The following is a 70,434-nucleotide window of genomic DNA, read 5'->3' on the forward strand; positions in this document are numbered from 1 at the left end:
GTAGGAATGGGGTGAGAAAGAAATAAAATGGGCTTCTAATGTCTTATAATGGAGATAAAATATTGAACATTTTAAAATCTAGATGGTAGTTTACAGATGTGATTTTTTTACTACTCAAAATAGTTCAGACTTTCAAATATACTGGCGTATGATAACTAGTAATCCAGTAATTATCTAAGGATGACACTAACTTATGCAAAAGAATTAAGTCAGCTGAACAATTCAATATCCGATTTTTTGTCAGTGTTGGTCTAACCCAGGGCCTCACACACATAAGACAAGTACCCTACCACTGAGGCACACTCCCAGCCTGGTTCCAATTGTTTTTCATCCAGAAAGCAGGGCTTTGCTAGTCACTGTTTGGTGCATCTTGCTAAATACCTTACATACTTGTTCATACCTCTATAAGCTAAACATTACCATCTTATTACAGATGGGGGAACTATGAGAAATTAATTTGGCTAATAATGCAAGGAATTAAGCACTAAAGTCAGATTACAAAGGAAGAAAAGGCTCAGCTCCAAGACTGGCTGACCCAATACACTAACGCCACGCAATGACGGGTCACAGCATGGAAAAGGCTGCACCGCATACGGGTGTGAGGTACCCTCCTCGCCCAAAGTACTAACCACAAGGTTCGAGCAGGTAGCTTCCCTGGCACACAGGTTGCCTCAGTGCCTGTGCTTTCAGTGACTTTAGACTTCAGAGTAATCCCCTAGCAACTGCTTCCTGTATTGTAGCAATAAGAATAAATGGGGATGGAGAGAGGTCATAGCAGTTAAGGCACCTGCCAGCAAAGCAAAAACCCAAGTTCAATACTCATGTGGGTACATAAAGCCAAAGGCACAAGGTGGTACAGGCATCTGGAGTTTGTTAGTAGTGGGTAGAGGCCCTGACACACCCATTCTTTATCTGCCTTTCTCTCTCTCTCATACATATTCTTTTTAATGGCTGCCCAAATTCTTTAGAAGAAAATATGAAAAAAGAAAGAAAATACAGTAGCTAGACCTGGTGCTGCAGGCCTGTAATCTCAGTTAATCAAGAGCTGAGGCAGGACCCCAACTTAAAAGGCCAGTCTGGGCAATTTAAACATTCTATCTCAAAATGAAAAAAAATATTGGAGCCAGGCATGGTATGGTGGCACATGCCTTTCATCCCAGCACTTGGGAGGCAGAGGTAGGATTGCCATCCTGAGACTACATAGTGAATTCCAGGTCATCCTGGGCTAGAGCTAGACCCTACCTAAAAAAAAAAAAAAAAAAAAAAAAAAGCAGAGGGCTTGGGAGGCAGCTCAGTGGTGGAAGACTTGCCTTACTACACCTGACAACCTGGGTTCAATTCGCAGTACTTAAAAGGAGTGGAGCGAGAAGTGAGGGATAGCTCAGTAGCGGAGCAAATGCCCAGCATGTGCAAGGCCTCAGCTCAAGGCACATGACACATGGTCGGTGACACCCTACAGTACTGCAGCACGCCCACTACTCGTACACCCCACTACTCGTACACCCCGCTATTCAGGATGGAGCTATAGCGAAAATCTGGGCCCTGACATTTGTTCCTTTCATCATACAATTCGACAGCCAGTAGAAACAAGACAATTATGGGCAAATGTTCCTAAGTGCATTAAGCCTCATGGACAGCACTAATGGCCCCACTGTGACTCACGAACATCCCAGCCTCAGGCAGAGGTAGACCTATAGCGCTTCGCAGTGAACAGTCAACAGAGCAAGAGCCCATGCAAGAAGCCGAGGACTCACAAGTGTCACCATCCATGTGACAGCTAGGGTACAAATAGGAAGTCACTGTCTTCTGTCCACACCATGGGATAGCTGATCTCATCCACTTACCAAGACTCCAAGTAAAGGGAAGGCCCATTGTCCAGAACAGTGGCCCCCTGACATCTTGATTTCTATGAAATTACTGAAAGGAGGTGAGAAGTGCTGGAAGACTCAGCAATGGCATGACAGAGGGAGGGTTGGTTTTGTTTCTTACATCCAGTAAGATACTGAGCTGTTTCTACAAATAACAGTGGTAATGCACTTGGTATACAAGAGGAGTCAGAAGAAAAGGACATACATGTACATACCAAATATGATACATGCAGAAACATACGAGCACATGCCAGATGTACCACATACAGAAAGGGAATGGCCTATTATGTTGACCTGTGCTCCGGATTGCAATTCGAAATGTTAATTACTTGGATCGCAGCTAAAATATTTGAAATTCACTGCTCTAGAAGACATTGTAGAAGGATTTAGCAAAGAAAGTGACTTAAGACTGCAGTATTTACCCAGAAAACCCTGGGAACAGTAGCAGTAGGAAGAAAACAAGAGATACGTAAAAGTATATGGACAAACCAATAAAAATATCAAGGTAGGGCTGGAGAGATGGCTTAGCAGTTAAGCACTTGCCTGTGAAGCCTAAGGGCCCTGGTTGGAGGCTCAATTCCCCAGTATCCACGTTAGCCAGATACACAAGAGGGTGCACGTGTCATTTGCAGTAGCTGGAGGCCCTGGTGCACATATTCTCTCTCTCTCTGCCTCTTTGTCTATCACTTTCAAATAAATAAATGAAAATAAACCAAAAAAATTAAATAAATAAATAAATATATATATATATATATATATATATATATATATATATATATATATATATATATATCAAGATAACTACACTGGGAAATGGTAAAGGTGGCTGTAGTAATAAATAGGCAGTTGTGAGAAGCTAGTTAAGTAGTTAGTATGCAGGAGAGGGGGGACACATTGGCTTCAAAGACAAGGAGTCAGGTGTTGGTGGTACACACCTTTAATCCCAGCCCTTGGGAGAGGTAGGAGGATCACTGTGAATTCAAGGCCACCCTGACACTGCATAGTGAATTCCAGGTCAGCCTGGGCTAGAGTGAGACCCTACCTCCAAAAACCAAAAAAAAAAAAAAAAAAGTGTACAAACTGAACATGGTGGCACAAGCCTTTAGTCCCAGCACTCGGGAGGCAGAAATAAGAGGATCACTGTGAGTTTGAGGCCACCCTGAGATTTGAATTCCAGGTCAACCTGGGCTAGAGCAAAACCCTACTTTGGAAGGGGAAAAAACAGGTTTACAGCATTTTAATTTTGTCATCTTTAATAATTTAAGTTTATGCTGCTTTACTCTCAACCAAGTGGTTATAAATAATCACACTAAAGAACCAATACCACCCATTAATTTCTGGCCATTACAGTATTTACCATCCCAAGGGCCGGGCCTCTCTTGCTTCTCCACATGCAGATCACTTCATTGGCACAGGTATGTACCAGCCAAGTAAGCACTATGGCACTGGCATCATCATGAGAGCATCATGACCAAGGCACCCAGAGGCTGTGATTCTGTGCCCATCCTGAGGGAAGCTGCAGAGATGGCTCAAAGGCCCTGCTGATCTCAGAGATGGCACCAAGGAAATGGCTCAACTCCAACCTATCACTTTATCCAAGAATGAATCCCCAGCATACAAGAGTAGACATAATCATACAAGGCAGAGTAGATTTAAAGGTGAAATGTCCTCAACATGCCCTTAATGAAGAGCATTTTGCTTACAAGCCTTTTTATGTAGTAAATTACATTATCAATATTTTAAAAACATCCAACATTTCAGAGTTCTGTATTTCTGCTTTATTAATAGACGACAGGGACGTAACAGATGTAGAATGTGTTACAAAGAAGCCGCTCATCAAGAGCAAGCAGGCTTGCTCGGGGACAACAGGGGATTCTTCAGAAGACTGTACAAGGACAGACTCCCCATCCTGAGCCAAATGTTTGAGTCCACAGACAAATTTATGACAGAAAACAAAGAAATCCACACTAAATAACATATCCACAAAAACTATAACCATCCCCAAAGGTTATAAGCATGTGTTTGTAGGAAGCAACAAAGCTTTCCCCAGAGAACCCGCTTTCACCAGAGGATTAGGTGGACCTGCAATGAAGAAAATACATTTCAAATGATTCATTCAGACTTAACACGAAATTTTCATGAAATAATTAAAAAATGACAAAAAAAACTAGCAAAAGAAATTTTTAAAAATAAATGATAAAAAAAGTAAATTTCAGTAAAGGTCTATGTCTTACTCAGAAACATACATCTGCAAATAAGATAGAAAGTTTGACCACAAAAACATGACTTCTAACTACCTAAAATAGGCCAAGCTAAGTTCATGTTCTGTTGTAATGCATTACATCAAAATGAATCTCATTCTTACTATAATTTTTTTTCTTTTTAACCTTAATCACCAGCGGCTGGACAACTGAAATGGACATGAGAACTACATAAATGTCAGAGAAATATGTAAACCTCATTAATGTTTCCAAAAATTCATTTAGAGATAGAAACAGGTCCAAATAGATGCCTGTCTAAATGTGCTGCAATTACGTTACAATTATTTTTCCAAATACACAGCTATGCTCTGTCTTTTCTCAGCTCATTACTGACCCAAACAATTTGCCCTTCTGGGATCAATTGTTTGCTAATAAATAATTGTTTACAGTCACAAAATGATGTTAGGAGGTTTTCTTATTAGTTTTCCTTCTGCACCCTAATAAGATTGAAAACTAGCTGATTCCCAAGAGTCTAACCTCAACCTTGCTTTGTTTAACAGCCCAGGAAATGATGAACCATCTGCTTCAGAAAATAATGGACAGCCAAGAGGAAATATTGTTTAATTGTAGATTAACCTCCTCATGAAGCAGTCTGAAGCAGCTTTCGAATTAGCAACTATCACCAGCAAAAGAAATCAATGGCTCAAGAGCCTTTTCCTCTACCATTTCCAGTCCAGAAAGAATGCAAAGGGTTTTTATTACAACTATTTATTTACAAACATTTATCTCCACAGCAGAAACAAGAATCAAGGTCAAAACTGACTCTCAAAAGTACAATCACTGCCCTCAAGTTGTTTGCCCAAATACCTTCAATACAGCAAACCATCAAACCACCTCATGCACATAAGAAAAGTGTTTATTAAAAAAAATTAATAAAAACTTATTTCCATTATTTTCAGGTTCTTATAATATTAAGTTAGTATTTCCCTGGTTTCTTTGTTAATAGTAATAAATCCACCATTGGGGAGTACGAATTGTTTTATTATCATCAACATGGCACTTAAGTAAATGAAATCTTGTCAAGTACATGGTGACCTACAAGTTCAAAAGAAAAAAAGAACAGCATGAGATCAAAATGGCCAGCCAGGACAAGATACAAAAGTGACAGATTAAATGCAAACACAGCCCTCTATCCAAAAGGTTTCACACTCTACAACTTTCGAAATCTGTAACTGGAAACATGACACTGAAAATTTAATATTTTTCCCCTTGGGGGCCTAACAAATTTATCAAGGGTACCATATTCATTTTAATTCAAAAAATATGAGAATCCTACAAACAGTCACAAAGTCCACAAATTGTTATGAGTACTTCCTTCCAGGGCCTGGGAACACAGAGCCAGGAAACAGGACAAAGACACGTGAGTAGGCATTCTATTGTGTAATATGTGCCCAGTAATAAATTGGTATTTGCCCCACTGGTTTCAAAAAATGTAGGTGGTGGTTCCCCCTCAGGCAATGGTTACAACCTACAGCCAAAGACATCTATGAACATCTCACAGCTAAGGAAGTTTGCTATTCTAGGCAAGGCCAGATTATTGCTCTGGATTTCCAATAAGACCTGAAGGTCATTCATTTTGTGTAAGTATTACAGAAACAATCTCTGTGGAGAGGAAGATTTTGGGCAGTTCAAATTCTTAAATATCTTAAATAGAATTTACTAAAATAAATTATTCTTGAATTCCTCAACTTAATTTTGAAGCAATGAGCTAGTAATAACTCCAGAGATTCAAATAATAGAGCCTATTCAAGGAGAATGAGAGTTTGACATTCTTCTCTACAAAACAACTAGGCACAATTTTATCCATCAGACGTCTATCAACCTACGGATATTGAAAGCTTGGGAGAACAAGATAAAATCAACTCCAACCCTACAGCCAGCTGTAATATCGAGCAGGCATCAACAATGCTATTCATGAATTTAGAAAAATTAATAAGTCCTGGGTTGAATGCAAGAAAAGCTCAAATACAGGTGAAGCATACTCACTTGGGTTTTGTTTCTGCATCTGTCACTTGGCGAATGAAGATACCATCTTCGGGATGCTCCGTGTCATCCATTTCATACATATATGATGATGCTATTGCAAGCGTAGTCCCATCATTGCTGAAGGCTAGGGAGGCGATGCTGGTGGGGTACCGGTGGAACTGGCACAGTCGCTTTTTGTTAAATGGATCCCAAATATTTACAAAGCCATCAGAACCACCTGAAAGTCATTTCAAAATACTTTAAATGGTCCTTAGTGTCAGGTACAGAAATATTATCTTAACAAGCAGCAAAGTTTTTAAGGTCGTAGACGTTACATTTCCCCAAGAATTACTGTACCAGGATTTTGTTTCATATTTTCCAAACAAGCACAAATTTTAAAAAATGATTCTGCCTAAGCATGAATGGGATGGATATAAGCTTGCATGTATGGTACAGGTAAGCATGCTGCCATACTTTACCTGTGGCAAATGTATTGTGGACATTGTGAAAGGAAATGGCATTGACTGGGTAGATCTGCTCAATGTTGTTCTCTTTGAGTCTGTGGCACTTGAAGGCGTACTTCTTCTTCTGCACCTCAGGGCTCGGGTCCAAGTACTCAACTGCCACTCGGCCCTCAATAGAGCTTAATACATAACCCTGCCACAGGAAAACAGAGGACAAAAATGGCAAAATCCACTCTTCAGAAACAAGGCACTGGTTTCCAAATACCAATAACAGATAACTGTTTCAGAAATGAAGTTCACTCAGGTTCTCATGAATTATTTAAGCTTTACTGACATAGTTAGACAAGTCTGTAAATTAAAATTAAGAGCATTAACACCATTTTATTTTTCCTCATAGTTAAAACATATTTTCTGTTTTACAGCTTCTTCCTTCATTGGCACATCAATAATCCACAACTGGAACACCAAATCTACTCTCAGTTGTTCCACCTTTTGCATTTACTACAGCTACTTATACCACCATAGACTTTCACAAACAGTCAAAGTGGTTCACCATTTCAAACCTTTTTTCATCTTTCCTTGAAATAACATGCTAAGAACAAGAAACAGATAGTATGCTGAATATGAAGTTTATGTTTTATATATTAAATTTAGTCCTTCAAGATATAAAAGGTATTCCTAAAGGGTGTTCATAGAGAAAAAAAAATCAGGCTCCTGCTGCAACTGCATATGGCTGTGGGGGTCAAGCTGTGGCGCCACATTATGCACTTGCACATAATTGGGGCCACTCTGCCTGCCACAGTGGCACCCTTAACCACAAGCCACATCACAAAAAAAAAAAAAAAAAAAAATCAGTAAAACCTCTTTTTAAACTTCTATTATAAAGTAGGCACAATTCTACCAAAAAAAATTAAGAAACTCATTCTTTAGGCTGGGCATGGTGGCACAAGCCTTTAATGCCAGCACTCAGCGGGCAAGGGATAATATGATTGCTGAGTTCAAGGCCAACCTGGGACTACTGAGTGAGTGCCAGGTCAGCCTGGGCTAGAGTAAGACCCTACCTCAAAAAAAAAAAAAAAAATTAAAACCCTCATTCTTTTTTTCAATATTTGTATTTACTTATTTTCAAGGAAAGAAAGAGAAAGGAGTGCACCAGAGCCTCCTGTCACTGCAAACGAGCTTCAGACACTTTGTGGATCTGGCTTTACATGGATACTGGGGATCTGAATCTGGCCCAGCATGCTTTGCAAGAAAGAACCTTCAACTACTGAGCCATCTCCCCAGCCCCTACAAAAAAATCTTACAGATACAAAAAAAATGACTTTTTGTGGGCCAGGTGTGGTGGCACACACCTTTAATCCCAGCACTTGGGAGGCAGAGATAGGAAGATCACTGTGAGTTCGAGGCTACCCTGAGACTACATAGTGAATTCCAGGTCAGCCTGGGTTAGAGCGAAACCCTACCTCAAAAAACAAAACAAACAAAAAATTTGCCATGCAAGCATATTTCAATCACATATTTAAATCCCTTTAAGTCTTGCTACCTTCATTTTCCTTGTTGTCAGTGGGCAGTTACCATGTCCTGACAGAGGTTCTAGACCTGAGAACTGACTGAAGTGCTTCACACTCCACCGGCATTCAAGGACATCCACAATTCCCAATGTACCCTGGTCACAGTAACATTGCCTCTGACAACTTTCTATAGCAGCTAACCAACCACACAACCAACTCCCCTTACAACGGTTTTTGGAGACATGATCTCACTGCATAGCCCAGACTAGCCTTGAATTTCTGGATCCTCTTGCCTCAGACCCGGAAGTGCGAGCATTCAAGAGCACACCTCCATGGCCAGCCTCCCCTTTACAACTTTGGAGCTCACTAATGAACAAGTAGCAATGGAAGGAGACAAGCTTACACTTCAAAAGTTAGGTAACCATAGGAAGTGCACTGCCTAACCTCAGTGGAATTGTTTATTAAAAATAAAAAGGTCAAAATTCTATCATCAGGTGAGAAAAACACCTCTACTAGGGTTAAAAATTCAAAAAAGGAAGCCAGGCATGGTGATACATACCCAATCCCAACACTGGGGAAGCACAGGCAGGAGGATTACAAGATTGAGAGCAGCCTGAGCAATACAGCAACATTGTCTCAGGGGAGAAAAGGGGCAAAAAACAAAAATGGTAAATTCTGTAAATATCAAATTCCAAATTTGCCAGACATGGTGGTGCACGCCTTTAATCCCAGCACTCAGGAGGCATAAGCAGGACTGCTGTGAGTTCGAGAACAGCCTGAGACTACATAGTGAATTCCAGGTCAGCCTAGGGTAGAGTGAGACCCTACCTCACACACACACACAAAAAGACAAGGAAATATCACAAACAAGCTTTAATTCCCTGTGCAAAACATTCCAGCTGTTGTATACTTACCAAGCATCCCACACCAGCATCAGTGAAAATAAACCCATTATTCAAACCACTTAGGCAGTCCTGTGCACATCAACTAACCTCTCTGAACATCAACAGTTTCTCTAAAATGGGGCTAACTCATTTCCTTTTAACATGAAGTTGTCAAAAATAGTAGAGAATATAACTAACAGCAAATTCTAAGTTACGACTACATCGAATTCCAGCCACAGGGGTGGGAAGATCAGTACCTGCTTGTTGGGAAAGGCCCGGATGCAGCGGGTCTGGTACTTGAGGCTGGACTCCCTGCGCTGCTGCACATAGCCCATGTTCCGTAAGTCCCACACCAACACCCTGCGGCCTGCCGTGCCGACAATCAGCCGGTCTCCGGAAACGGACAGTGTGTACACCTTTTGGAGAGGAGACATCAAAACTTGCTAAAATCATCTACTTCCTGAAAATGGCATCATGCCCCCAAAGTCCATCTAATCCTAAAAGATTAGTTGAGTAGGTTCTCAAACACAACTATCAATATTTAGATATCATGTTTGATATTCAAGAAGTTGTTCATTTTTAGGGTGAAAATTCTTTAAAGTATTTTATTCCCTAAAAGTATCTATCCTTTACAATAAATCACAAAATTTTCTGCAAGCAAATCATTTCAATGATTTATTTATAAATAGTGTTATAGGCACCAAATCCAATTCCTGATCATAAAGTTTTTTCTATTAAAATCTAGATTTCAGGTCCACAACCAAGGCTTTTTCTTTCAACCCAGGAGAACCACTATAAAAAAAAAAAAAAAAGATAGGCCCCATGATAATTAAATCATGTGGCTGAAAATTACTAGTATGTTAACTACAGGTCACCAGCAAAGAAACAAGTTAGGTTACAATGCAATGCCCAACAGCAGTCACTACAATCTAACTTTAACATAACCAAAGAAAAAATAAAAGTTTAAAAAACTGAAATATTAAATGCTCAAATTTAAATGAGGAATATTGTAAACTTTATTCAGAAAGTCAAATGTCTTTGAAACAAAATTAAAATTAACCTAAGATGTATGATGTATCAAACTTAAAAAAATACAAAATCCAGAAGAGATTTATAATGGTACAATCGTTATCAGAAATTTTACCTTAAATCTCTACTATACAAGTGACACATAAGCAAGCTTCAATAGTGCTTTCTATCCCCACTGATCATAAATCAAGAGAAACCACTGTCATGCTACTGACTAGGTATATACATTTATCAAAGAAAGTATTAAAAAAAGTGACATAATGAACCTTGCTGAACCAATAAGCAGCTTGATTCAGTGTGGCTGTCCATTCTATGATATTCTGTCAGCAATCTATCACCGTTCTTAACACGCTGCACACAACCATAAATCAAAACTAGAAACAATGCAATTATTTTATTCTGAACAAAGGTCTTGCCAGAAGTAGATTCGACTATGATGTCACAAAAATAATGGCTCTTTGGATGCACCACTGTATATAATGATGGCTAACAGGAACGGAATAGTATATTTACTCTGAGGAAATAGGCTCAGGTTCAAGTGAAGGATATCCTTAAACTGCTGAAACAATCAATCTTGAAAATTACCTACCACCTGGTAAAGTCTAATGAGGATACAGCGAGAATGCTCAAATGCAGTCTTATCACACAGATTAAAAGGCTGGAATAATACACATAGTTTCAGTTTTAAAAGGCCCCATTTACTAAGAGCTTTCAAACTCTATCTGCTAATATTTAAATGCACATAACAGTAAAAGTGCCAGAGCAAATAGAAGCTCTTTCTCACTCTCACCCTCAACTGTCAATTCAAATGAATCCTTGAGTCACAAATGAAAATGAGTGATGCTCTATCCCATTTTCAGGTTTGGGCATGTCAAACCCAACTTAAGACAATCGAACAGTCTTTGTTAAATGACTTCTCTTGAAAAGGCAGTGAGTTGCTTCTCTGTGCGGAGAATTAAAGCATTAACAATGCATGGAAGCAGGTTCACTTAAGCTCATGCTCTCCAGTACAATGACAGGAAAAGATGACCAAAATTCAAAAGTTAATTACCTTTGCACTGAAATACTTCTATGTAGTTGGGTTTCTAATACAGACTGTCAACGCTCAGCCTCTAAATTCAGCAGCATAGTAATCAATACACACCAAAACACATTACTGTAGGGACCTTAACCCCCGATGAACTAAAAAAATCCTACCTTTTCAGGCTGAGAGAAGGTCCCGGCATTACAAGGGCTTCTAGGATCCCATAATTTAACTGTCTGATCCCAGCTTCCAGTAACCATCACATTCACTTCCGGACAGTATTCAACACATCTGATAGGGGCATCATGGGTTCCAACAATATTTTCTATAGAGGAAGGGGGAAAAAAAAACACTTAGCTTTACTAACTCAACTAAACAGACTCACATCAACTCACACAAACTAAAAGGACATGCAGCTGTAATACATCTCTTTCATTCAACTCATAGAAATGTCTGCATATACAACAATCTCTCACTGACTAGAAAGTCTTCCATTTCTCTCTATTCACCTTACACTGCATGTAACAAGGCTGCCTTGAATTTCAAACTGCATTAAAATTGTGGCATGTTTAATGACTTCCTCACTTGCTTCTAGATTTTATAAGGAGCCTTGTTTAATTCTATACCACTCTGAGCAAAGTTTAATTACTTAAGTATTCAAGAAATACCTGGTGAGGGGTAGGAGAGATTGCTTAGTGGTTAAGGTGCTTGTCAGCAAAGCCGAAGGACCCAGGTTCGATTACCCAGTATCCATATAAAGCCAGATGTGCAAGTTGGCATATGCATGTGGATTTCATTTGCAGTGGCTATAGGCCCTGATGTGCCCATTCTCTCCCTCCCTCCCTCCTCCTCCCACCCTCTCTCTCTCTGTCAATCTGCATCTTTCTTTCTCAAATAAATAATATATTTTTAAAAAGAAAAGAAATACCTGTTGAATGAACAAATAAGTCCACAACTCTGATCTCCTGTACCTTTGCAACTTAAACATTAAACCAATGCTTTGAAGAAACTTATTGATACAGTTACAGGTTTTGAGAGCTAGGAGTAACGACTATGGATTATTTCACTTGGTTTTCAGAGTAGTTAAGATTTTATTTGTTCATTCAGTTAACACCTACTAAATTATTATATGTCAAAACCCATGTGACCTAAAGATTTACAGATGAGTAATGTAAGACTGGGGATATAGCTCAGTGAAAGAGTGCTTGCCTACCATGCGTGTGTTACCTAAATGACTTTCATATAAAAGCCTCCTATGATTATACATTTACTTTTGTATTGTTTAAAACAGGGTCTCACATCCCAGGCTTGTCTCGAACTGCTTTGTATCTGAGGATGGCCTTGAACTTCTATTTCTCCTGCCTCCACTTCCCAAGTGAAGTGTGTGCTGCTGTACCAAGCTGGGACGAGTTTTTTGATAAGTACATATAACCCTCTATCCACCTTCCCATTGAGCAATTCAGTCTCTATGTAGTTACATCTCTGTACCCTGCCATCTCCAAATGCTTATACATCCAATTAAGACACACAAATGCTCACAAAGCTCTGTGCAGTTGGGTTCCATTCCAATTTCTGGGTCTCACACAAATTTTCTTTACAAATGTAACTCAAACCTATTCAATAGCTAGGTAAACCAGAAGATTAATATAAACACAATATTTTATTATGCTCTATTTCGTAATGTACTTTTCAGCTTAAAGTGAATTAGCTTATGAAGAGACAAACCTGAAAGGGCAAATGATTTTGGGAAATCCTAATGAAGTACAGACCACTACTGGAGTCAATCCACTTCTAAGAAGGTGGTAAAGGTCAAAGGTTAAGTCATTTCATTGAAATACCAGGACGGCATCAAAATGGGGTACCCTTGCAAGACTACACGGATGGTTTGTGGTAACTTCAGTCATCATTCGAGTTTTAAAAAACACTTTTCACTTGCATCTAAACACGTTAGTAACTAAGCAAGTCAGCCACTACTTTTCCAAGAATAAACACGCATATCCTAATAAACTGAGAAAAAAATGTAATATTACCTTGATCAGTGTTCAAATCATGCATTTTCAACTGGTGGTCTAATCCTCCACTCCAGGCATGTGTTGGATCCTACAAAGTAAAGTTTCAAACCATTTAGTTGCAGAGTTTTAGAAAGCATATTAAAAGTGCTATTTCTACAGCCAACTGTTCAGGCTAGATTCAAGGTAACATACATTTACGGTCATCATAAACCAATAAAGCAAGTGAGTAGTCACAGTAAACTAAATTAAGGACCTGGCGTGGTGGCGCACGCAGAGGTAGCAGGATTACTGTAAATTGGAGGCCAGTATGGACTAGAGTGAGATTCAGGTCAGCCTGGGCTAGAGTGAATAAAACCAAGACAATAAAAAAAATTTTTTTTTTCAATAACAAAGAATAAATTGAGGGAGGGCTGCTTTATCCTGGTCACACCAGCAGCTGAAAGTAAACAACCATCCTTTGCAAATGTTCCTTTTAACAAGGTGGCTAAATTAGTCTTGCTGCAAATTTCAAATACAATTATCTTATATTCAGAAAGTTTGCGTAAGTTTGAACTTGAAATGGGAGATTGAGGTTCCCACGTTTGTTCACCCAACACTATGGAATTTAAAAAAAAGAAAGAAAGACATTTTTGGGGGGGGTGGGGTCTCAATCTGTGTCAAGGCATAAATTCCAGAACAGTTATAGAACTGCCCAAATAACTATCCTAAGCCGTGCACGGTAGGGGTGCTGCTAACTCAGCAAGGAGGCTGGGGCAGAAAGCAAGCGAGGCCACCTACGTAGAAGGCGCAGTCCAGGACGGCGCCCGTGTGCTGGTACTTGAGCCGCATGGAGTTGGCGGGCACATCGTACAGGCGCACGGACGTGTCCCACGAAGACACCAGCAGGAACTGGGAGGTGTTGGGGCTGAACTTCACCGAAGAGATGCCATCCTCGGGGGGCTGGTTCAGCTTGAACTCATTAGACCCGGTCATCTGCAGGACAAAGGTCCAGTCAGGAGTCCCTAAGGGACCCAGGCTGGACACGGTGACCACCGGGGAGGGTCAAGCCCGGGAGGAACAGGCCGCCCCAGGCGGGGGTCTGCGCCTGCGCAGAACCCACCCCGGTCCCGCCCGCCGCAGACCCGGGCCGCACAGAGGCCCGCGCCGCCCGCGCCCGACCCTCGGCGCCCGCCCCAGCCGCCTTCCTCCCCTTCCCCTCGACCCCAGATCAAGGGAGAACCAACACAGCGAACCGGGCCGGCGGAGGACGATTCCGCCAGCCGCAGGCCCGAACGCTACCTCGACTCTTCTCCGAAGCCACGTTCCAGCAGCTCACCGCCACCCCGTCGCTTCCCCCGGAGCACTCGCAGGCTGTGCGGAGGAGGCGGAGAGGAAGCTCCGGACCAGGTCTGCTATTGGCTGGTTTCAAACGCCAACGGCTTAGTCTAGGCACCTGATTGGTCCGCTCACCTGCCAGCGTCGGTCGACACCGCCATCCTGTTCCGGCTCAAAGGGAAACCGCGGGGGTTTTCCGATCACGTGGTCTTCTATGCTCTGCACGCTGGGGCCGTGAGCTTGACACTCGAGAGCTGTCCGAGGGGAAACTACAACTCCCAAGAGTCGTCGCCTCAACCTGGCGCTCACACCCTCCCACCCTTGCGTGCTGCTCGCTGGGAAATGTAGTCTTCCCTGGGGCGCGGCCCTGCTTGTCCACTGAATACGAGGCGGGAAATGTGGTTTTTTCCCAGCTCAGCTCGTGGCATCATCCCCCTCGCACCCCCACCCTCAGTCTCCCAGACACAGAATCCCGTTTTGGATAGTCCTCTTACAGAACCAAATTATTCTCTATCTAGGCGTGCGCACGCCCTTAAGACGAACCAGAAGTTGAAGTACTGAAGGAAATATTCCTCCTCAACTGCACTGTTTGCCTTCCTTTTTCCTCTCTCGTTTTGCTGAGGTTTCTACCCATGAGCCAGAGTCTCATTTCCTTTGTCTTAATTTCCACTTAACTCATAAAAATGGATCCATATTTTTATTATGTTTTATTTCTCCACCTCATCTTCCCTTATTTTCTGAAGGTTCCCCACATGCCAGGCCTGGAAAGAGGCTCTGGGAATATGTAGTTAACTCGACCAGTCCAGCCAAAAGGGTAAACTGACTAGGAAAAAAAAAATACATTTCAATGTGTTAAAACTCAAACATCGTCTTTTAAAAATGGCCATTGCAAGTCCTTTCTTCCCTTCTACCTTACCTTGCCACACCCAGAGCTGCAGGCTCAGTTTGCTCCATTTTCTGTTTCTAGACTCTTCTAGAAATTCGAAGGTCAAAGGAGTTGCTTCAGTGATGAGAAATTAGCTCCATGAAAGAAAAGCAGTACTTAATCAATAGAATGCAGGAGGTAACTTAGTTTGCACCTCAAAACGTTAATGAAAATTTCATTTAACTGATGCTGTAACTTCTTCCCGCCGCATTTTTTTTTTCTTTGTGGGAGGGAGGAAGACAGTCATTAATCATATAATTTTGTACATAGTGGGGAGAGTAATTTCTGAGGTTAAAGTATTTAACTTTCGCCGGGCGTGGTGGCGCACACCTTTAATCCCAGCACTTGGGAAGCAGAGGTAGGAGGATCGCCGTGAGTTCAAGGCCACCCTGAGACTACATAGTGAATTCCAGGTCAGCCTGGGCTAGAGTGAGACCCTACCTCGAAAAACTAAAAATAAATAAAGTATTTGACTTTCAAGGTACATTCATAAGAAGAAGTTGTTGATCTTTAAGCATGCACACACTGAATTGGATGCAAGTATGATTTCTGGCAATAAACACACACAGCCCTTCTTCCTGCCCCATCGATGCTATTACTGCCAAAAGTTTCTCATTTTCCTTCACCAGCTAGTCCTAGTACTTCATTCTCTATCTCTTCTCCTTCTACAAGTTCAAAAATTTTTAATGCAGTGTCTTATTTGCGTTCTAACTTTAGCAAAATAATTTTATCTCTTGACTTATTTGGTTCCCTTTCCCAGTTGTTTGTTTAATTCTATTAGTGTTTCCAGATTCTGAGCATAAATTACCCACTAATAAAATCTAAGTGTATTTCATTATCCAGTGTGTGTATGATTCAGGTCCCTCTGGGCATGCAGTTGCAGCCCAACTCGATTTGAGTTTTAAGAAACGTCAATCTTTTAAATCCAGTTTACAGCCTGAAACGAGACTGGTTATTTTGCTGATTATTCAAATAAATTGATAGGCTTAAGATAGGAAATCTGGCAGCAGTGGAGACTTGCAGAACATTTTAAACACAAAGGTAAAGCGTGCATGTGTACATATGTAATATTTAGTTATCTGTACGACAGAAAAATTCCTAGAAACAAATTGTACTGTTGGATCACCCAACATGGCTCATTTCTGGATTAGTAAAGAGGATGAAATGTACACTTGGATAAGATCAACTAGGAAAGGGTCATCCCACAAAATCTGAGGACAAACTCACTTTGCCATTAAGTGCTTACAGTGACTAGAGGAAACTACTTCCTGTAAGAGATGGAAGCCTAGAGAGACTGTAGTGACCCAATACTATTAAATCTATTATCAAATCATAACCTACTGTAATGCAGACACAAATGACATGAATGGAATATTCCTCTACACGAAGTTCCTCTGAAGTAATTTACTTGTCTCTTCGTGGAATATTAAGTTGTCACTGTGAGAGGAAAAAATTCAAAAAGGGTCAACTGGAGTATGGGGAGAACTTCAGTGAAATAAAATATGTGTAGACAATAAATCAGGAGAAAACAGATCTACCTCCTGTGTGAGCTCCCTGCCCATCTGAAATGCAAGTAGGTTCTCAACACGTACTGGGTCCCAGGAAATATTTATTGACACGATCTCAATTGAAATGAAATAAATGCAATTGAACCAACCTAGTATTGGCAGGTGCTTTCTTGAGTAACATCCCTCTGACGTCATCTTGAAATAGTTGTGGTTTTATGAAATCTAATGTGAAAGAAAAAATGAACACTATCAGAGCGAATCGTTTTAGTCGGGTATTTTACACAGAATACTGCAGATTATATCAACGTTTACAGATTCTCTGTATATTTCCACAAAATGCAAGTAATGTCGATGTCCTTTGGCTCAGAGACAAGCAAATGATTTCCCTTTCCAGAAAGAGATCGGGGCCTAGGCGCTGCGGACTTCTCGCTCCGGAGCACCGAGTGACGGGGCAGGAGGACAGCTGAGTTCGCCACTCCCACTCGCGGTACCGAACATCCTGCCTCCTCCAAGCTCCTGCTTCCATTCCCAGCGCTTTACCAGGAACAGGTGGCCGCGATCTAAAGAGAGAAAAGGACTTCGATTTGCACAACGGTCGCGAGGCTATTCTGTCTGCACAGCGCTTGTCTAGCCCCGGTGCGGCCGCACTTGTCCCGGCACCCTAGTCCTTGCGTCCCTGGGCCGCGCATCTCTGCCCAACTCCGGTACACCGGCTGAGCTGTGGCCCTTGATCCAACCATCGTGCCACGCACAATGCAAACTGCTAACGACAACCAAAAGAGTGTAGGGAAATGCCTTTGCCTCCTGCGCTTTCTTCCGTCCCCTTGGATCCCTCTTGGGTCGAAGAGTTGCCTTTAGGCGTCACTTCTGGCTCCGCGCAGGACACCCAACTATGTTACTGGCCAGGAAACCCTGCTTTGGCTGGATGCGGGTCGCTCCAAGCTTAAGGTGACAAAGAGACGTTTTACCAGATGTAGGAAGTGCTGCGCGGCTGGCCGGCACCCGGCTGGAGGAGGGCGCGCAGCCCAGCTCCGGCTACGTCGCTGTGTGCCCATCTTTGGCCAAGCCCAAGGCGATCCCAGCTCAAGAGAGGATGTTGTTCACATCCCTGCTTCGTTTACAGTCAGAAGACAACCGCTTCAGGAGCAAGGTCTGCCCTGCCTTTGTCTTTGCGCGGGCTCTAGATCCGCGTTCCATCCTGAGTGCGCCCCAGGCCGTGCCATAATCCTGGGCACTGTGGGGTGAGGGTTAGCAGCACCCGCCACCAGCCGCCTGGACAGCAACAGTGACCGCACCTTTAACCCCTGACCCCAGCTCCACCCTCACGTGGTGTGAACGTGACCTTTACAGACTCACGTTCTGCCACTGAAAATTGCGAAACCCTTCCACGCATTGTCATGCCGGGCAATGAACCCCTCCAAAGTTAGCAACGATGTTTAAAATGTTTTATTTTTTTTTCTCTCTTTAAAAATATTTACAGATCTGTACTCTTCCCCCTTCAGACCCTATCCATCCTCAGGATGAAGGGAACGAAGAGAGGTGATCAGCTCGATATCCAAAACCCGTGAGGGCCTGGCTTAGTCGAGCGAGAGTCCTGGTTACATATATACAAGTGTATATATGGAGGGAAAGGGTACATCTGGTTTCGTCGTTCTTTCCTGATTTTGTTTTCCTACCAGCGCAAACCGACGGGGCCAAAGAAAGAAAGAAAGAAAGAAAAACTCTTTCCCACCACCACTACTACCACCCGAGAATATTCCGTTCCAAAATAGTTTTCACTGCGTGTTGGTTCGTTCGGTTTTGGGTAGAAAAAGAAGGCGATCCGGAGTGAGGAATGCGGATAAATACCCGAAACAAACAAAACAATAAGGTCAGGGGCAGAGGCCATAAATAGAGCATAATGAATACACATGGTGTATTTCTTCCAATTCCTTTCGCCGCGGAGTTTTTGAGCGAGCCGGGTGCGCATGGCCCGTGCGCCGGGCGGCGCGGCGTGCCGGGGCGACTCCGGGGCTCGGGTCGGGGCGTCAGTAGTCGAGCTTGTTGTAGAGGTTGTAGAGCGGTAAGGCCGAGAGGTTGCCGCCGCCGCCGCCGCCGGGGTAGTAGAGCGGCGCGGGGAAGGCGAGCGAGCGCGGCACGGGCACGCGCAGCAGCGAGCTGTCCCGGAACACCAGCGGCATGCCCACGAGAGTCTGCGCCGACGCGTGCGCCATGTTGGCCGCCTCCAGCTCGGCCGAGAGCTGCCGCTTCCACTTGTTGCGGCGGTTCTGGAACCAAGTCTTGACCTGCGTCTCGGTGAGCTGCAGGCTGGAGGCGAGGCAGGCGCGCTCCGAGCTGCTCAGGTAGCGCTTCATGTCGAACGTGGACTCGAGCTGGTACACCTGGCTGCGCGAGAACACCGTGCGCGTCTTCTTCTTGGCCGCGCCCGCCTGCCGCTCCACGCCTCCGCCGTCCCGCGGCCGCTCGGGGCCCGGAGAAGGCGAACCGGCCGGCAACAGCCTCTCCTTCTCCTCCTTAAAGTCCCGGAAAGGCGAGCGGTCCGAACCCGCCGGCCCTGCGCCACCGCTGCCCTTGGGGGTACCTGAGGAACGAGAACAGATGGGAAGGCCGTGGAGCTGCAGAGTCGGGGAGATCCTCGGCTCCCCAACACCACCAGCACCCAGGAGAGGTTGGCAGGGGTCTGCACCCAAAGCCCAAGACCTCAGCCTTGGAGGGGCCCAGGTAAACAGAGCCTGGGGGGAGGAGAGGGTCTGCGCTCCCACCTTTATAAAAACACGGGTGGCGGCTGGGGACGAGGTCTGGAAGGGAGACTTTAATACATCTTAAAGGAGGATTTTTGCTGTGCGAGAACTGAGGCACAGGAGTTCCCCCAGCTTTACAGGGTGGCATCATTTCACAAGCCGTTTGTTTGGAAAACCGTGCTAAGGACTAACGCGGGGCTGTCCTCCGTCAGATGTTGTAAAGGGGAAGCCTCTCTGAAATGCATCATTGTCAATCATCTTAGAGTGCTAATCATTTCGTGAAGAAGAGACAGAGAGGAGGAAAAAAGAGAGGGAGAGAGAGATTGCAGGACACGCAACACCTGACTGGCACACCCCATGTTAGGAAAGAAAGTACCTCGAGTGCAAAAGGACTATGGCCACATCCGAGTGTGCCACGCGCAACGTGTCCGGCCCTCTGTTCACTCTCTCGCCAACGCAGGCTTCCGCCCCCCCCCCCGCAAACGATCTCCCCAAATGCTCGGGGTCTGTGCTTCCTCCACACCCCACCGCCTGCGCCAGCCCGTGCTCGGAGGCACCGCGGCGCGGGCCCCCCCCTCCCCTCAGCCCCGGACCCCCAAGCGGCTGCAGCTGAGACCGGAGAATGCCGTCTCGGCGGGGCGCCCAGGCTGCCCGCCTGAAGTCGTGCGATCCTTACCCAGGCAGGGAAAAGGGATGGGGGGATGGTGCTTGGGGCCTGGCTCCTTGGGGCCGTGCGGGTCGGGGCAGAAGCAAGCCGGCGCCTTCCAGCCTTCGTCGGGCTCCTCCTCCTCGGAGGACACAGACAAGCTGCGCTTCCTGGCCGGCCAGCCTGCGGGCTCCCGCGGTGCTTCCGAAGGGCCCCCGCCCAGGATGGACTGGATGGTGAAGCTGGAGACGCCACCGGCCGCCGGACATCCCTTGCCCACATCTTCCTTGCTGCCCATCCTGGGTTCATAAGAAATCGGAGGAAACCAAGAAGTCCCTTTAGAGAAGGTCTGAGTGGATGGTGGTGCAGGCAGGCAGGGGTGGGTAGGGGGAGGGGCGGGGAGAAAAGTAGGGGAGAGGGGGCGGCGAGGCTGGCGAAAGCTTCCTTCCGCGCAGGGGACACGCGGGCACGGGACGATTGCGTGGGGGGTCCCTGCCCGTGCGGCTCTGGGTGAGCCCGCCCAGCCCCCGGCGCGAATGCCCCTTCCCTCGCCTGCCCAACTCTGCGGGTTTGGGGCGACGCGGAGGCGGCGCGGCCTCATTTGCATAGAGGTTACCCGAACCCGGCCAATCGCAGCGCCGCCGAGCGGCCCCGGAAATTTTCAAAAAGCCCTGGCGAGGGGACGCCGCGCCGGCGTGCGCCGCGAGCACGCCCGAGCCCGGAGGACGCCGGCTCTCCCTAGCCAGGGGCATCTGGGGCCGAAAGGGGCGCAGATTCCAGCTCGCCTTCCCGCTCTCGGACGCCGCTTAGACCCTGGCTTCTCCAGACAGGTGCATTGCAGGACTTGGAGCTAGAGGGGCACCGAGCCCAGGCTGGCGAGGCGTCCAGCACTCAGAGGAACTCCACCAAGCTGCCACCCCTCGCGAGCCCCCAGCCCCGCCCAGCCTCCGTGGAACAGGCTCGCCCGCCCGCCTAGGGGGAAGGGTGGATTAAGTTCCGGAGTGGGATTGACGCTGCGCCCTAGGGCCCCTCAGGGAACCTCAGGTGCCCACAACTTCGGCCTGCAAACCCCGCCCCTGTCACTGGCCTACGGGATTTTAGAGACTGGGCAGCCCTAGAGTTAAGCAATCCAGGTTCAAGTACCAGCACCACCATTTAAATTGAACAGGTCGGGTCCCGATCGAAGCCGCTCTGCCCTCATGGCCCCCTCTCTTCTGCTGCTTTGTGGAAGCCACAGCTAGGGGTGAGAATGCTTCAGAAGGCGTGGAAGGACTAGGAGCGCCCGAGAGATGCCTCCTCAACCTAACCTAGACCTCATAGTGCTCAGCCCGCCTTCTGTGGCATAAATGAATCTCTACTTTTTGGGAAATAGTGGAGGTCTCAGAATTGCTACAAAAATAGAAACACGTTGTTCTTTGGGGAAGAAGAAAAGTAGGTGGTTATGGAGACAAAGTTACTTTGGAGTTTGTTTTTTGTTCTGTTTTGAGATAGGGCTTCAGGCTGACCAAGAACTCATTCTGTAGCCCAGGCTGGCACCCAAGTCAGTGCCAACCTCTTACCTAAGCCTCTCCTTCCCCATGAGTGCTGGCTAAGGACAGAGTTTTGGGATTGGGCAGATTCTATTCAAATATGCGGTAGGTGACATTCAGCAAGACACTTAAGACTTTCCAAGCCTTGGTTTCGCCACTCTTACAATTTGGGGAACTAATGCCCACCTTTCAGGAGGCTGTTGTGAGGTCAGGGTGGATCTCAGTAAACAGTGGTTCCCTCCTTTCTTGTCTGGGCCGCTTTCTGATCCCTGGTTTTTACCGGCTTAATCTCTAGAAACCTGTTAGTTGGTCTAGAATCATCCCAGAGCAGTCAAGATTTGGGACCAGAATCACAAGTTTTCTGTGGGAAAGAATGCGGGAGCAAGGTCCTTGAGACACACCCCAGATGAGCCTAGAGTGGAGGGAGAGGGTTGGTCCCCACCCGGGTCCAGGCTGCACCATGACGGTGCAGTTCCTTCCTCGCCGCACTGCTCCCGGGTTATTGAGTAAAGCGCTTATAATATCATTAGCCGCGGTGAGTTACCGACTGCGGCCCTGCCCGTGGCAGAACTCTCCTACTTAACTCCTCAAAGGGCTCGTTAATGGGCTAATTGATTAGGGGTCGGTGGCGCAGCCGGGACGGGGGCAGGAGAGAGGGCGGGGGTGAGGGCGTGAGGAGCCTGTGCGCCGGGGCGGGAGGCGGGCGAGGGGCAGGTGCCGGCCTCCGTCACCGCATTAACCTCTTCAGGGCTCGGCGGCGGGGTCGAGACACATTACAAATGGTCAGCTTTAATCATGGTGTCAGCTCATTAACCCGGAAGGACCCAGCGCTGAAATACAATTTGTGCGTCCTGTTATGTTGGGACCATGGCGCAGGCTCCTGGGCATCGTCGCAGCAGGTCCGGGCGCAGCTACTGGGATAGAGGGGGAGATCCCATACTCCACTCCCCCACTCACCGCGGCCTCTCACGAAAACCTAGCTGGGCTCTGTTTCCAGAGCTAGAGCCAGGCAGTCCCCATTGAGAACTTGCTGGCCAACTTGGTGGGGGGCAGAGCTAGTCACCCTACTAAGGAAGAATTCGTCGAGCAAGGGAACCTGAGTGGATTCAACTTTTGGGAGCTATTGGAGCTGGGACTGCTCATCTTTTTTCTCTTTTGGAGGAAGGGGAGGGCTTTGAAGCAGGGTCTCACACTAGCCCAGACTGACCTGAAGCTCACCACCTATAACCCCAGTGTTTAGAAGGCTTGTGCCATCATACCAGGCCATTATTGGTTTTAATCCTCACAGCAAATGTGACCTGGTTCTTTACTCCCATTGTACAGATGGGGAAACTTAGGCTTGGGAAAAATAAGCGAATAGGCACGTATAGTAAGAAAGATTAGTAGGTAAGTTCGTTCCTCTGCCAATATCACACCCTTGCAATAGGGCAGAAGGAGGCAGACATTAGCCATCAGCTTAGAGAACAACGTGAGGAGGACTGAGGACGCTAATCATCGCCAGAGCATGGGGTACAGTCTGAGTAGGGTAAAGAGCTCAAGGAATTGAGACCTCTCTCAAGGCAGAGACTATAGGTGGTGGCCACTTACTGGGGAGCTGAGCCTGAGAACCCTAAAGCAGAGTACTGAGAAACCATACGACCTCACTGCTCCCATGTTGGTTTGGAAAGTCAAAGGGAGCATCTGGCCTGGCCTGCCTTTTCACTGGCACTGAGGGAGTGGTCTTCACCACACTGTCAAACAATCGAGTGGTAGCGATGGGCACAGGCAGTGGGAAGGTCTTCCAAGAGATCTGACAGACTCTGGGACTCTACCCTGTGGACTGCAGCTCTCCTGTGGTCCCCTCCACTGGTGGGTCACCTGTGGTTCTCCAGCACTGACAACAGTCACATACAAGTGGCAATGAAGGCTAAGACATGATCTTCCACTCTTCCCAGTCATTGGGGCATCTCTGAGAAAATCTCAGCAAAATTACAGAAGCCAGTTGCCCCCACCCTCTAGCTCCCCGCCCCCACCTGTGCTGCTGCTACAAAACCCAGAACGCACCACTCACAGACTGGGTTTCTGCACCCTCAAGGGGCAATCCTAATGCCCCCGCGCCCAACTTGCCCCACACTTATCTGCAGATAGATCTAGCCCTCCTTACTTCACTGTTTAATAGCTGATATCCTAGGAGTTACTTTTTTGCCTCGTATGGGAACTCCCTGTCACCCTCCTAGGAATTAGGCATATCCAGGGCCCAAGGAGTAATAAACTTTCCCAGACTGAGAGGACGCTTGAAGTTTCGGTCCCAAGATTATGCAGCTGCTCAATATTAAAGCGGCCCAGAGCAAACTTGCTGAGGAGCCTAATAAAAATTGATCCTCTCTGCTCTGCGGCAGTTGGGAAATAGGCTGGCTGAGCCGGGTAATAGTGGAAGCAGGCTCCCTCCGAAATGACAGATGAAGTCATAAACAAGTTTGATCTTGGAATCAAGCTTCGATAAATATTAAACACAGTCTCTCCCCCCCCCTTTACGGGACTGGATTATGATATATGGCGCGTCCAAACTTTAAAATAAGGAAATACCAGAGAAAATGATCTCAATAAATTTTCTAAGTATAAACGTTGATTATGTTTCGATTTTCATTCAAGGGCCTCTGCTGTTCGTTCTTTGGTGCAAATGACATCTCGCAATAGGCTTTTGGGGAAAGGGGCTCCCTATTTGAAAAAGAGAGCCCCAGAGGTGTACAATTTATGTAATCTGCGGCTGGAAAATGAATTGTGTAATTTATTGGAAAACAGAAAGTCATGAAGATTGGATCAGCATAGCCGAATCCCAACACCCCCCTCCCACATCCATCAAGTTCCAATTAACAGCCTAACCAGAGAGCTTTAATGGGTTTCCAATCTAGTGGCCTGATAGACTCATCAATTCCTCTGGGAGAAATTAAGAAAATCGACCGCCCCTTGGCGACGCAGTGTCATTCCTTTCTGCAACTATATGTCAAATTAAAAACACAATTAAAATTTAAACTGTTTCAATCAAAGGGTGCCCTGCAACCTATGTTTCACTTAATAGAACTTTGATGAAAATCTGATGCGTGCACTCCATCACCGAGGGGGGCGAGGGCGGCCAAGGAACTCGCAAGAGAAGGGGATTCTTTATGTCTCTTTAAGACATTAGCACTGGGGTGAGGGACACCTGGTGACTCTGCATTGGTGACGGTCAGACTAGCTGAGCTCCACACTCTCTCCTGCTCTTCCGTCAGCACGTTTTCCTGTCTATACTCTGCAACCAGAAAGGGTCTGTTCGTGCCCTGGTGACTCATCTCTTTGGAGCAGCAGCTAAGGGGGGGATCTGGGACTGCACATCTCCTGGAAGGTGGCCGGCTGTAGCCACCAGCTGTCCCTTGCCTGGGGCTCCCCAACTGCCCTAACTCTCTAATGATACTTTCTGGAATCACGGAAGGGAGAGTGGGGGAGGAGTCTCACACAAACAAATATGTACCCCAGTGGGGACTAGAGCTGTTATACTGTCCACCCCAGCTCTCCACCCAATCCTCCTGCAGGGTACTTTCCTGCCAGAGAGGAAGTGACAAGCGAACCCCAAATCTCAATCCAAGATCCTTACAGGAGGCACAAAGCAGTGCTTCAGAGTACATCCAGGCTACTTAGTTTTGAGGATCTTTAGCCCCTTTGTAGATTAAAAGTCAGCATATCTGCTCTGCACACAGAAAACACTCGCATGCACACACAGGCGGCGCGCACTTTCCCAGACGTGTGCACCCAGACTCAAAAGCTTGCTAGCTTTGCCAAGCAGAAGAAGGCCTGCGGATACCTCCTGGTGGCAGGTTGAGTTTGGGCAGGAAGCAAAGAGGAGGGGCCAAGCAGATGGCTCTCACAGGGCCACGCAGGTCCTGGCATGGGTGTTGTCCCCTGGGTCTGCCTGGCTGCTTAAGGGATTTCTGCCAGGCTCGAGATTCTTGAGCCCTGTGGCCCTGCAGAGGCTCTTTTCCTTGGTTCCTTTGTTTAGTTTAAGTTGAGCCACTAAGGGTAAGGGGTCCCCTGGCTGGGCCATTGGACAGCAAGAAGTGGACAACTGAGAGAGGTGGAGTAAAATGGAATCTCTGAGGTGGTCAGGGGCCAATCCAACAATGGCTCCGCCCACAAAGGGGAGGGGAGTTCATCCCTCACCCGCAGAAGGATGGAAGTTGGTAGCAGCCAAGCCCCCTCAAAAGACCAGTACCAAGAGTTAGGCCTCATCATAGCACTAGAAGCCCAAGTGGCTCCCATGACTCCAGTCCTCTTCCCTCGGCCCTCATGAAGCCACAGAAAGGAAACAAGTGCCACTAACCTGGCCTCCTCCTCCTCCTCCTCCTCCTCCTCTTCACCTCCACTTCCAGTTTCTCAGGCGAGAAGCTGGCACTCTGAGGTTCTCACGTTGTGGCCTCTGACTCTGGCCTTCCAAGGGGTTGTCCCCAGGTGGAATGCATGCCAGTGGTAGGGGGCAGTTTATATCTGTCTTGCTGTTGTTTGATATATACACACCCACTCTATTTACTACCAAATAAAAAAAATACATCTGTGTTGCCAACAGAAACACTTGGCATGCTGGCTCCACGCTCTCCCAGGGCCCGAAGGCACTCAGAAGTGCTCAGAGCACAGTGGGCAGGTCTTGGCCTCATGGGAGTATGAGGGTCCCCAGTGAGGTGGTGATCAGGCTCCACTAGTTTGACCAGGTGGTTTTTTGAGGAGACAGCAGGCTACAGACCTGTCCCGGGGATTCTTAAGCTTGGGCAATAAAAATGGGAGCGCAGACGCTTTGCTCCCTGCCCTTCCACGCCAGTACTCCCAGTTCAGCTTAGCCTGGGATCACTGCAGAAAACCAGTGGCCCAGGGTCATTTTGAACAAAGTATATGTCTATTTCTATGCCCTGGCCATCAGAGCAGGGCTAAACACGTAGGTGAGTGACCGTGCTAGAAGCCCTGGGCTCCTGCGTCTGCTGAGGAATGTGAATGTGAGGCTGTGTGTGTGTGTGTGTGTGGTATGTCAGGCGTGAGAGGAGTATGCTGTGTCCTTAGCATGTGTGGCAGTAGAAAAGATTTAGCAGCGGAGGTGAGGTTATTTGCATTGACTTGGAGACTGATTGAAGAGCAGGACAGATCCAAAGTTAGGGTAGACAGAGAGAAAGCTAGCTTCCATGCCTGAAAGCAAGGTGAAGGCTTCATTGGCAATGTCCATTCAGTGTCCTACAATAGGGGACCCCAACTAGCCCTGTGGAATGTCAAGAGGAAAGTCTGGAGGCTTTATAACCCGCCACCCCCATCCACACACTAACAGCCTTCTTTGATGATTGGTACCAGTAGCTCCCAGCTCTCTTTGCAAAAACCCGGGAGGGTAAGATGACAGTCAACCCCCCAGGCATGACAGACAGCAGCTCCCATAACCAGTTCTTGACATGAAGGATCAAAGACACTGACTGGAGGCTTCCTGCTTGGAGTGGCTTCTGCATGCCATGTCTCCCACCCTGGCTGTATATATGATGAGGGCAATGAGAGAAAAAGCCAGGACCCCAACAAGCTGGAGGAGAAGCCTGCCTTTTCCATGTCAGTCGGCTTCAAGGCTCAGGCAGCTACCAGTTGGAAGGCCACGTGAGCACGGCTCCCCTGATCCAAGGCGGTCCTGTGTCCCTGGGGTGGGGAGACTTGGCTCAGAGTGGCATTAGGTCCTAAACTGGAGAAAAAGGGTGGCCGAGGAGATCAGGACGAAGGATAAGCTATGCTTGCGAAGAACCAGTTATTTCTCGACTTTCAAAAGACCAGGTCAGTCAAGAACCGTTTTCTAGAAGCCAAACAAATAAAGAAGTATTTTCTTGGCATTTGATAATATCATGTTCTGGCTGTAAAATCTGCGGACATGTTTGCTATTGCAACATTATTTTTAATGAGCTGTTACTGGCCTGTCCCACAGTTAGTATTGCCAACAGTATAAAGGCATTACTCTGTTTGCAGGTAACACAAGGAACAACATATTTTGACCCCGATTTTCTGTTTAGTTTTCATTTACGACATATGCCCTCGTTTTTATTCCAAACCAGAGGGAAATAAAGGGAGATCTATCTTTACTGGGGTCCAGACTAAAATTTTGCCATAAATACGCATGCCGGTTTATTTGGGGGCAGTTTTCCATCAACAGAAAACGAGAGTGGACATTTCAGCCACAGTGGAATCAATTGTGCAGGCTCAGTTGGAGAGGCTGGGCATGGCGGCCGGAGGAAAGGCCGTGCAGGCAGGCGCTCCCCAGCGGTGGTGCCCTGGCTGCCGCAAAGCTCTGGGGAATCTCCTATCTTCCGGTTCTTCAGCCCCCCCCCCCCCCAACACTCACACCCTTCTGCCCTGCTGCTGGGATGTGTGCGCACGCCCCAGCTTGAAGGCAACCGGACTCACTCGGGTTGGCAGGGGGCACCCAAGCACCTGCTTCCCTCTGCAGACCAGTATTGGAGCGCCTCACACCACCCCCTGCGGCTGCCCACCAAGAGTACTGTGCTTCCCAGCGTTGGCCAGGGAAGAGGGACCCAGAAAAGCTGCCCTCGGGGCATTGGAACAGAGAAAGTGTGGTCCAGCGAGCGGGCCACTCCATTGCAGCTTCACTTACTGGCCAGGGTTTCTGGGCGTTTGGCATATCCCCCTCCCCCAAACCCTAGCTGCCCAGCAGCCCAAGTTCCCTCAGCGTTGCTGAGACCTCTCCCCGGCTGTGGAAGAGGGTTTCTATCTCCAGGGCTGGCTGGCCACGATCTCCAGTCTCATCCTTTCCCAGTTAGACATGACCACCTGCCTCCAGAGACTGCTAAGCTGCAAGAGGTGCGATTCCTCCTTTCCTCCACCCTAGCCCCAATTCAAGCCACCAGGCCCTTAGCTAGGCATATTAGGGACGCCCTGCTTTAAAGCTCTTGGGTCATGGAGGAACTGTGGCTTGGGAAAAGGAGAGGCCGAATGAAGCCTTGCATTTAGAAATCCCAGCTCAATTTTTCGAACTAGATAAATCTAGGTCCTCACTGTCCTTTCCTATTCTTCTCTGCTACCTGCACATTTCCAGCCACATAAGATACTGAGGAGGTGGCATCCCTGGTCCTGAACAAAGCCACCTCTGTCTCTTACTCGCACAAGGATTACAGGGGTGTGACTCCCAGTCAGATTTAGAGAGCAGGAAGGGAGACACTGAAAGAGCCTCCCAGGCACCTGCTCTGGGGTGGGGGGGATTCAAACTTACAAACTCAGACAACACTAAAGGCTTCATTTTTCTTTTCTTTTTAATTAATTCAATTTCACAACAACATTAAGTGTAACAATATTTTGTGGGCTTTTTCTCTTTTTCTTAAAAAGGGACTGAACCCTGGTAGAGGTAAGGGAAGAGAGGAGAGACAAACTAGTCAGGACAACAGAACAACAGGTGAAGCCGACAGAAAAAAAAGAAAGAAAGAAAGAAAGAAAGAAAGAAAGAAAGAAAGAAAGAAAGAAAGAAAGAAAGAAAAACAGAGCAAAGAGCCCTGCGGAGGTTGAGGGCAAATTTTACAAGAAATCTGTACATTTATCAAATAAGTTAAGATTCTCCTAAGTTGATTGTCCTTCACTTAAAGCGCTCCCGTATGCCTGACTTACTCCTCTGAGCATCGCTACCTGTCCTCGGGTTTTTTCCTTCCCCCTTTCCCCTGCTGAATCTTCCCTCTGCGTTAATGACTATGATTACCGTGGAAAGGTCCTTATCCCTCACGCAGGAAGGAGCAGGGCTTGTAGGAAATTTTGTACAATATTGCACAGTTCAAAGTACAATAGTTGTTCTAAAGCAAAAAGGTAGGAGGAGAGGATAATAAAACAAAATAAAACACAAAAGCCATTCTCTCAAAACAGGGGGAAATGACAGGAATATTATTAATAATAATTTACTGACCAGTGACGTTCCCCAAGTAGATGCTATTAATAAATAAGACCACTGGAACCCAGCCAGATGTGGAGCCATTTCGATTTTCAGTTCCGATATTTGACTGTTTTGTCTCTTCACTTTAAACACTCGTGACTAGAGAATTCTTCAGTCACAAAGCAAGACAGATGACGAGGTTAATGGCAGCAGATAGACCTGTGTCCGGTTCTCACCAGATGCTGAAAACCGGAGAGTAACTGATTGGGGGTGGGGAACAAGAACCACACCCAGAAATGCAGAAATAATAGCATTACCAGACGAATTCTTTCTATTTCTGGATTCTTAAAGTAGTTCTACAGAAAAAAAAAATGAATAAACTAGAGGGACTCGGATTCTGCGCTTTTTTTTTTTCCTTTTATAAAAATTAAGCCCCAAAGAGCCAGAAATGATGAAAATTTAGGGGGAGGACTGCACATTTTACAAAAGCTTTCTAGCTGCAAGATTTGACCCGGGAATTTGGTCTTTTTTCTTTTTTCTTTTTTCCCAATCCCCCCCCCCCCTCTTAAATAGTCACCTAAACCAAAAGTTGAGAGGAGAAGCGCCTCAAATCCACTGGGGGATGAATTGCACGAGAATGCATTGCAAATACTTACAAAATGCTACTGATTGGGGGTGGGGGATGGGAGGCCAGGCAAGTGAGCCGAAAAGCCCCGGCTCCCCCCAAGGCCTGCAGGACATCTTGACGCCCGCGGCCCGGGGTTGAGGGGGGCCCAGTCTCCTCCGGGGTCCGGACAGGTGGCCAAGTGCTCCCCCTCCCTGTCCCACGTCGGGCCTCAGACCGGCCGTAGGAGCGGCACGGAGGAGACCACGGGGTGCGAGTAGTAGACAGGGTGCGGGAAGGTGAGCAGCGGCTGGCTGACGGGCACCGGGGCCCCGGCGGCCGCCGCCGCCGCGCCCTCGGCCGCCGAGTTCTCGTGGTAGAGGATGGGCACGCGCACGATGCGCTGCGCCGCCGCGTGGCTCAGGTTGGCGGCCTCCAGCTCGGCGGCCAGCTGCCGCTTCCACTTGTTGCGGCGGTTCTGGAACCAGATCTTGACCTGCGTCTCGGTGAGGTGCAGCGACGCGGCCAGGCCCGCGCGCTCCGAGCTGCTCAGGTAGCGCTTCATGTCGAAGGTGGACTCGAGCTGGAAGACCTGGCTGCGCGAGAACACCGTGCGCGTCTTCTTCTTGCGGCACGCGGGCTTCTTGTCGGGACTCTCGGCGCCCTTCTTCCAGTCCTCGGTGCCCGGCGTCGTCGCCGCCGTGCCCACGGCCGCCCCGGCCGCGCCCGCCGCCGGCTCGCCGTCCTTCTTGCCTTCCTCCGAGTCGCTCTCTTCCAGGATGATCTCGTCCGGGCTCTTGGAGTCCAGCTCCTTGGGGTCGGGCTCGGCCTTGAGCAGCGGCTCCGGCGAGTCGCGGTCGGTGCCCGAGGCGGGGGAGGAGTCTCGCAGGAGCGCCTTCTCCGAGGCTGGGGAGACAGACAAACGGATGGCACGCACACACAAGCACAACAGCACAGCCGTGAGCGCACGTGCACCCGAGTTTGGGGGCTGCGGGTCCACGACCCGCGCTGGCCTCCGGGCCTAGGGCCCTCAGGCCTCGGCACGCCCGCGCTCCGGGGTCCCCTGGCCTCCGCAGACGCTGGCAGCGCCACCACGCCCTCGGCTCCCTTGCCAGGGACCAGCGGGGGAGAAAAAAAAATCTGCTTTTGAGTTTGGGGGTCACCAGAATTGACCCAGCCAACCAGGCCGGGGAGGGGGCCCAGCCTAGACTGTCCAAAGCCACCCGGTGCACACGGGGAGGCCACTTTTCCGGCGACGCGCCGCACCCACGGCTCCAGTGGCACCTCTTTTCTCACCAAGTGGGATAGGATTCCCGGGGCGCAAAGCAAGCGCGTGGGGATCAGATGCGGGCGAGGGGCTGGAGAAAGTTGGCCAAACCTTGGATTTGGGGCGTGGGGAGAGGTCTGTGAGTGTGTTTGGGGGGGAGATGAATCGAAGAACGCTGTGGGCGGGGATGGGACGGGCCCGCGGAGGGTGGGAGAATGAAAGTTCAAAGAGAGGTCGGTACCTTCAGGTCGAGGGAGGTGGCCGCCGGCGGGGGTCAGGGTGTAGGGGTACCACCAGGCCGGGGAGCGTTCCAGGTAGTGCGCTGGCAGGGCAAACCTCTGCGCTGGGATCTCAAAGCGGGGGAAAGCCAGGTCGCCCACCTGCGAGAGCGCGAAGCCCGCGGCGCCCTCCAGGGCCCCCTTGGCTGCCGCGGCGGCGGCGGCGGCGGCGGCAGCGGCGGCGGCCGAGGCCGGAGCGAAGAGCGTCCGTGGGGGCGGCTGGGGCTTAGGGGGCGGCCGGTGGTGATCTCCGTTGAGCAGGTTCTTGATGGAGAACGGGGATTCCTTGGGCGCCGGAGGCTGGGGCGGCGGCTGCGGGGGCGGTGCGCTGGCGGTGCCCGAGGCGTCGGGCCCGGGCTCCGGCATGGTCCCCTCTCCTCCGAGTCCCAGGGAGGGAGGGAGAGGGACAGGCGAGCGGCGGGGCGAGCAGGCTAGCGGCCGGAAATCAGACCATAAACGCAACTCAACTCTGGGGCTCAAAGTCGGGGGCCGCCCCGGGCGCAAATCGAGCCGCGGGAGGGCGGGGTGAGGACCGGGCCGGGGCGGGCTCGCATGAGGGAGGGGTCCAGAGGGGCGGGGAGCGGCCCAGCTGCGGCGGCACTCGGGGACCCCGGGGGTGGGGGTGCTCGGCGAAGGCTGCAGCTCCCCGGGAGGAGGCAGCGAGAGCAGTCCCCAGCTATGGGGATGCGTCAATCCGGCGCCGGATGCTAATGATGAAATCAAAATGTCATCCAAGTTAAATGCGGGGAGTATACGGCGATTGGGCGCGTACAATGGCAAATGGGATTAGGCCGAACAAGGCGCAGCCGAGCCCGGGCCCCGCAGCCGCCTCCGCCACCGCCCCCTCCTCGCCTTCCCTGGGATTTTGGCGCTTTGGCTTCGGGCTATAAGAGCCCGGCTGTTATTGGCTTTATATAGTCCAATTAGGCAGCAAATGAGGACAAACCTATTAGCACAAAAGGATATTGGCTCCCGCTAAAGAGGCACTCGGAGCGCTCCTACCAGCGCGGGAGGCGAACGAAACACCGGGAGACGGCGGCGCCCCCCGGGCGGCCCGAGCGCACTGACGGTCGCGAGCCGGGAACCGGCGCCTCCCTCTCCAACCCCCCCCTCCTTGCGGCTGGGCCCCGGCTTCCCGCCGTCGGGCTTGCGGGAGGGGAGGGAGGGGGAGGAGCGGGCCCGGGTCACCTCGGGGTTATCCGCGTCTGCAGCTGTCGTCCCCCCACCCCCAGGGGCCTGCAAGGGGCCCGCTGCCCCACACGGCTGGAAAGCCACGGCCGCGCGGGCTCAGGAGGTAGGACGGTGCCTCGGCCCGCGACCAACTCGCTACTTCCTACATTTGGGGGTGGGGGTCCGATGGCCTCATTATTACCACCCCTCCCCAAAACTCGCAGAAAAGGGTGCGGCCAAGTAGGAGAAAATTTGGGTTTCCCACCCACCGTCTGGCCGCGGGAGAGAGTCCTCGCACTGAGGCTGCGGGCTCGGGAATCCGCGTAGCCTTGGCCTTTGGCCGGAGGAAGCGTGAGCCTCCAGGGAGCGCGGGTGGTGTGCGTCCTTGCGCGCCCGCGGGCGCACACAGCAAGCACCTGCCGGCGCCCGAGCCACACCTGGAGGCTGCCAGGGAGTCGGGGTGCGCGCGGACCGCTGCGCTCTGAAGAACGTCCCTCGGCCCCGGAGGGTGGTCCCCAGGTCGAGGACTCACTTCTGACCTACCGTCCGAATATCCTCCGGGAAGCCTCCAGGTGGCCCTTGGCGCCCTACCCAAGGCTTATTAAGGGGCTTCGAAAACCTTTTCTAGGTCGTGACCGGAGGAACGACGTGTGCACCAGATCCCTAGAGAATCACTATGGGCCTCTGAATCGAAGACTATTGGTCTCCTCTGACTTTAAACACAGCTCCCCGGGTCAATGTTAACTAGATTTAGGAAACAAATCAAAAGTGTTTTGGGGGTGTGGGTGGGGGTCCCTTCCAAAGCGATAGCTTTTCCGGTCCTAGAAAGATAGCAAACTGTCTTCCCTGGTGGAACTCCCAGTCCACCAGAGGTCTTTCTGTGGTCCCCTGCCCCTCCCCATCGCTTTCTTTGTCCACCAGGTTGAATCTTGCCCAATTCAAGGCCGTCCAGCGTCAGCCGACGCCACTGATTTGGGTTCTCAAGTGAAAAGCCAGTGTATTTTATTTTTCTGCGTTAGGGCGCCAGATTCTCTTCCAGCAACTGCTGCTGGTCGCATTTAAAGTTTTAGCATTCACCTACCATAGTCAGCCCCACACTTGCTTTGTAAGCGGTGCTTTGGTAAACAATTGTTATTATTCCTTGGAGTTTGTACAAGGCTTTACTGGAATGCAAAACGGCACACTACCCAAAATCTGACTTGGAACCAATCACAGACCAGAGACTCAAGCAGGCTGGGTTTTACGCTGGGGTTTTATAGGTGGAGAGAGGTGTCTAGAGAGGAGAACGGACTTGAATTCACTCAACCGGCGCTGAACACCGAGGTCATGTCCCCCCCCCCTCAGCGCAGCAACCGTTCTACGAGTGCAGTGTGCTTGGGTCCGGGGCGCACCGTTACGCACCGAAAACCCAGAGGTGGAGCGGGCGGCGGAGAGCGCGCCCAGGCTGTGCGGTGCAGAATCCGAGAGAGGTGCCAACTCGCTAAAGTTCGCACACACCGTCGACCTCCCCACCCCAGACCAGGAAAGGCTCCCAGTCTCCTGGAAAGGGAGGGGTTGGGCATCAGTGACTGAGGGCTTGTCTAGCCTGAGAAGCCCTGGATTCAACCATCAATATATATAATAGAAAAAATAAAAACAAAAAAGTCTACCCGTACCCGCCTCAAAAAAAGAAAGAAAGAAAGAGTCCTGCAAAAGGCTCCGTTGGAGGAAGTGGGCTCTTGCAGACGACAGCTCAGGGCTAGACCTAGACATCCTGCTCGGAAGAGTCCCAGACAGCCAACCCTGTCCCTTGCCGCGAGATATTCCTCATCTCTCGCTTTGCCGCTCTAGCAGCGAGAAAGAGAGACAGAGAGAGAGGGTGAGCGTGTATATTGACTAAAGAGGGGAGTCAGCACCTTCAGTTCGCCTCCTCTGTCTGGACGCTAGGGTTACACAGCAGGATGCATAGAGTCGATCTTTCCTTTCCTTTTGCAGAAGCTCGCGAATTTGGCCCTGGGCGCGGGCACAGCAGTTCACTGGCCCTCTGCTTGCCAGCGCCCACGACGCCATTCAAAGTCAGGCAAACAGCGCCCTCTGTGGGGTAACCTCTAAACCAAGCCCGCAGGCTTTCCTGGAGAAACCACAGTCCAGCGCTAAAAAATAAATAAATAAAAATAAAGACAATAATGCCGGGCGTGGTGGCGCAGGCCTTTAGTCCCAGCACTAGGGAGGCAGAGTTAGGAAGGTCGCCGTGAGTTCGAGGCTACGCTGAGACGACACAGTGAATTCCAGGTCAGCCTGGGCTAAAAAGAGAGACCCTACCTCAAACACACACACACACACACACACACACACACACACTTCAGTCTCCTTCTCTGTCCCATTTATAAAACAAAAACACCTTTTTTGGTCTGAACTACAGAGAGTGAAATCACCCGCAGCTCTCTGAATCTCTGGAGGAGGTCTCGCCTATCCCCCACTGTCTCCCCATTTTCCTGCGCCGGTTTTAGGGCCCATTTTATGCTCCTCCTTGTAGCCTCCTCAGGTGCGTCTGTCCTGCAGCGTGGTATGAGCTCCAGCCAGAACGCTGGGCGAGGCCCGGGAGGATTCATCTTTTGAGGATGGATGGACTGAGGGAGGAAGGAAGAAAGGGAGGGAGGGAGTGAAGATGGAGGAAGAAAGGTATGAATCGATGGACAGACAGAGGCAGAGGAGAAAAGGGAGCAAGAAAAGAAGGAAAGGAGGAGGGAAGACAGGGACAGACAAATGAATGGATGGACAGATGGAAGGAGTGAGGGAGGGATGAACAGAAGGAGGGCATGGGGATGGATGGAGGGATAGATGGATGCTGATTGGATTCATAATTCTCACCACAGGCAGCCTGACAACACCCTGAGGCAATTTTAAACTTTTTTAAAATTAACAACTTCCATAATTACAGACAATAAACCATGATAATTCCCTCTCCTCCCCCATTTTCCCCTTCACAAATCCACACTCCATCATATCCCCTCCCTCTCTCCATTAGTCTCTCTTTTATTTTGATGTCATCATCTTTTCCTCCTCTTATGCAGGTGTTGTGAAGGTAGTGCTAAGCACTGCAAGGTCAAGGATATTGAGGCCAATTTCTGTCTGGACGGTTGCAATCCTACCCTTCCTTTGGCTCTTACATTCTTTCCACCAGCACTTCCGCAATGGACCCTGAGCCTTGGAAGGTGTGATAGAGATGTTTCAGTACTGGACACTCCTTTGCCACTTCTTCTCAGCACTATGGTCATCCCAGTGGTCCCTTTTGGGTCATCCCAGTGGTCACTGCCATCTGAAAAGAGAAGTTTCTCTAACCAAAAGTGAGAGTAGCGTTAATATGTGGGTGTGAATGTTAAGAAAAGTGCTCACAGGGCCATTTGGTGAGCATAATATGTATTAAGCCTGACAACAGCAGGCATTACACCACTAAGGTCATGCTTTCCCCACCGTAGGCTTTTCACTGGGTTTTCAGTTCCAGGTAAGTGTTCCTCCCATGGAGCAGGCCTGTGGTCCAATTAGAGAGTGTTTGGTTTCCCCCATAACAGACATGCCACTATTGCACGCATTCGGTCATTTGGCCTGGCTGGCCAAACTTAAGGCTTATGGTGTCTGCTGTTTTCACCACTGATGACTTCTGTCTCCCATAGGGCTGTATGCAGTGCAGCTTTTCCAGCTTTCTGTCAGCTGGTCTACAGCGAGGAGGTTTTCAGCTCATCTCCAACTTGATTTCTCAGTGAACTTGCTGCCCAGACATGTGGCGTCTTCAGCAGTAGGGTCTTAGCATCTATTTCTGGTGGGTAACTAAGAGCCTTGGCAATGGCCTGTAACGTTTTGGGGGCATCAAGGACCTCCCTGGCCAACAACTCACTGGAAGATGTCTCATCCCTGGCACTGAAATTTTTCTCTTAATAGTCTGTGGCCTCTGGGTATGCTTAAGATTTTTTTGCTGTTGTTGTTGTTGTTGTTTTAAGGTAAGGTCTCGCTCTAGCTCTGGAATTCACTATGTAGTCTCAGGGCGATCCTCCTACCTCTGCCTCCTGAGTGCTGAGATTAAAAGCATGTGCCACCATGCCCAGCTAATATCCAACTTTTTTTAAATAAATTTTTTTGTTTTGTTTTTTAATTGTTTGTTTATTTATTTGAGAGTGACACAGAGAGAAAGAGGCAGATAGAGATATATAGAGAATGGACGTGCCAGGGCCTCCAGCCACTGCAAATGAACTCCAGACGTGTGTGCCCCTTTGTGCATCTGGCTAATGTGGGTCCTGGAGAGTAGAGCCTCGAACCAGGGTCCTTAGGCTCCACAGGCAAGTGCTTAACCGCTAAGCCATCTCTCCAGCCCCTAATATCCAACTTTTATAAAAAGAATGAGGCTTGGCAAAGGAATGCTTAGAACGCACATCTACCACACACAAAAGACAGGTATGTACGTGCACACATACAAGTCAGTGAGAGAACTCTCCCAAGGGAGGGAAGCACTGCAGTGCTCTCTTGGCAGCCAGATTGGAATATTCCTTAGAATAAATGCTACCCACTGACTTACTCATAGAAGCAGGGTGGGGACCCATCAGACTTTTTATTTGTTTGTTTTTGTTTTGCGAGGTAGAGTCTTACTCTAGCTCAGGCTGACCTGGAATTCACTATGTTGTCTCAGGCTGGCCTCAAACTCACAGTGATCCTCCTATCTCTGCCTCCCAAGTGCTGGTATTAAAGGTGTGCGCCACCATGCCCGGCCCATTAGACTTTTAATCCAAACTACAAAGACCCAGAAGGGAGGCCCTCACCACTAACAAAGCTGCTCCTGCTGGTCATATGCGAATACTTACCTCTTTCCACTTGCAGGCCTTTGAGTTATAGGCAGAATGGACAAAGCCTGAAACTGTGATCTTGAGAAAACTAGGGCCCTGTGTCCTGGCAAGCTCTCACTCATCCTTACCCAGGCTACCTGGGATGCTGCCAATGATCTATCCCTTTAGCTAATGAGTGTGACCTTGAGGAAACACATAACCTTCAGAAATGCATTGTAGCCATACCATTCTTGTCACATAGAGTGACTATATAGCTAACTGATCCTTCATGTAAGGGAAATTATTGTGTAAAAGTAGGGCTGGAGAAATGGCTTAGCGGTTAAGCACTTGCCTGTGAAGCCTAAGGACCCTGGTTCGAGGCTCAATTCCCCAGGACCCACTTAAGCCAGATGCACATGGTGGCACATGCATCTGGAGTTCATTTGCAGTGATTAGAGGCTCTGGCCCACCCATTCTCTCTGTGTGTGTGTGTAATAAACAAATAAAAATAAATCTTTAAAAAAGTGTTTTTTTCATGCCCATTCTCTCTCTCTCCCTCTATCTGTCTTTCTCTCTGTGTCTGTCGCTCTCAAATAAATAAATAAATAATTTTTAAAAAAAGTTTTTAAAAAAGTGTTTTTTGTTTTAAAGCAATCTCTGCTAACAGATGTTGTTTGGATCCTCGTATACACTCTATCTAGGTGAAGTAAGTGGTATTCTCACTCCTACTTGACAGATGAGGAAACTGAGGCATAGAGAGTACACCATGAGGGTGGAGCGCCTGCTGAATCACTAGGGCATAGCAGTGCTCTGAGGACAGTCGGAGGAGTGGTTACTGTTAATCTTCGTTCACTTTGAAACATGATCTCATCCATCAAAAATGTGTCCTTGAAGGCTTCTCTGAGAGAGCTAGGACCCCATATTTGGTGGGCTCTCCTGTGCATTCTCACCCTTCCCAGTTCACTTGTCTTTGAGTCTTTTCCCTAATCCAGGAATCTTACACATACATTCACAGCTTGTTCTCTATCTTCAAGGTTGTTATTAGGGGGAAAAATGAAAATGTTTGCATTTTTCTCCATGGAACCTACTGTCTAAAAGTGTCTGGATATTTTGTGGGCTCTGGCTGGTAAATTGCTGATGACTTTCACAAGACCCCGTGTCCATCTGGGATACACTGTAATACACCAGCCCACTAGAAGCAAAGCAGTGCACTTTTTTTTCGTTCATTTTTACTTATTTATTTGAGAGTGACAGAGAGAAAGAGGCAGATAGATATATAGATAGGTAGAAAGAGAGAAAGAGAGAGAGAGAGAGAGAGAGAGAGAGAGAGAGAGAGAGAGAATGAGTGCACCAGGGCCTCCAGCCACTGCAAAAGAACTCCAGACCCGTGCGCCCCCTTGTGAATCTGGTTAACATGGGTCCCGGAAAATCAAGCCTTGAACCAGTGTCCTTAGGCTTCACAGGCAAGAGCTTAACCACTAAGCCATCTCTCCAACCCAGCAGTACACTTTTAGAAACTGGAAGAAGTCTCTGCAGGAAAATACTGTACCAGGGCTCTGACTGCATCCGTGGGGGCCATCTGCCTGCCAGGTTCCACTCACTGAGAACTGGCACGATCACCCCGGGGGCTGTACAAAGGACCCACACATTGTGCTTTGGTCTCATTGCTAAGCCTGAGATTTCCAGTGAAATCCTGCAAAGTGGCAAGCACATCACAGCAGTGTATTCAACAAGTTATTGTGGAACACCTGATGGGTGCCAGCCGCTATTCTGAGCACTCAGGATGCCTCAGTGAGCACAGGGCCCCTGCCTGTGGGGAGTGTGCCCTCTAATAGGGGGCTGGGTGGTATGTATCACGGAGAGATCCTAAAAAGAATAGCAATGTCAAGGTTGGAGGCTGCTGTTGCATTGCCTCGTTATGTGGAAGAAGCTGGACTAAGAAAGTGAGGTTTCAGCAGAGACTGATATGGGCGTGGGTGGGACAAAATGAGTGTTCCAGACAGGAGGCTTAATCTGAAGGTATAAGACAGAAGCTGCAAGGAGGTGTGATGTGGTCACCAGGAGCCAAGGAAGAGAAGTAAGAGGATCCACTCTATGGCTCTCCACAGTAGGATGCTTTAATAGTAGGGCTTTCCCTTTAACCTAAAATGATGCCATGGAGAGATAAGCTGGTCAAAGAAAGAGTTTGTCTAGGAATAGGCTGGAGTAGCCATCTTCAGTTGTTGTCAAAGTCATAGGTTTGTCCAAAGGGGTTGGAACCAACCCTGAAGTTTTAATTCCTTGTTTGAGACAGAATCTCACTATGGAGCTCTAAGTGGCCTGGTGATCCTCCTGCCTCAAACTCCAAGTTCAAGGGATCATAGGCCTGCACCACCATGCCTGGCTAGAAGCTACTCGAGACAGAAAGAGGTCCGTGTAAGCCATCGGGGATCCAAAACCATTGGTGCCAGAGGTTCCTTGCAGGAGTTCACATTAGCTCATTGGTGAAGACCGATGTGTGCAAATGGCTTTTCTGGAGTGCTGCACTGTAGCAGAAGACTGGCTGCAATAGTGATATCCAGTGAGAGGTCCTGCCACGTGTCTGTGTGCATGAGAGCACCTTCATGGCCTCTTGGCTCTGTTTTATTAGGAGCCAACATGAATGACTCTACCTTGATCTTGATAACTTCCATGTGATCAACTTTAGTAAAATTTGCTATGCATTGCATCTTGATGGTACAGTTCAAGGAACCTTAGCAGATGTGTACACCTGAGTACACATGCCCTGAAAATCATCGCTGGCCCTCAGTAGGCGATTCCTGCAAGTTCTGTCTCAAGAAACCATTGAGTTGATGTTATCATTAAAGATCAATTTTTCAGGCTGGAGGGATGGCTTAGTGGTTAAGGCATTCTTTGCCTGCAAAGTCAAAAGATCCCAGTTTAATTCTCCAGGAGGTATGTAAGCCAGATGCACAAAGTGGCACATGCATCTGGAGTTCATTTGCAGTGGCTGGAGGCTCTGGTGTGCCCATTCTTTCTCTTTCTCTCTCTCTCTCAAATAAATAAATATATATTTTTTAAAAAGATCAATTTTTCTAGCTTTAGAACTTCACATACATAACAATGTCCATAATGGGTCTGACTTCGACTCACAATGTGCATATGATTCATTCCAATTATCTCATGCAGTGTTCTCATGTCAGAGTTTTTAATCAAAGAAGAGACACGTGGCTTACATTTAAAAATCATTTTGGATGCATGAAGTTCCAATGCGATTCTAATCCTTAAAAAAAAAACCCACAGGCTATGAATGGAGAAATGTGGTCTTCCATATGATGGTGCATTACTCAGCAATAAAAGCAAAGTGCTGATGCAGCTACAACGCAGGTGACTCTTGGAAACATGCAGGATGGAAGGAGTCATAGAAGGGTCACTTAGCATGCAGTTCCACCTTTGTGAAAGGTCCAGCAAAAATAGCTGCATGGGGAGAGAGAGGAGACAACACGTGTCCCTGTGCCAAGGGTAGTGGGGAGGGGCTGCCAGTGGGCTCAGGGCTTCTCATAGGAAGTGGTGCCAATGCTTTAAAGTAGGTTGTGGCGATGGGTGCTTGAGGTAGTTTGAATGCATGACCCCCCCCCAATACATTCAGGATTTTATTACAGTATGTAATTTAGATCTGCAGCCACCTGGCTGGAGGAGGTGTCGCTGTGGGTGGGTCCTAGGGTCCAGCCCTAAAGTGGGGGGTAGGTTTGGAATTCCAGTCTCAAGATAGGCAAAGTGCCTGAGCTCTGCCTGGAGTTCCTCAGTGCGCTTGCTCATGGTGCTGGCGTGGCTTGTGGCTTTTCTGTCTCTGTGAGGGCCTGTGACAGCGGGCCAGCTTCTGCCATTATGGATCTTCCCCTGCTTCAGTAAATCCCTTCCTCCCGTAACTGTCCCTGGTCTGGAAGTTCATTTCAGTGATGCAAGGCTGTCTATTATGGTGCTTGTGTCTGTGACTGCTAAAGCCCACCGAATGTTACACCTTAAAGAGATGGGCTGCGTGATTTCTTTTTTTTTTTTTTTTTTTTTTGGTTTTTCGAGGTAGGGTCTCACTCTAGCCCAGGCTGACCTGGAATTCACTATGGAGTCTCAGGGTGGCCTTGAACTCACAGCGATCCTCCTACCTCTGCCTCCCAAGTGCTGGGATTAAAGGCGTGCGCCACCATGCCCGGCTCTGCGTGATTTCTAAATGCTGTATCAATACATTTCTTAAAAACTCCACCTTCTAGGCACCATGTACAGGGTTAGCCTATTGCAGGTCCTTTATCTTGAGAGACTTGTGGAAGTAATCCTGTGATTCAGCTGGGGTCCCTTGCCTCTCCTTACATTGTTCTTGTTTTAAAAAGTTATTTTGGAGAGATGGCTTACTGGTTAAGCGCTTGCCTGTGAAGCCTAAGGACCCCGGTTCGAAGCTCGCTTCCCCAGGACCCACGTTGGCCAGATGCACAAGGGGGCGCACGCATCTGGAGTTCGTTTGCAGTGGCTGGAAGCCCTGGCGCGTCCATTCTCTCTTTCTCTCTGCCTGTTTCTCTCTCTGTCTGTCGCTCTCAAATAAATAAGAATAAACAAAAAAAATTTTTAAAAAGTTATTTTGAGAATGTCACACTTGTCAATCATATAATCTGGCCACATTTCTCCCCATCACCCTCTCTGGTTCCCCTGTCATCCCCACTGAATTTCTTCTTTCTAATTAACCCCCTTCTTTGCTTTATATCTTTAATTTTTTTGTTTTTTTTTTTAAATTTATATTTATTTATTACAGACAGAAGGGGGTGGGAGAGAATGGGCATACCAGGACCTCTAGTCAATGTAAATGAACTCCAGATGCATGCGCCAGCTTGTGTATCTGTCTTATGTGGGTTCTGGGGAGTCGAACCTGGATCCTTAGGCTTCATAAGCAAGTGCCTTAACCTCTAAGCTATCTCTCCAGCCTCCAAAATTATTTTTGATATGAGTTTAATTCGGGCTTCTTACCTAAGTGGGGGGTAGGGTTATTTACAAAAGCACAGGCTACACGACTGGAGAAAATGTCTCCTCCTCCCTCGACAATCCTCAGCTGCCAATAGCTACTCGGGGAGCCATGGGGCGTCATGAGGCCTCCTCCACCCATGGCAGAATGTGGACGGGCCCAACCTTGCGTAACCACAGCTGCTGTGAGTTCATGGGTACGATGGCCATTTCGTGACCAAGAGTGGTCCATAATGCTCCCCCTTCCTCTGGCTCTTACATTATTCCCACCTGCTCTTCTTCAGCGTTCCCTGAGCCTTGGGAGGGTTGGTATAGGTGTCTTATTCAGCGCTGTACACTCAGCAGCCACTTATTCTCAGCAGTTATGAGACTCTGGAGTAACCACTGCCCGCTGCTATAAGAAGCTTCCCTCACCAAAACTGACAGCAGCACTAATTGGTGGGCATAAACATAAACATTTAGAAGGCAGTTTAATGGGCACAACATGTCTAGTTAGCCAGATAGTAGTAGCTTCCCCTACAGGGCCTATGACCGCCCCCCCCCCCCCCCAACCGCAGGCTTTTGACCAGCTTTACAGTAGCATGAATTCTCTTCTCAAATCCCATCAGAAAGCTACTATTCTTTCTGCTGGTGGCTAGGCAGGGGGAAAGGATACAGGGAGAGTTGGCTCACCCTCCTGCCTAAGAGGAACTCTCTGTATCATAGTGGGAAGCCTTACCTCTCACCCTTGCTGGGTTCATGCCAGCCACCCCAGAGTTGGATCCTTCTTGCCCTGATGTCCATGTGACCCATGAAGGGCTGTCACCTGGATATCTCCCTCCCAGCACAGATGGTCTTTGGTTCTTACTCCTTTCGTGGGTGGCTGAGGGATAACCCATTCTTTCCGAGCTATCCATTCTCATCTGCCACGTGAATGTGGCACAATCAGATCCAATGATGGTCCTATAAGTGGGGACAACTACCAAAGACTTCCAGGCAAGGAGCAGTGCAGCGCAGCTTCCTCCAGATATATCGATGGCTGAGCAGCCTTGGAGAGCCTTTTCTTTGTCCACTCAGCTAACATGACTAGGTGGGCATTGTGCCCCAGGCTAACAGCCAAGGACTGCATAGGTCAGAGCTCCTGTCTTTGGGGTGCTTGCTGCCTAGGTTTGAAAACTGAGGGAGGGCACAAACCATGGCAATGCTACTAGCGTGACAAGTACCAAGTGGTCATCGTCAGAGAGAAACAAACAAGGGACTCCGTCTGGTGGTGGGGGATGGGGAGAAGAAGCTTGGTGGTGTCAAATGGTCCCCATAGACTGGTGTGGCTGAACACTTAATCCCCAGTTTGTGGTTCTGTTTGGGAAATATGTGGAGCCTTTAAGGAGGAAGAGCCTTGCTGGAAAAGGTGTGCTTCTGGGGGCAAGCTTGGGGTGTTTACGACCAGCCCTTCTTGGTGTTGGGGCACTCTATACTTCTCTGAAAGCTGTTTGTTCCTGCTGAGCTGTCCCTACGCTGATGCACACTTCCCCGCGAAGCTGTAAGCCGAAAGACACTTTCCTTCCATAAGTTGCTTCTGTTTAGATATTTTGTCCCAGCAATGAGAAAATAAATGACAGAGACTTCCTAGAGGAGGTGATCATCCCAGACAGAGGACTGGGTGTGTTCGTGAATCGAGAAGGAGTAGGACAGAGAGGAAGAGAAATTAGCTATGCATGACCACAGGGGGTGTGGGGGAGACGGGTGTGCAGAAGTCAGGAGACCAGGTACGGAGCCAGACAAGGAGGCTGTTTCTTTTTATTTCCTACAGGGAAAAATCAAGAGGTCTCTACCACGCCCATCACCTCACACTGTAGTGCTGCTGGCGGTGGTGATGGTGGTGGAAATGTGGGCTCAGAAGTCTACAATTTTTGCTAGTTATGGCACGATGAATTCTACCATGTCCAAAAACGTCTGTAACCAAGTACCACAAGCTGGAGAGCAAGAGCTGAAAACCACAGCCATTCATCTCACGGTTCTAGAGGCCAGATCTACAAAACCAAGGAGTCAGGGGGGCTCCCTCTGAGTCTCCAGGGGAGAATTCTTCTCTCCTAGCTTCTGGAAAACCTTGGAATTTCTTAGCTTGTAACTTCCTCATGCTTGTTTCTGCCTCTATCTTCCTATGGCCAGCATCCTTGTCCCACCCCCTCTGCTAAATGTAGGCTGGAGTGGGTGACTTGAGTTGAATCAAGAGAATATAGGAAAGAGAGTCAGATAGATGTCAGGTCCATGACTGAGTGACAAAAATTTGTCACTTCTGTCTTATCAGTTCTTTTGCCTTCTCAGCTTTGTCACCTGTGTTAGAGCCCACCTCTACCTTTTATGGGCTTTGTGGATTTTGGCAAGTTGTTTGCCTCCCATGAGTCTCAGGCCCTTTGGGTGGGTGACAGTGGTGGTACAGGCCACTTCTCAGGGCAGCCTGGCACGGAGATGAGGTTGTATGTGAGGTGTGCTGGCTTGACTTTCCCAGTACATTGTCAATAAATGATAGCAGATCAAAGGCCGAAGGTGTCCAGAGAGCAGGAGGATGGGGACAGGGTGTCTTCCTATCTCGGGCTGTTGTCACAAACACATAGACTGAGCTGGTTACAAAGCAACATTTACTTCTCACAGTTTTGTGGGCCAGATGCCAATATGGTCAGTGCCTGGTGACGGCCCTCCTCCTGGGTTATAGTGTCCATCTTCTGATGTCCTTACACAGTAGAAAGAGGGTCACAGAGCTCTCCAGGGCCTCTCAAATTAGGTCACTTATCCTACTGATGCAGGGTACCACCTATACTGCCATTATGTGCCAAAGATCCCAACTCCAGGGCTGGAGAGATGGCTTAGCAGTTAAGCTCTTGCCTGTGAAGCCTAAGGACCCCGGTTCGAGGCTCGGTTCCCCAGGTCCCACGTTAGCCAGATGCACAAGGGGGCGCACGCATCTGGAGTTCGTTTGCAGAGGCTGGAAGCCCTGGCGCGCCCATTCTCTCTCTCTCCCTCTATCTGTCTTTCTCTCTGTGTCTGTTGCTCTCAAATAAATAAATAAATAATTAAAAAAAAAAAAAGATCCCAACTCTAAGAGCCATCACACTGAGAGTTAGAATTTCCGCATGCAAGTTTGGGATGGAGACCCCAACATCAGACCACTGCACCACCTGTGTGGATGTAGACAGTGTTGTACTCACCTACTTCCAGCCTCCCCATCACTGAAGCCAGATAATGTTGCCCCACGTGGGAGGGCCAGATGAAATGATGCATGGAAAATGCTTCTATAAAGCTCCCGGCATGTCCTCTCTAAGCGCCAACCATTTGTACCAAGGACATTACTATCCAAAAGTGATAACTCTGAGACACAGAGAAGGGAAGGGTCTACTCAACAGCTCCCAGCGAAGTAGCTGCTGTTGTAAGTCAGGTGTCCCCTAAACAGACCTTGGGATAAGGGTTCCTTTCTTCAGAAGTGCTCCCAGGAAGATGGGGAATGAAGGGAGGGGGTTAGCAGGATGGAGAAGAAGAGGAAGGAAAGCAGGGAGCAGCCTCTGGCCACAGTTCCACAGAGGGTGACTCATCCTGAGCCCGTGGGACAGCTATCATGGTTGTTTCCCAGTTGTTTCTGTCTCAGGCAAGGAAAAAGCTCTCCCTCTCTGGAGAAGTCTGGTCAAGGGGTCACCTTGGCAAACATGGATTCCCAAGCATTGCCAGCTCTCTGCTCATTTGGGAAGAGAAGCTCCAGGACTCCTTGTGGGAAGAGCCTCAGCTGCTGCTTCTGGAAGCCGGAGTGTGTGTTGTGACTCGGCTCTGAGGTGTGAGGAGCGGGTTCAGGGACGAGGGGAAGTGACAGCTTGGTCCCACCCAGTGTGGGAGCATACCACCCTGTCCTGCCACTTCTAGTCTTTCCCTATCCAGACCCTCCGTACCTCAAATGGCCTCATTAGGCAGGCCCCCAAATAAGCAGGCCTTGCTGTTTGTTCCTGGGCACCTGATGGCTAGGGCCTCTCCTTTTGGTGGCAACATTGAAATGAGAGAGGCCACTCCCACCCAGGACAAAAGGCAGCCCCTCCTCAGTCCGCTCCTAGTCTTCTGAAATTTGTGGCAACCGTTTCCATTGAAGCATATGACAATTAAATCGTTGACGGTTCCAATGCCGAATTAATTACCCAGCAGAAAAGGGATCAATTGTGTAAATATATCATTTATGTAATGAGTCTTGGCTGTGATTTAGATGTCCAGATTGGTTTTTCCTCAGCTTCTGTCCTGAAAACAAGTCTAGCCTTTGAGCCAGGGCCAAACAAACAGCCTCTATTAGGTCTGAATCCAGGGCATTAAGTGGCCCAAATAGACAAGGGGGGGGGCAGGTGATACAGGGGGCTGAGATTGTGGGAAAATTGGAGCAATTTGCCAAAATGAGCCAAGTTCTTCCCTATTATTCTTCCTGTCTCTGCAGAAAATTACTCTTCAGAAACAGGGAGTGGAAGTTAAACATTCCCTTAAATGACACTTCAGACTCAGCCCGGTTCACACCCGCCACCCCCCACCCCCGCCGCCACTAGACACTGGAGTCCAATTGTGACCACCTTTTCTGAAAAAGGAGTCTCCATTGGGTTCTAGGAGGCAGCAGAGGCCCCCAAACATTTAACATTCCTGGTGTCACTGAAGCTGGCCATCAAGCATGTGGCCTGCTCAGCTCTGAGCCAGGCTCCTCCAGCCATGGCGTTGGGCAGCTCCTCTGGGGTGAAGCGCTTGAATCGGTGCCTAAAACATTTGACTGCACCCAGCATTTGTCACTGAACATGCGCTGGGGCTTCTCTGCAGCACCCCCTCCCTGGCTCCCGAGGCCTAGAGCACCCTCCCTTCCTCATGTTCTTACCGCTCCATGTGTATTCACCTCTTGGGACACTGACCACGTAGCCAGTCTCTTCAGGGGGCCCTCATGGAGCCCAGCACACATGTTTGGGAAACACATCTAAAGGTCACTGCACATTAGGGAGCTAGAAGCAGAGAGAAGGGCTTCTGTGCAAGGCTTTCCCAGCAATCTCATGCCCCACATTCAGGAGAGTCAGACCCAGGCCTCCCAAGAAGCTTCTTGACTCTGAGCCACGGTTCCATACGTCCCTGGCTTCTGACCTTTCTTCTCTCTCCTTATTCCTCTCCACGCCAAACTTGGCTTGTGGTGGAAAGTGAGCATACCCGAGTCCCCACCCTGGTTCTCCTAGAACTCAGATGGGGTGGGGGTAGAGGGTCGTGCAAGACTTTTCCCTTGAAACTTATCCTCTCAATCCGAATGTCAAGCCCACTGACTTGTGACCAAAAGATCTCTGCCAGCTCAGCTCCTTGCTGTGGGGTGTATGCAAAACATCTGTCCAAGGGTAAAGGGACCTGAAGCTCCTGGACTATTTGAGAGGGGAAAGTGGGAACACAAGTGGTCCAGGAAGCTTTGCTCTGGGGAGAATGAGATCGAAGGGGGCAATTACACCTCAAATGCCATGTATTTGTCAGGAATTCATTGCTTAATTGATGTTTTATTGCTTCTACTGACACATGTGATGGAAATGAAATTGCATCTACAGGGAAGGACGTAGTGGAATTTATTTCTGCTTGTATCTTAATGGGGGAATAAAGTATCAGTTAAACAATGAAGATGACATATGTTTGATGCATGACCTGAAGAAAGGCTATTCCTCACTAAAATGTTATTTTACAATTTACAGTAATGAGTACCTGGCAGTAAGGGGGAGAGGCACAGTTATACATTTTCTATTATTTTAAAACAACAAAAGCCCCACCCTGTCATTATTAAATAAGACCAGGAAAATGTACTTTTGATAGCACAGTATGAGAAGCGCACCAATAAGGTCCCTGGCTGAGGAACGGCAGACATGAAGCCAAGGAAAGGGAGAAGCAGAGTGGGAAAAGCTTCCTCTTTTGTCTGATCCTTAAAATATAATGGAAGGGCTAGGGATGGCTCAGCAGACAAAGCACTTGCCACACAAATGAGAGGGCTGGAGTTTGGATCCCAAACCCCCATGTAAATGCCATGTGGGGGCTGGTTAAGGCATTGCTTGCCATGCCAAAGGACCCAGGTTCCACTCTCCAGGACTCACATAAGCCAGATGCACGAGGTGGCCCATGTGTGTGGAGTTCATTTGTAGCAACTGGAGGCCCTGGTACACCCATTCTCTCTTTATCTGTCCCTTTCTCTTTCTCTCTCTAATATTAAAAAATAGTAAGGAAATTCCATGTTGGCTAGTGACCTCCCTGTGACCCCAGCTCTTGGGGACATAGACAGGGGGTCCCAGAGTAAGATGCTACTCAACTAGCTGAATCAGTGGGTTCTGGGTTCATGTGAGAGAGACACTGTGGAAAGTAATTGAAGGAGACACCTGATCTTGACCTCTAGCCTGCACCCACATGCACACATGTGCAATTGAACCCACACATATGTGAGCCCACACAGCCATATAATGCACAAGATTAATAAAAGCAAAAAAAATTAAATGAGATGGAAAAGGGGGCTGTAGAGATGGCTTAGTGGTTAAGCACTTGCCTGTGAAGCCTAAGGACCCTGGTTCGAGGCTCAACTCCCCAGGACCCACATAAGCCAGATGCACATGGTGGCACATACATCTGGAGTTCGTTTGCAGTAGTTGGAGGCCCTGGTGCACCCATTCTCTGTCTCTCTCTCTCTCTCTCTCTCTCTCTGCCTCTTTCTCTGTCTGTTGCTCTCACATAAATAAAATAAAATAATTTTTTAAAGTCTTTAAAAAAAGCGAGATGGAAAAAGATCTCGGAAACCTGATGTCATAAGAGGAGCTACTAACTGAACCAGCCTGTGTGTTGAATTTCTTGCCACAAAAAGGATAACAATTTGATATTGTTAGTGCATAAAATGCATGTATAAGCCATTACAAAAAAAGATTTAACATTTATCAAACCCAAAGACAAAACTTAGAATCAATAGCTGGTGTGCAGTTCAGCAGCAGGATGGTTGTTTAGCACGTGTCGCGTCCTGGGCTGCATTCTCAGGGAGCCAAAAAGCTATGTCTGCCACAGACACAGTTGTTTTTGCTTTCGTTATTTGTGTGTGTGTGTCTGCGTGTGGCCCATGAGGGCCACGGTATGGATGTGGAAGTCAGAGGACAATTCAGCATGTCTATGATCCCTCTTTTGTTAGTTGTTTCGTTAATATTCTTATTTTAATTTAATTTATTTATTTGAGAGAGAGAACAGGCACACCAGGGCCTCTAGCCACAGCAAACAAACTCTAGACACATGCACCACCTTGTGCATCTGGCTCAAGTGGGTCCTGGGGAACAGAACTTGGGTCCTTTGGCTTTGCAGACAAGCATTTTAACCACTGAGCCATCTCTCCATCCCTGCTCCGCCTTTTTTGAGACTGGATCTCTTGCCAATGCAAATGAACAGCTAACTGCAAAGGAACATCACCTGGCTGACCTGATCACTCTCAGATGTTCCTGGCTCTTTCATGGCTCCACTTCCGCTGTTGTAGACACGCGGGGCTCACAGATCCATCTGGTTTTCTATGAACTCAGGCAAGTTGACTTTGCAAGCAAGCACCTTTAAGTGCTGAGCCATTTTTACAGCCCCCAGACATAGTGTTTTTTAACTTTTTATTTATTTATTTGAGAGCGACAGACACAGAGAGAAAGACAGATAGAGGGAGAGAGAGAGAATGGGCGCGCCAGGGCTTCCAGCCTCTGCAAACGAACTCCAGACGCGTGCGCCCCCTTGTGCATCTGGCTAACGTGGGACCTGGGGAACTGAGCCTCGAACCGGGGTCCTTAGGCTTCACAGGCAAGCGCTTAACCGCTACGCCATCTCTCCAGCCCCATAGTGTTTTTTAAATCACTATGTGAATGAAAGACAAAGATAGAGAGAGAGAGGTTGATTCTGTAGGGGAAAATCCCTGAAAAATCTAATAAAACATTCAGGATTTAACAAATAATAAAATGACAAGTAACTTAAGTTTTAAGCTTTCATGTAATTTCCAAATTCTCTACGATAAACAAATATCTTTGTAATTGGATAAAAATCATATGTTTTAAAAGAGTAAAGGACATTGGGAATAAAAACATTCAAAGGGAAGACGTCGAGGATAAAGGATTAACACCATCTGTAACAAATCACAAAATGAGCACAAAAGAACTAGTAGCTTCTATTAAGCACCGATTTCCCTTGACATCTAAGGACAAAATGACTATACTTTATTTGAACAAATAATAGTAGATTGAAAAGTCACTTAATGGTGAAGCTGATGGTTCAGAATAAATTAAATCAGTTGTCCTGAGGGGATCAACCAGCTTAGTCGATAATGGGGGTGCTACCCCCCGCAGGAGCCATCCTCGTGTCCTAATGACCAGAGCTTGCACGGATACAGAAAGTTTATCATTATTTTTATAGCCTGGCCAGTCCTAACTATACCCATAATGGACTTTAGAATTTTTCTTTTTTATTTAATTTTTTAAAAATTTATTTGCCAGGACAGTGAGCACACAAGAGAGGCCAGGGCCTCCTGCCACTGCATATGAACTCCAGATGCATGTGCCACGTCATGCATCTGGCTTTGCGTGGGTACTAGGGAATCAAACCCAGGCCTTATGTCTTTGCAAACAAGCACCTTAACTGCTGAGCCATCTCTCCAGCCCTAGAATTTGATTCCTTTTAAAACTGAAGTTCTATACTTACCTGGCAGGGGAGATACCATGATCATGAAGGTGGTTTTCCCAGGGCGAGGCTTATCCATTGCCCTCCAGATGTGCTGACCCCTGCGATTTCCCCAAATGCGGGAAACTTGGCTGTATTAAAAAAAAAAAAAAAAAAACTGAAGTCCTGAAAAACCTCTCTCTCTCTCTCTCTCTCTCTCTCTCTCTCTCTTTGAGGTAGGGTCTCACTCTAGCCCAGTCTGACCTGGCACTCACTCTGTAGTCCCAGGCTGGTCTCAAAGTCACATTGATCCTCCTACCTCTGCCTCCTGAGTGGAGTGCTAGGATTAAAGGTGTGCGCCACCACCTCTGGCTCTCTCTCTCTCTCTCTCTCTCTCTCTCTCTCTCTCTCTCTCTCTTTAGTGAAGTGAAGTGGCAAGAGGCTTTTGGTTTGGGCAGAAAGGGAGCAAGAATTTTGTTTAATTTTGTTGTGCTGATGAAGGGATGAGAAAAGAGATACAAGATGACCACCTAACCATATTCTTCCATCCCCATGGTCTGGTTTGGAGCCCACCTACATGAGAAGAGAGACCAAGGCCTGAAAGTGAAGGAGTTGCGTATACCTGGAACATGAGAGATTCTGGGCCCAGGCGGCATGGCAAGGCGGCTCAGGGTGGGTACAGTGGCCAGGGCCATGTCTCTTTATAGGGGGCACCCAGAGTGCCATGGCAGAGAGCCTGAACACTCATGGTGGCCTCAAGAAGAGGCTATGGCATGAGTGGGATTTCTTCTGAACAAAAAGACATGGAGGCAATTAAGAGATCGAAAGGCTGGAGATCTGGCCCAGAAAAGAAAAACAAACAAACAAACAAAAAACCCCAGCTAAAACAGCCAGGTATGGTGGCGCAATCCTTTAATCCCAGCACTTGGGAGGCCAAGGTAGAGGATCACCATGAGTTCCAGGCCACCCTGAGACTACATGGTGAATTTTAGGTCAGCCTGGACTAGAACAAGACCCTACCTAAAAAAAAAAAAAATAATAACAAGAGCCAAAGGGGTATAGACAGGAGAGAAAACATGAAATTTCCAGCTAGGCCTAGCTGGTCGGAAGGCCCAGCATGTGTCCTCAGCAATGATTTTGTGCATAATGTATTCCATTCAGAATGTGGAATAATCAAAAAGATCAAGCGTATAACCAATGCCAGCACAAGAACTCTATGCTCCACAGAATCTGTGTTTTGAATCAGACCAATTGGGAAGAAGAGTCTTCTGGACAGAAGGTCTCGGATGTCCCCTGGCATTCTTTCCCCGTTGTCATAGTCAGCTTCATGCTTCTGGGATGACTCTCCAAACCAGACGCAGTTTATAGGAGGAATGCCATTTATTTCAGGCTTACCAATCCAGGGGAAGTTCCCATGATGACAAGAGAAAGAAAAGCACCACCAGCACCACCCAAAAAAAGCACACTCTGGGGACCCCCCCCAAACAGAGTTCAAGCACTCTGCATACCTCAGGCTGGACTTCACATCCACCCCTAGAAATACCTTAGGGTTGAAGCCCAGGAGCTGTCCACAGTGACATTTCCTCCAGCCAGGCCACTGGAGATCTAAGTGACAAGCTTTTATAAGCTCCTGAATCTTTTGGGGGGACATCCATTAGAGTTCCCACACCCAGCTTCTTTGCACACAGACTTCAAGCTTAAGGAGTGCACATTGCTGTATGGAATAAAGTTCAGCCTTTCTTGCAACCAGGAGAGGCCATGCTGTTTGATTTTAGCCAATTAGGTGCGTGGGATTAATATAAACACTTCTGCTTAAGGTTTCTGCTCTATGCAGCCCAAATTATTTCTACCTAACACAGTCTTAGTGTTGCCATCTCTACTTAATGCATGAGGGAGCTGGGGCTCCTGGGGGCTCAAGCAACATAGTTGAACGTCACACAGAGACATGGTGAAACTGTTGAGCTAATGAGGTCAGGTCCTCTTTCTTTGAGAACCATACTTGTAACATACCATGCCAGGTTGCCTTTGAAAAAAAAATAACAGCAACAAGATTGAAGTATAATTTGCATACCACAAAATGTGCCAATTTTAAGTGCACAGTGCAACAAGTTTTGTCAAATGCATGTACCCTTGAAACCTCCACCAAATCAAGAAAAAGAGCACTTCCATTTCCCCGGAAAGTTCTTACTTCTTTGCACTTACCCTCATCCCTCAGCCTCAGGCAAACACTGACCTGCTTTCTGTCATTATAGATTAGCTTTGCCCGCTCTAGAATTTCATATAAATGGACTCATTCGATATCTGCTTTTTGGTGTCTGGCTTCTCTCACTCGGCATAATGTTTTTGAAATGACTCCAGGTTGTGGCTGGTCTGGGGTGTACACTCCTTTGTATTGCTGACTACTATGCCATTGAATAGAGGTACCAGGACTTGCTTCTCTGTCCTCCTGTTGAGACCCATTGGTTTGTTCCCCACTTAAAACTGCCATGACCATTTCTTGTGCAAATCTTGTGCGCATGTAATGCCTTCTCTATTCTTGAGTAAATACATTCGAGAGGAATTGCTGGGTCACAGAACAGGACTCTGTTTAAATTTATACAGAGCTGCCTGCGGTAGCCTGAATCTGAAATGTCCTCCACAGACTCATGGTTTGCACATTTGGTCCCCAGCTTATGGCACCATTTTGGAGGTTCTGGAGGCTTTGGAAGGTTGGGCCTGGGACAGGGCACTGGAGTGGGTCCTTGGAATTATAGTGTGACTCTGGCCACCTCCCTGCCTCCCTGTGCTTCCTGGATCTTTGTGATGTGAACTGCTCTGCTTCGCCATGCTGGCAGAACAAGCCCTCTGAAACTGTGAGCCAAAATAAATCCTTCCTTTAAAAAATAATCATTTTGTAAGCCATTTGTGCTGGTTTGATTCAGGTGTCCCCCATAAGTTTAGATATTTGGAATGCTAGGTTCCCAGCTGATGGAGATTTGGGAATTAACACCTCCTGGAGGCAGTGTGTTGTTGGGGGCGGGCTTATGGGTGTTATAGCCAGTGCCCCCTTGCCAGTGTTTGGCACACTTTCCTGTTGCTGTTGTTCACCTTATGTTGGCCAGGGGGTGATGTCCACCCTCTGCTCATGCCATCATTTCCCCTGCCATCATGGAGCTTCCCCCTGAGTCTAGAAGCCAAAATAAACCTTTTCTCCCATAAGTTGTTCTTGGTTGGGTGATTTCTGCCAGCATTACGAACCTGACTGCAGCAGCATTTTATCACAGAAATGTCAAATATGGAACAGTTTTGAAAGTATTTCATAGCATTTTCTCGTTTGAAAACCTGATTTTCAAAATCCAATAAAAAGATTTGTGTGTGCGTGCGCACATGTGTGTGTGTCTATCTTATTTAGGTGAGATGTGCCCTATGTCCTTTGGGTGACCTATCTTGAGGTCAGGCCATATAGGTCAGGAATATAGGTGACCTGCCTATATTCCCTTAGATCCTAAAGCTGAAGTAAGCAGTCCTTGTTCAGCCTCTAAGTGTAATTGCCTGCATGAGTTTGAACAGGGTGCTGTTCAAGAGAGCCAACCTCTCCAGACATAGCAGAAGATCCAAGTTCTTCACCCATAGCAAGAATGATCCAGTGAAGGTTGGACATTGCAAATTTAGAAGCCCCCAATTCCAAAACCTGTTGAGTAATTAGATGATACAAATTCTATGTCTGATCTCATGTGATGGGTCACATAGTCAAAATGCAGGCATACTAAAAATATGGCATAAAATTATACAATTGTATAATTATAAAATTGTATAATTGCACAATTGAATAAAATTGCATTCAGAGTATATGTATATATATTAAGCATATGTGTGTTTAAAAACTGTATGAAGCATAAATGAATTTCATGCTTAGATTTTGGGTCCCACCCCCAAGACATCCCACTATACATGCAGGTTTTCTTTTTTAAAAATATTTTATATTTATTTATTTATATATTTGACAGAGAGAGAGGGAGATAGAGAGAAGGGGTGTACCAGGGCCTCCAGCCACTGCAGACAAATTCCAGATGCATGCGCCCCCTGGTGCATCTGGCTGACGTGGGTCATGGGGAATGGAACCTGGGTCCTTTGGCTTTGCAGGCAAATACCTTAAGAGCTAAGCCATCCCTCCAGCTATATATATATGCAAATTTTCTAAAACCCAAACATATTTGAGACCCAAAGCACCTGTGGTCCCCACACTTTGGGTGAGGGACACTCGGCCGGCAGAAGTGTCCACGTCACCTGTCATCGTTAGGGTTAAGTAAAGTGTGTGACTTGCAGAAGTGTCTGGCACATCACATTATAGCTGCCTGTTATCATGATGTTCTCTGCATGGTGAGGGATTTTCTGGAGAATAAGGCATCTTTTGTGCCTACAGCTGAGGAGCTATCCATCATCATGTTTTATAAGTTGTGGAAATAAGTCCTTTCAAATGGATTTGCTCCAACAGTTCATATTAGAATTGTTGACACTTCTCGAAGTTCTTGTAGTCGGGATGGCTTTGGGTACCTCAGCGGGCAGGAAGGCTGCTGACGACGTTAATTGTTTCATAAATACCATCAAGATGGGATTTCCCCCCCCTTTGGCTTAAGCCAAGTTACTGAAAAACCAATACTATGCCATATGTTTATACTTTTCTTGGCACATAAACCAGGTATTTTACAGACAGGGATGGGTAATAAAAGGCAAGTACTCACTCAAGTCACATGTTTGATTCTCCATCAAAGAAAAACAGCCATAACCATCCCAATTCCACTGATTTTTGTCAGAACTAGTTGTAAATCTCAGACATTGATGACAGCACCTTAAGTAGAAATGGCCACAGAACTGAGAAAACCCCTTTTCTAGTAGGTTCAAACTAAATTCTGGGTATGTGCCCTGTTTCCTCACTGGCTTCCAACAGAGCAGATCAGTTACGTGAAGCACGTTTGGCATTAGTAGGAACAGCCATTGATCGCTCCCTGTGAACACTGCTAATGGAAGGCATGGCAACCCGGTGGAATAAATTATTTTATTTTTATTTATTTAATAAATATTTTATTTACTGATTTATTTGAGAGAAAGAGAAAGAGTGAATGGGCACACCAGGGCCTTTAACCACTGCAAATGAACTCCAAATGCATGTGCCACCATGTGCCTCTGGCTTTCATGAGTTCTGGAGAGTTGAACGTAGGTCCTTAGGCTTCTCAGGCAAATGCCTTACCTGCTAAGCCATCTCTTCAGCCCTATATTTATTTATTTATATATTTTTTAGGTAGGGTCTCACTCTAGCTCAGGCTGACCTGGAATTCCCTATGTAGTCTCAGGATGGCCTTGAACTCATGGTGATCCTCCCACCTCTGCCTCCCGAGTGCTGGGATTAAAGGCATGTGCCACCATGCCTGGCCTATTTTCATTTAAAAAATATTTTTATTTTTCTATTTTCAAGGAGAGGGAGAAGGAGAGAGAGAGAGAGAGCGAGAATTTATGTATGTGTGCGTGTGTGTGGGTGTGGGTGTTGGGCACACTTGAGCCTCTTGCTGCTACAAATTCCAGATGCATGTACTACTTTGTACATTTGGCTTTACATTGGTGTGGGGGAATTGAACCCAGGCCAACAGACTTTGCAAGCTAGTAACAGACCCTACAGAAGCTTGCCTGGTTCTCTGGCCCATCTGTGGTCACTGTTCATCACCGCTGAACTGTGTCACATGCATGTCAACATGTACATGTGCAGAAAGTGGTGTGTGGGGGCTGGAGAGATGGCTCGGTGGTTAAGAGTCCTTCCTGCACAAGCATGGGGCCAGAGTGGGGCGTCGCTGAGTTCAGGTTCCAGAACCCACGTAAATAGCTTGGCATCGCCACACATGTCTGTAGTCCCAGTCCTGTGGGAAGCAGAGGATCACGAAACTGTGAAAGCTGCAGAATGAGTGAAGACTGCCTCAAGGAAGCGGGGGTGGGGGGACCCGCTGGGACAGCTGACATTCTCCCGTGAACTCCACAGGTGCACACGGAGCACCCCAACTCACACACGTTCGCCTCATCACACCTTACTACTGACTGCACATATGCCCTGGAGGGTGTGTGTGTGGTCAAAACTAACGTTTAGGATGATCATTCAAGTTTTGTCTCTTTCCTACTGCATGGTTCCTACATGCCAGCCAATTGGTCACACTGGTGCTTTGCCCAAAGTAGGAAGAAAGCCCTGGCACTTCAGCTGGGCATGTAGGGAGGTGATGTGCCAGTCTCCTGAGGGGCGGTAGCTGTGGCCGGGGCACTGCGGTTGAGGCTGACGTAAAGGCCTCCCAGGCTGCTTTTTGCCATGTTGCACAATGTTCACTTCTGAAAGCTGTGGCTGAGGCTTCTGACTTCTCTGGTTCTGACAATTCACAGGCTGAACCCAAGTCTAGTATTTCGCCCCAGCCTTGCCAATCACCACAAAGCCCTCAGGTCCCCCATGTCCACTAGGAGAACCTCGGGATCATCTCAGCCTTCTTCTGGGTAATGAGTGTTCTATAAAAATCAACCTTGGAGCTGGAGCCCACAGATGATGTGCCTGAGGTTTCCCCGGAGAGAGGAGACAGTTTCCACAAACCCATCCACAGAAGCCCACGAGACCCACTTGAGGAGATCTGCCCCAAGGGACGTGGTGTAGCGGCGGGACTTCAACGAAACCCACCACTTCACTCAGGAGAGCGCGCTCTCTCTATGCACCATGCAGGGTGACTGCAAACACATTCTTAAAAACATATTTTATAGAGCGTTCTCAAAAGAAGAAATACGAATGGCATATAAGCATCTAAAAAAATGTTCTACGTCACTAGTCATCAGGGAAATGCAGATTAAAACTACATTGAGATTCCATCTCACTCCTGTCAGATTGGCCACCATCATGAAAACAAATGATCATAAATGCTGGCGGGGATGTGGAAAAAGAGGAACCCTTCTACACTGCTGGTGGGAATGCAATCTGGTCCAGCCATTGTGGAAATCAGTGTGGAGGTTCCTAAAACAGCTAAAGATTGCTCTACCATTTGACCCAGCTCTAGCACTCCTAGGCATATATCCTAAGAACTCATCTCATTTCCTTAGAAGTACATGCTCAACCATGTTTATTGCTGCTCAATTTATAATAGCTGGGAAATGGAACCAGCCTAGATGTCCCTCAACTGATGAGTGGATAATGAAGATGTGGCACATTTATACAATGGAGTTCTACTTAGTGGTAAAGAAAAATGAAGTTATGAAATTTGCAGAAAAATGGATGGACCTGGAAAGTATTATACTAAGTGAGGTAACTCAGGCTTAGAAAGCCAAATGCCACATGTTCTCCCTCATATGTGGATCCTAGCTACAGATGATTGGGCTTCTGAGTGAGAAGGAAAATACTTAGTTGCAGAGGCCAGTAAGTTAAAAAGGAGATATAAAGGGAAGAGAAAGAAAGTGAGGAGGGTACTTAATAGGTTGGTATTGTATATATGTAAGTAGAATGATTGAGATGGGAAGGTAATATGATGGAGAATGGAATTTCAAAGAGGAAAGTGCAGGGAGGGAGGGTATTACCATGGGATATTTTTTATAATCATGGAAAATGTTAATAAAAATTGTGAAAAGATAAAAAATAAATTAAAATAAAATTTAAAAAAATTAAAAAGATTATATATATATATATATATATATATAAATTTATATTTATTTGAGAGAGAGAAAGAGGCAGAGAAGGAGAGAAAGAGAGAGAGAGAATGGGTACACCAGGGCCTCCAGCCACTTCAAAAGAACTCCAGACACGTGCGCCCCCTTGTACATCTGGCTTACATGGGTTCTGAAGAATCGAACAAGGATCCTTTGGCTTTACAGGCAAATGCCTTAACCGCTAAGCCATCTCTCCAGCCCCATATTTTTTTTTGTTTTCTGGAAGAAATCAAGAAAACCTGTTGATTTGGTTCCCTATGGGAAGAGATGGCTTTTTTTTTTTTTTTTTACTAGGTAAGGTCTCACTCTAGCTCAGGCTGGCCTGGAATTCACTCTGTAGTCTCAGGGTGGCCTTGAACTCATGGTGATCCTCCTACCTCTGCCTTCCAAGCGCTAGGATTAAATGCGTGCACCACTATGCCCAGCAAGGCATTTGCCTTTTTAATACTCTTTTATTTAAGACTCCACAGGGCATAATGGTTGCACGAGAGAGCAGGTCTGAACCCCAGCCTGCACAGGTAACCTTGACCACATGACTCAGGTGCCCTGTGCATCCATCTCTTTGTCTGCACAGCTAGGACAGCCTGTGTCTGTCCTACATAATTCTTGTCCACCTAGGGTCCCATTGAGTGCTCTCTGAATATTAGTGACTTTCCTCTTTCACTTGAACTTCCTGAATCTACCACCTTTAGTAAGTTTAACGTGTGTTACCTGTGCAAGAGGATTATTGAACTGTTCTATTTATAACATTTTCTTTTTTATTTATAACAATTTTTTTCTTGAGGTATGGTCTCTCTCTAGCTCAGGCTGACCTGGACTTCACTATGTAGTCTCAGGGTGGCCTCGAACTCATGGTGTCCTCCTACCTCTGCCTCCTGAGTGCCGGGATTAAAGGCATGTGCCACCACACCCAGCTTATAAAATCTTTTTAAAATTTTTTTGTTTATTTTTATGTATTTATTTGAGAGTGACAGACAGAGAGAGAAAGAGGCAGATAGAGAGGGAGAATGGGTGCACCAGGGCCTCCAGCCACTGCAAATGAACTCCAGATGCATGTGCCCCCTTGTGCATCTGGCTAACGTGGGTCCTGGGGAATCGAGCCTTGAACCAGGGTCCTTAGGCTTCACAGGCAAGCACTTAACTGCTAAGCTATCTCTTCAGCCCCGGTTTATAAAATCTTAATAAGCATTGAAAAAATAAAATGTGGCTAGGTATGGTGGTACATGCCTGTAATCCTTGCACTCAGGAGGCTGAGGCAGGAAGATTGAGGGCTCCAGGCCAATCTTGGCTCAATAAAGCACAGCAAACAGACTCAAAACCATGGGGCTGGGTGCAGAGCTTGGTGGTACAGTATAGGGCCGAGGTTTGATGCTTAGCACCAAATGGTTCTTAATAAATAAGTAAGATGCGAGCTGGAGAGATGGCTTAGCGGTTAAGACTTGCCTGCAAAGCCAAAGGACCCAGGTTTGATTCCCTGGCACCCATGTAGGCCAGATGCACAAGACGGCGCATGTATCTGGAGTTCATTTGCAGCAGCTGATAGCCAAGGCATGCCCATTCTTTCCCCTTCTCTCTCTACCTCGCTCTCTCTCAAGAAAATAAAATAAATTAAAAATAAATAAAATGTAATTGTTTCAACATTCATACAAGAGATCCCACATATGAGCAGGTGGGTTGCAGTGAATACCAACAGCCCCAATGAGGAGAGTCATTAGTAGAATCGGGGCAGGAGAAGGGGGATGTAAGGGTATAACCCAATGAGATAATGACCAATCTGCACTACATTCACACTCTAAAGTTAATAATAATGACAATAACTATATATAAAAAAAAGTAGGTGGGAAGGGGAAAGGGCATTCATTACTTTTGCATAGCTATGAGTAAAATACCTGAGAGGCTGGGTGGAGGTGCATGCCTTTAATCCCAGCACTCAGGAGGCCGAGGCAGGAAGATCATTGTGAGTACCAGACCAGTCTGAGCCTACTTGGTGAATTCCGGGTTCCAGGTCATCCTGGGCTAGGGTGAGACCCTACCTTGAGAAACAAAAACAGAAACAGGAAATGTAAAATGCCTGAGAGAACCAGTTGCAGGAGGAAGGATTGCTTTGGCTCACAGCTTCAGCGTGTTTGGCCCATGGTTTCCCACCTTGTGAGCTTGAGCTGAGCATCATGGGAATGGGAGTGTGCGGAGGTTCATTATGGTGGGTAGGAAGCACAGAGAAAGGAAGGGGCTAGAGATCTTCAAAGGCCTTCCCTCAGTGGCCGGCTTCCTCCAGCCAGGCCTCACACCCTCAAGTCTTCAGGACCTCCCAAAATAACTTCACCTTCTGGGAGCCATTCATTTGATACACGAAACTTTGGGGGATGTTTTACATTCAGATCATAATGACAAGTTTTTGTTTTTCTTTTTTCTTTTTTTCCTCAAGGTAGGGTTTCACTCTGGCCCAGGCTGACCTGGAATTCACTATGTAGTCTCAGGGTGGCCTCGAACTCACGACGATCCTCCTACCTCTGCCTCCCAAGAGCTGGGATTAAAGGTGTGCGCCACCATGCCCGACTCCATAATGACAAGTTTTCTGAGGTTGCATAAAGAAACCAGACAGGCCGGACATGGTAGCACACGGCTTTGATCCCAGCACTTGGGAGGCAGAGGTAGGAGGATCGCCGTGAGTTCGAGGCCACCCTGAGACTCCATAGTGAATTCCAGGTCAGCCTGGGCCAGAGTGGAACCCTACCTGGGGGTGGGGGGAGGAACCAGACAGGAGGGTGATGGGCACCAAGGCCGCTAGGTGGTGCATCTTGCTGGCCCTGTTGTGGCTGGACGTCTGCACACTTTGCTGGCTGAATGAAATGCCTCTGAGGTCATTAGCCTGGAAGGGGCTTATTCTGAAAGAAACAGGATCATTGCCCCCTCTATTCAGACATGACCGCTGAAACTCCTTTTCCTCCAACTTACATTTTAATTAAGAAAATCACCCTTCGGTGAAAATGGCAGAATTCTGGTACTTAAGAATCAATAAAATGTGCATAGTCTAAAATGAGATTAATAATGGCCAAACTGTCTATTTTGGGTGTAATTATTTATTCATCAAAGAAAACCAGCTGCTTAAAACTGCAGTCCATCATGGCCGAGTGAGACACTTCCCTTCAGCTGTTGTTAAAATCCCCTTCTATTGCTCATCTGGTGTTAAATATAAAAAGCAGCAAGGTTCATTCTCTACCTGCATACATTTTAAATAAGAATTTCAACATTATCTTGTCCATTTAAAATAATTGTATGAAAATGTGAAGAAATATGATCTTGTGAAAGCTGCAGTCTGACGCACCCAGAGAGCAGGGAGAAAGAGCAAAGCCGCTATTATTTAAAATTCATGGAGCCCGTGGCAAGATTGATCGCAAGCGGCTCTTTTCTGGGACAGTCCTGGAACCTCGAGGCAAGATGCTCTGGCTCGGAGAGGGGCTCAGCCAGAGTCACAGACCCGGTGCCTTGGGAGGTGTCCCCACCATAGGCAGGACAGAGAGCAATTAGTTCTGGGGATTCTGGTCCACCCTGGGATTCAGGCTGACCTTGGGAAAGAAGAAAGGACAAGTGTCTGTATTTGGGGTTTGGCTAAGTCTAAGCCCCTAAGTCATGTCTATAGGGATGAGGCCGGTGGAAACTGGGGGACTGTGGAGAGAGTTGAAGGGAACAGGAAGAGAAAGGGTGTCCCATGTCCCTGCTCTGGACTTCAGCTGGGGTTTAAAATGATTTACCACCCCATGGCTGTTACCACCAGTTTCCGAAGGGAAAAGAAAGTGAAACTGGAAAACATTCTCCCCTTCCAGTGTCTGCACCTCCCTTGGACCTTGTGGTGCCAGTGGGTGGCCAGGGGAGGGTGCCTGGATGAGCCAACATCCTCAAGTTCAAGTCTGCTGTTTGTTTATTTATTTTTACATTTTTATTTATTTATTTGAGACAGAGAGAGAGAAAGAGTGAGAATGAGTGTGCCAGGGCCTCCAGCCATTGCAAATGAACTCCAGACGCATGTGCCACCATGTGCATCTGGCTTATGTGGGTCCTGGGGAGTTCAGCCTCGAACCAGAGTCCTTAGGCTTCATAGGCATGTGCCTTAACCACTAAGCTATCTCTCCAGCCCAAGTCTGCTGTTTTCTTTCCAGGAGGATTTATCAGGAATCCATTGCTAATGTAACAAAGTAGCAGGAAGTCAGGGCTTGAAATAACACCCACCGTGGTGCAGTTCTGGGGGTTAGAAATGCAGAAGGGCTCTGCTGGGATAGAGTGCGTGTGGGGGCAGCGGTGTGGGGTCACTGGGCTCCTGGAAGTGCCGGGGAGCCCCTCAGCTCCTGGAGGCTGCTGTGTCCTTCTCCTGAGGTGCTGTCTCAGCAAAGCCAGCTTAAAGCGGCGGGTGCTTCCCGCATCCAGCCATGGCTTCCAAGTCCTTCTAGAGTAAATTTTAGACATGAGGATGTGGACACCTGGGGAGGAAGCTCGTGTTCAGAGTTCAACTTCCATAGTGATCCTGGACACGTCATTTGGTCTCAGTTTTCCATTCCTTTTATTTAGTTATTGGTGATTTTTTAATGAGAGAGAGAGAATTGGCACACCAGGGTCTCCAGCCACTGAAGTCAAACTCCAGATATGTGCACCACCTTGTACACATGTGTGGCCTTACACACTTGTGCCACCTTGCGTGTCTGACTTACATGGGACCTCGGGAGTTGAACATGAGTCCTTAGGCTTTCCAGGCAAGCGCCTTCACCACTAAGCCATCTCTCCAGCCCTGATCCTCTTTTCTTTAAATTTACTTGGTTTTTTGAGGTAGGGTCTCACTCTAGCCCAGGCGGACCTGGAATTCACTCTGTATTCTCAGGGTGGCCTTGAACTCATGGCGGTCCTCCTACCTCTGCCTCCTGAGTGCTTGGATTAAGGTGCACACTATCATGCCCAGCTTATTTATTTATTTATTTGAGAGAGAAAAAGAGAAACAGAGAGCCTCCTAGGGCCTCCAGCCACTGCAAATGAACTCCAGAGGCATGCACCACCTTGTGCATCTGGCTTTACGTGGGTACTGGGGAATCAAACCCAGATCCTTAGGCTTTGCAGGTAAGTGCCTTAACTGCTGATCCATCTCTCCAGCCCTTCTTTAAATTATTTTTTCTTTGTTTAAAATTTAACTTATTTATTTTCATTTTGGTTTTGAGACAGGGTTTTATCATGTTGCCCAGGCTCGAGCTCAAGATCCTCCTGCTTCAGCCCCACGTGCTGGGATTCCAGGTTCAGACCACTGCTCTCAGCCGGTTTCTCTGTTTTTGTTTTGTTGTGTTATATTTTTACCTTATTTTTCCATGTGCATATGTCTGGTATGTGTAAGTATATTCATATGTATGTGGGTAGGGTTGTGTGTGTGTGTGTGTGTGTGTGTGTGTGTGTGTGTGTTAGAGAGAGAGAGAGAAAGAGAGAGAGAGGGCGCACATGTGTATGTGAGTATGTGTGGAAGCCAGATGTGAACATTGGGTGTCTTCCTCAGTCATTCACCACCACATTTTTTGAGACAGGGTCTCACTGAATTTAGAGCTCACTGATTGGGTTAAACTTGCTAGCCAGCAAGCCCTTGGGATACCCATGTCTCTACCTCCTCAGTACTAGGATTCCCCACATGTGCCCCCACACCTGGCTTTTACATGGGTTCTGGGAATCCGAATGTCGGTTTGCTCACTTCTTCAGCAGGCACTTTGCCCACGGAGCCACCAGCTTCTCTGCTCATAAAGTGGAGGAGCGCTACTTACCTAGTAACGGGGTATCTGGGATGAGAAAATAATACATGTGGACTGGGGCAATGGCTCCTGGAGAAGAGTGCTCACTGAGCAAGCACGAGGGCCTGAGAGGGCCTGATTTACCCGATTTCAATTCCCCAGTACTCCTATGAGCAGCTGGGCATGGCCATGTCTAGCTGTACATAGTTACTGGGGCTTGCTGGTCCAACCAAAATAAAAACCCCAGCAGCTCCGGGATCAGCAAGAGACTGTCTCAAGGCAACACACGGATAAGGGACAGAAGAGAACTGGGGACTTTTTCCTCTGGCATCTGCACACATGTGTAGAAGGAGCACATATCTGCTTATGCACACGTACACACCACGCACACAACACCACACACACAAGTCATGCACGCACTTTGCAATCTGTATTGCATACAAAGAGAAGGCATTTTTGGTGTTTTTGAAGAAATTCAGTTTACAAGTCTTTTCTGGTTGGGAGCATGCACAGATGAGAATTCTGACTCCTTCAACTTAACCACTTTGTATTTGCAGGCAGCCTGTTTTCCCCATTCTTCCTAAAACTTCAGACTATGGTCAAATGGATTATAGAAAGCTCTCTACAGGAACAGGCAGCTGCAACCAGGGCACTTTCACACACTTGATCTGTCAGTCCTCAGAGCGCAGGACAGGACTTGGCCCCACACATGTAAAAGGGGAGGGTGGGGAAGTCAGTGGCTTCAGGTTGCTGATGAGTGATGTGAGCACGTGGTCCAGCCTCTGAGAGAAAGTGGGTGGCCCACACTGAAAGTCCAGATTCTGGCCCTACTGCTCGGTGGTGGCCTTGGATAGGTCACCCCATGTGTCACCTCCACTTCTCCACTGGAAACATAATGGTCATCACAGTTACCTTCTTGTTACTGGGACAGATCACTTCCCGGGAGCAGCTTATGGAAGGGAAGGTTTATTTCATTTTACAGTTTCAAGGGAGAACTTGACCATGGCAGGAGCAGAAAGCCAGCTCACATGGCCACATAACAGCAGGGAGGAAGAAGGAGTGAGAAAGTGAGCAAGCAAACATTGCCAAAGGATGCTGGACTATAATATTCCAAGGCCTACAGGACATCAAGTGGCCACCCTGGAACTGAGAGGCAATCCAGTCCCTCCCAGCTAGCCCTCACAGAGCTGTACAATGCAGTGAGATCAAATGAAGAATAATGGTTGCACCAGATTGAATAATCAGGAGATCTTGCCAGATACAAAACCAACCAGCCAAGCAAGAAGTATACATTTGTGCAGCAGTGACACACAGCCAACTCTGATAATCAACTGCTCACAGATGGGACCAGAAACCTGCTCAGTGGAGGAGATCTCATATCTGGCTCTGGGAATCAAGCCAGCTCCCTCAGGTCAGAAAGCCAATATTCTCTAGAGAGAACCTCCACTGCTCTTTAAGAAGAGTGGAAAATCCCTTCCTCCCATAAAAGTAGAAGAGTGGACATATACATCAATAAGTCTCTCTAATAGCTAGGCTTATTCCCTTTAATTCAAAAGTTACCTTTGTTTGGAGAATATATTCTATCTTACAGGTTATGAAGAATACTTGAGAAAACTGGGATATATTAACACATCAAGAATGCAGAGTCACTGGGCGTGGTGGTGCACGCCTTTAATCCCAGCACTCAGGAGGCAGAGGTAGGAGGATCGCCGTGAGTTCGAGGCCACCCTGAGACACCATAGTGAATTCCAGGTCAGCTTGGGCTAGAGTGAGACCCTACCTCGAAAAACTAAAAAAAAAAAAAAAAAAAAAAAAAAAAGAATGCAGAGTCCAGGGCTGGAGAGATGCCTCAGCAGTAAAGGCACTTGCCTGTAAAGCCTAAGGACCCATGTTTGACTCTCCAGATCCCACGTAAGCCAGACGCACAAAGGTGAGGCAAGCACAAGGTCTCACATGTTCACTAGATGGCACAAGCATCTGGAGTTTGATTACAGTGGCTGAAGCCCTGGCACCAATTTTTTTCCCTTCCTCCCTCCCTCAATCCCTCTCTCTCTCTTTCTCTCTCAAATAATAATTATAATAAAGAATAGAGGGCCTGGGTCTGGACCGATGCCTTAATGGTTAAGGCACATGCATGTGAATTCCAAGGGCCCAGGTTCGGCTCCCTAGAGCCCACATAAGCCAGACACACAATGTGACACATGGGCACATGGTTGCACATGCGTCCAAGATGGAGCACATGGCTGGAGTACAATTGCAGTGGCTAGAGGTGCTGGTGTGCCAATGCAAAGCATAGAGAGCCGACTGCCTGCCATGAGATGGTCACCTCCTCCTCATCTGCCTGGGCCCAAAAGTCATCACAGGGGAAGCAGTGACATGAATGGGCTCTCACGGCTAACCTGAAAACCGGTTGTGGGGAGATGGTGACAGACACTGTGGTCACATAAACCTTATCAAAACAGAGATCCAGAGGCCATAGAGAAAGCAACATTAAGTCAGATCCTTATCTTGCCCACCAAGACTCAGGGAACATTTCGGAAGATTGTAAGTGCCTCAGAGTGGGTGGGGATAGCCTGAGGCACTGTATCCTCACAGGACGGACTAACTGACGCCTCTGGGTCCCCATAACGAAGACCAATAACCCCACTGAGGAAGATCCTCCACAGAATTGAGGTGGAGGAGGGGGGCGTCCACCAGGGCAACCTTTTTATTAAAAAAAATCAATAAATAATAATTTTTTTAAAGTCCCAAGGCCCACTCCCAGTGACACCCCTCCTCCGACAAGGCCCCATCTCCAAGAGGCTCCGCCAGCTGGCAGTTGAGTATGAACCTTGATCACAAACACGCGAGGCTATGGGCGGCCTTCTGCCTTCACCACAGTGAGAGTGGGGAGTGGTCTCCACTCTGGGACACTCATTAGCATCTTCAACATTCTGACTGGGGGATGGAGAGATTGCTCAGCAGTTAAGGCATTTGCTTGCAAGCCTAAAGACCTGGGTTCAACTCCCCCAGTAACCTACATAAAGCCAGATGCACAAGGTGGCACATGCATCTGGAGTTCATTTGCACTGGTTGGAGGACCTGGAGCACCCATTCTCTCTCTCTCTCCCCTCTCTATCTATTTCTCTGCTTACAAATAAATAAATAAATAAATAAATAAATAAATAAATAATTTTTAAAAATTCTGATTGGAAGCCAGGCATGGTGGTACACACCTTTAATCCCAGCTCTTGGGAGGCAGAAGTAGGAGGATCGCTGTGAGTTCGAGACCACCCTGAGACTACATATTGAATTCCAGGTTAGCCTGAGCTAGAGTGAGAACCTTCCTCAGAAACAAAATAATAATAATAATATTAATTCTGATTAGGGCTGGGGAGATGGCTCAGCAGAGAAAGAGCTCACTACCCAAGTATGAGCGCCTGAGTTCAGATCCTCAGATACCAGGTAAAATCCAGAAGCTACCACAGGCTTCTGTAACCCCAGCACCTATTGCAAGATGCAAGATGGGAGGTGGAGACGGGAGAATTTACTGGAAGCCTGAGAACCACCTAGCCTGGCAAACAAAGCGGTGAGCCATAATGAGAACGAGAGCCTCTGTTTCTGTGAGGTCTGGACGGTGAGCAGTGACACCATCAAGTTATCATCTGTCCTTTAAATGCATGCCATTGCATGCGTGTGCCTGCCCAAAGCCAGCAAGAGCTTAGCTTCAACCAGCTCCTGGCTGTTCGGGTGCAGGCTGTGGGTTGATAATCCCCAAAGGTGTCATTACCGAGGCCCCAGCAGCAGCCTGGAACTAGACCACAGCCCTTGCATCCACCCAGCATTTCCCATTGCATGCTCAGGGATCACCATCCTAGGCAATGGGTAAAATACACAGTGCTGAGAAGAAGGGACAGAGGAGGGCGCAGCAATGAGACATCGCTATCACACCTTTCATGGCTCAGGGTCCATTGCGGAAGAGGTGACAGGAAGAATGTAAGAGCCACAGGAGGGGTAAGCATGGCTTACAATGCACTCTTCTAGACACAAAATGGTCCAGATATCTGTGACCTCACAGTGCCTGACACTACCTGCACAAGACCATCATAATAGGAAGAAAAGATCAGGACATCAAAATAAAAGAGAGACTGATCGAGAGTGGGAGGGGATATGATAAGAGAGTGGAGTTATGAAGGGGAAAATGAGGGGGAGAGGGAATTATCATGGCCTATTGTCTATAATTATGGAAGTTGTCAATAATAAATGAAAATTTAAAAAAATACAGACTCCTGGCTCCATCTCCTACTTTGGTCTAACCAGCTGCCCAGCGACCTGAAGCTCACCCATGTTTAAGCACGGCAGCGCTGACGACTGTGTGGGCTCATGGGCCATCCTACCTTCTCCCATGATCACAGGGAGCCTTCATTATCCCCTGCCCTAGCCCTCTGTCTGAGGACTGAATCAAAGAATGACTTCATCCTCAGTCTCCCCAAGGCCTCAGGTCCTACCAGGGAAGAAATCTGCCTCTGGGAAAAGAGCTCCTGGAACACAGCATTTCCAGGTGAGAGGAAGAATGAGAAGGGACAAGGACACCCAGTGGTCCTACCTCCATATTTCCTCCTTGCAGGTGAGCAGCCACCTGTCTCCAACATGCCTGTGGCTGCCCGAGAGTCCCTCATGCCCTCCCCATCTTCCCTTTAAACTCTGTCATTTGTACAGCCTATTAACCTTTAACTTTATGACTACCCAAAGATGAAATACTGGCAGCATTTAAGCCTGAGAATACTCCAGACCTACCTTCTTAGTTTGCAACAGGGGTGAAGCACTTTCTCTTAAATCAGTCATTTTTAATATCAGTCACAGCGACGCTGTCCACAGAGAGTATTTTTGGCTCTATGCAGTGAGCAGATTCATGATAAATGTGGCGGTTCAGGTTCCTACCGGACACCTCCCTGAGAGCGGCAGTCCTTCCCCTGCTCCTGGGAGGAATGCCTCTGGTTTCAGGAGCACCAGCACTTACGGCGGAACACCCACCGTGGGCTCCATCGGACCCAAGGCCTAAGTCCCCCAGAGCCTAGTGAGATATGCACGTCACCTGCGTTTTCAGATAAGGAAACTGAGGCTGTGAGAGATCAAGCAGTTGGACTAATTTAAGTGGCAGGGCTGGGAAGATGTTTTGGAGTCCAGATTCGGTATAGATCAGACAGTCATTCAAGTCCATTTTTGTTCTTGAACGCTGAGTAGACATTTTAGTCTCATACAAGAACATTCAGGCGATGCTGTAGCCTTAATGAGAAGATATCCCTGGCGAGGTGCAGGGGAGGGGACTTGGGGAACAAAAGGTATGTCTAAGGATGGACAGGTCACCCTAAATGAAGGGCTGGCACTTGGGACCAGCAGGGACTTGATGTGAAGGACACACACTTGAACTTGTCCCTTCTCCTTGTTATATAGATTTGCCTTGTACAGACAACTCCTGTGACATTTTGCAGATTTATATAGCAGGTCTAACGTGTTGGCATCACTAGTTTGGGAGCTTGCGCAGAGGAGGGTTAGGGTCGAGCTTGTCTGTTTACTCTCTTGTATCTCTAGTACCTATTTCAGCAGGCTGTCAGTGGCTTTGCTGAGTGAGCAAATGAACAAATGTACCAGAGAATCAGGTCCTGGACTGATTAT

General features: G+C 47.7%; 3 protein-coding genes and 1 pseudogene across 4 annotated transcripts; 1 reads left to right on the plus strand and 3 right to left on the minus strand.

The window, feature by feature from the left end:
* Window positions 1–3,623: 3,623 nt before the first annotated feature.
* Bub3 (BUB3 mitotic checkpoint protein) lies at window positions 3,624–14,397 on the minus strand. 2 transcript variants are annotated; one of them, XM_045141543.1, is made up of 8 exons: window positions 14,297–14,397; window positions 13,796–13,990; window positions 13,037–13,106; window positions 11,180–11,331; window positions 9,211–9,369; window positions 6,574–6,751; window positions 6,116–6,332; window positions 3,624–3,950 (listed from the first exon to the last, which is right to left on the minus strand). In XM_045141543.1, the coding sequence occupies exons 2-8, from the start codon at window positions 13,988–13,990 to the stop codon at window positions 3,941–3,943; spliced, it is 981 nt and encodes a 326-aa protein (XP_044997478.1). In that variant the 5' UTR covers window positions 14,297–14,397; the 3' UTR covers window positions 3,624–3,940. The 2 variants fall into 2 exon arrangements, with proteins under 2 accessions (XP_044997478.1, XP_004659326.1); XM_004659269.2 differs by lacking the exon at window positions 3,624–3,950 and adding an exon at window positions 4,248–5,164.
* Window positions 14,398–18,792: 4,395 nt separating this feature from the next.
* Hmx2 (H6 family homeobox 2) lies at window positions 18,793–26,138 on the minus strand. Its single transcript, XM_004659270.2, has 3 exons — window positions 26,015–26,138; window positions 20,183–20,451; window positions 18,793–19,346 (listed from the first exon to the last, which is right to left on the minus strand). Exons 2-3 carry the CDS (start codon window positions 20,448–20,450, stop codon window positions 18,793–18,795), a joined length of 822 nt encoding a protein of 273 aa, XP_004659327.1. The 5' UTR covers window position 20,451; window positions 26,015–26,138.
* Window positions 26,139–30,411: 4,273 nt separating this feature from the next.
* On the minus strand, window positions 30,412–32,090 carry Hmx3 (H6 family homeobox 3). The gene is made up of 2 exons (XM_004659271.2): window positions 31,688–32,090; window positions 30,412–31,085 (listed from the first exon to the last, which is right to left on the minus strand). The coding sequence occupies exons 1-2, from the start codon at window positions 32,088–32,090 to the stop codon at window positions 30,412–30,414; spliced, it is 1,077 nt and encodes a 358-aa protein (XP_004659328.1).
* A 19,275-nt stretch (window positions 32,091–51,365) lies between these two features.
* LOC123457982 lies at window positions 51,366–51,493 on the plus strand (annotated as a pseudogene).
* The last annotated feature ends 18,941 nt before the right edge of the window (window positions 51,494–70,434 follow it).

Source organism: Jaculus jaculus, chromosome 1, assembly GCF_020740685.1.
Source record: "Jaculus jaculus isolate mJacJac1 chromosome 1, mJacJac1.mat.Y.cur, whole genome shotgun sequence".
Lineage (NCBI taxonomy): Eukaryota > Metazoa > Chordata > Mammalia > Rodentia > Dipodidae > Jaculus > Jaculus jaculus.

What these genes read in the sequence shown, in the direction of transcription:
- Bub3 (XM_004659269.2), bottom strand. Translation starts at nt 13,990, where the DNA reads ATGACCGGGTCTAATGAGTTCAAGCTGAACCAGCCCCCCGAGGATGGC. An exon ending in TCCTGGACTGCGCCTTCTAC is followed by an intron (nt 13,107 to 13,795) that starts GTAGGTGGCCTC and finishes TTTACTTTGTAG; the next exon opens with GATCCAACACATGCCTGGAG. An exon ending in GGGCCTTTCCCAACAAGCAG is followed by an intron (nt 6,752 to 9,210) that starts GTACTGATCTTC and finishes TTCCTGTGGCAG; the next exon opens with GGTTATGTATTAAGCTCTAT.
- Hmx2 (XM_004659270.2), bottom strand. Translation starts at nt 20,450, where the DNA reads ATGGGCAGCAAGGAAGATGTGGGCAAGGGATGTCCGGCGGCCGGTGGC. An exon ending in CATCCCTTTTCCCTGCCTGG is followed by an intron (nt 19,347 to 20,182) that starts GTAAGGATCGCA and finishes CTCGTTCCTCAG; the next exon opens with GTACCCCCAAGGGCAGCGGT.
- Hmx3 (XM_004659271.2), bottom strand. Translation starts at nt 32,090, where the DNA reads ATGCCGGAGCCCGGGCCCGACGCCTCGGGCACCGCCAGCGCACCGCCC. An exon ending in CCACCTCCCTCGACCTGAAG is followed by an intron (nt 31,086 to 31,687) that starts GTACCGACCTCT and finishes CTGTCTCCCCAG; the next exon opens with CCTCGGAGAAGGCGCTCCTG.